At 39.3% G+C, this 72,089-nt stretch overlaps 1 pseudogene; it reads left to right on the top strand.

Annotated features, from left to right (window-relative positions):
- Nucleotides 1–52,007: 52,007 nt before the first annotated feature.
- Nucleotides 52,008–55,299, top strand: LOC103558054 (regulator of nonsense transcripts 1-like; annotated as a pseudogene).
- The last annotated feature ends 16,790 nt before the right edge of the window (nt 55,300–72,089 follow it).

Below are 72,089 nucleotides of genomic sequence, written 5' to 3'. Positions count from 1 at the left end.
TATATTGACCCATAATGCACGAAAGATCCAGTTTTTCTGAACTATCCCAACATTTGGTATTGTCAGATATTTTAATTTTGCCAATCGAATGGGTAAAAACTGTCTCTTGTTTTAAACTTAAGTTTTTTCCCCGATCCTTAGTGATAATGAGCATCTGTTCAGAAAGGAAGAAGTCACTTCTATGTGTTAGGAGTAGCAATTTTAGGAATTTTAATCTTTTTTTTAATGGACAGATCTCAGTTTATTATAAATTAACCATAAAAGGAGATCTGGTGCCCTGAGGCACTGGTGGGGAGAGAGGAGGATTCATACCTTATTGGCAGATCAATCACAGAAAATAATCGAAGGTACACAGAAACTTCTCTGCTAGACGTAACCTTTTCTGAGTTTCGTTCTCTCTAACATTCAACATAAAAGGTTAGTAGCTTTTTGGCGGTTTTTTTTCTATATCTTGATTTTACGTGTCTGTATGTAAAGAATTCTGAGACAGGTTGCAAATCAGGGTCACAGCTGTTTCAAGTCCCCATGTAGAGCTCAAAGACTCTTGCACCATCAGCTCTCCTGAAGCGATATCATTGTCCCAGGAATTGAATCTTTTGACATGTTTATAACCCACAAATTTTCTGTGCTACAAAAATATTTCTATGTGCTTTATTAATTTTGATCAAAGGCCAGCAAAATTTTCTGTAACGTAGTGATATTTTTGGCTTTGCATGCCGGATGGCCTCTGTTACAACTGCTCAGCTCTTCCTTTTCCCAAGAAAGTAGCCATAGGTAATACATAAATGAATGAGTGTGGTGATGCGACAATAAACCTTTATTTACAGAAACAGATCGTGGGCCAGATTTGGCCTATTGGCCATAGGTTGCTGACTCGTGGTTCAGATTGCCAGAGATCTCCATTGCCCCATGGATCATGAATGTGTTACTAGTCTATCTACTGGCAGAACAGCCAGTCATTTAAAATGATATACTTACTAGCATTGTATGTTGCAGTATGTTATATCTTTGTATTATAAAATGTATTTATTTTTCAGGCTGTTTCTTTGAAACTAGCAAGAAAACTAGGTCTAAATTTTTCCAATGATAACTTCAAGTCCAACAAATAAATCAAACCTGTATAAGGCCAGCTAATTTTTTTTTTTGTAACAACTCAACAAGGTAGACAGTATTTTGCCCAATCTACAGGTGAAGATACTGAGGTTCAGAGAATTTAAGCAACTTGCCCACAGTCACACAGTAAGTAAACAGCAAAAATTAGTATTTCAGCTTGCAGTTGCCTAGTCCCAACAGCTGTACTTCTTCAACTGAAGTGAGCCCCCAGTGTGTCCCCATGGAAGGAGGAATCAGTGCATTCTTTACCTCTGAGTCCCAACAGCTACCATTGCTAACATTTATCGAAAGTTTTCTCTTTTTAATATACCCAATACTGTGCCAAGTTCTTGGCATGCAGTATCTCATCTAATCCCTATTAAATTCTTTAATATTAAATTTTTAATATTGATGTTATATCATCTTGTACACATAAAGAAACTATAGCTTGTAGAGGTAAAGGAAGTTGCTCAAAGTCACGTACCTAGTAATTTACTGAGTAAAAAATCACGCAGGGGCACCAAAGCTAGTGCTCTTGAGCACCCTGCCTCTCTACCTCCCATCAGACCACGTAAACATACAGTGGGTGAGGAACTCTTCTGGGGAAAATGAAGACATTGCCTGAAAAATACTGGCCGTGTAGCTGTCTGGCTGTGAGTTATCATCATTTACCTTATCACCATTCATGGTTCCCTGCAATGTATACTTTTCCTCCAGAGCCATAAAATATCTTGTGCTCTAGTGTCCCTGATTTCCATAATCCAGGGTACTTCTTTCCCAGAAATATTGCTACCATTTCCTTTGAAGGGCAGAAAGAAGCTGCTTTCTGAGAGATTATCATTTCTGGCACGATTGTCAAAATACTGCTGAAAAGAACTCTGCAAAAATTTGCTTTTAGAGAAGGTGTACTTGTTTGCCTGAATTGAGAGACATTCATAATAAGGGCCTTCCTTCCTCCTTCCTTGCTTCCTTGCTTCCACCCCTAGCTCACTCAACCACTCATCGTGTATGTTTTCATTCATGTGGTACTTAGTGAGTGGCTACTGTGTGTCAGGCATTGAGCTCAGATAGAAAGATAACTATTATATGGTCATCGTCCTCAGAAAGCATACAGTAAAGCAAAGAGAGATAGGTATAAAAACAAGCAAAAGCAATAAATCCTTGGTACTCAATGTGTGGTTCACCTGGGAACTTGTTAAAAATGTAGACTGGGGGGCTGGCCCCATGGTATACTGGTTAAGTTCGGTGTGCTCCATTTCAGCAGCCTGGGTTCATGGGTCCAGATCCCAGATGCAGACCTACACCACTCATCAGCCATGCTGTGGTGGTGTCCCACATACAAAACAGAGGAGGATTGGCACAGATGTTAGCTCAGGGCGAACCCTCCTCAGCAAAATAAAATGCAGAATGGTAGGCTCCACCCCAGACCTGCTGAATTGCAATCTGCATCTAACAAATGTGTGTCTGTGTGCACAGGAAAGTTTGAGAAGCCCTGCAATATGGGATTGTAATAGATATGTAGCCAGCCAGTATCATCATGGAACACAAAGGTGGCAGAGGTCTCCTCTTTGGAGTGGGAGTAGGTATTTTTGGAAACACTTCATAGAGGGTGATCACTGAGCCTGGTCTTGTGACATGTATAGATGTTTGCCAGGGAGACAAGAAGTAAAGATAACCCAGGGAGAAGGAAAGCATGAGCCGTGACCTTGCTAGAGGCCTGAAACAATTCAGTACTCTTGGGAACCATAGGCAAGTCCAGGTGGGTGAGGGACATCCCAAGATAATACTGAAACGCATGTGTTGATAAGTCTGGCCAACCATTAGGTCAGTTAAAGAACTGAGAGTCTATTCTACGGGCCAGGGGTTTAGTCCTGGCTGCAAATTAGAATCACTTTGTGAACTTTAAAAATACAAGTACCTAGGCTCCACCCTCAGAAATTCTGATTTAATTGGTCTGGGGGAGGTTTTTTTTTTTAAGTTCCCTAGATAATTTAGATGTGCCGAGTGGGTTGAGACCACTGCTTAGAGCACTGGGAAGGCTTTGACAGATTTTAAGTAGGACAATTGGGTGATCTGATCATTTTGTTGGTCTCCAGAAGTCATCTTAAGAGATTGTTCAGTCACTTAGGAGAGACAGTGTGGTTGTAAGCCAGGGGAAACCTAAAGGGACCAAGTAGGTGACATAACTGCAGGGAGTGGGCTGGGGTTACTCCACAAGGACCCACCAGGCCAGCGGCAAGCTGGAGAGAAATGCCTACCTGAATGCATTCACATTCAAATTTTAAACTAAACTTGTCTACGAGCCAGATCCAGCCAAAGGATCACCAGTTTACGACCCCTGGCATAATAAGGCTGTAAGGAAATTAAAACATTAGAGATAGAATCAATGAGCTTTGACCTTAATTTGGTGTAGCATATGAGGGAAAAGAAATAAGTTAAACAAATGATGCTCCCATTCACAAAATTGGGACCAAAATAAGGAGGGAACAGTTTGAGGGAGAGATGAAAGTTCAGTTTAGGGAATGCTGCGTTTGAGGTGCTTGTGGGATATGCAAATAAAGGCTTGGATATTTGGGATTGGCATTAGGTTAAGGAATTGCCAATGTGTAAGTGTCAGTTGAAGCCAGAAGAATGGCTGAGAATCTCTTGAAGGAGCAGGGACAGAGGAGCATTGAACAGAGGAGAATATCAGCATTTCAGGGGCTCGAAGAAGCCCACCAAAGGCTGAAATAGAAAGATGCAGTGGGCTAAAGAGCAGTGGAGGGCTGTGATGGAAGCTGGGCCAAGCAGGAGCAAGGAGAGATGATTCACTTTACTCCACTCTTGCAAGTGTTTTGTTTGTTACATGCTTTCTTAATACTGTTCTCAATATGAAAGATACTGACTAATCAGTTGATTGTAACATCCTTGAACTTTGAATGTGCTACGACCCATAGAATCTTAGAGTAGGAAACAGCAGAAATTAATCTACCTTGAACTTCTCCAATCCACCCCCACACTGTCCCTAACAAGCAGATGTCAGATTCCGATATAACATTACTGATGAGATGTTGCTTCCTTACAAGAGAGCTCTTTCTTATATTATGCAAAAATTTACAAATCTACAAATTTTAACAGCTATTGAACACTAACTCACATACTACACTAGACTCTGTGAATAACAAGCCTTATTCATTTCAACATTTATTTAATAACTCCATATACTAGCCACTGGAGATAGAAGGAGGAATAAAACTCGGTTCCAGGTCCTTAAGGAATATATAACTTAATGGTGGAGACAGATATATCACCAGGTGCCTTTAATATAATGTGTCGAGGGCAGCCAACAGCATGTACCTGTGTGATGAGAGCTGCCTGGCCTGACCTGGCCTGACCTCACCTGACCTGGCCTGACCTCACTGACCTGGCCTGACCTCACTTGACCTGGCGTAGGGTTCTGGGAATGATACACAGCAAAAGCCTCCTGGAAGACACTATACCCAAGCTGAGTGATGAAGGGAAGTAGGAATTAAGCAAAGAAAAGAGGGGAAGGGTCTTCTAGGCAGTAGCAATGAGAATGAGTAAATTGCCGGTCTTGGGGCTGTGTGTGGAATGACAGGCAGTCTGGTATAATTAGGAGGCTTACATGGCCGACCAAGAGACTGGAGGGATAGTCCCTGGGACCATTTGGCGTGCCAGCCCAAGAAGCTGGGGTTATAAAGTGCCTCTATCTCAGCAACCTTTGTCCACACAAAAGCAAACGCAGAAACTCGTTAAGTAAAACACATATGGAATCTTCAAGTAATTGCAAACCATAGGTATATTTTATAATTTGCATTACAGATCAGTTTCTGAGATGTCTGTGGAAGATGAACTTGAAGGGACAAGGCCAAAAGCAGGGAAACCAGTTAGGAGGCTGTTGAAATTTTCTTGGAGACAAATAATGAAGTTCTTAACCAGAATGGTTGTTGGAAGAAAGAAAGGAGAAAAAGGAGGTGGCCAAATTCAAAAAAAAAAAGAAGAGCAGGACTTTGTGACTGACTGGATATAGGAACTAAGGAGCAAAGAGGAGTCCAAAAGGATTTGCAGGTTTGCCTCAAGAGAATAGATATAATTTGCAACATTGCCATGGTTCCTGACCTACAGAAACTTCTAAGTTAGTCAGCAAGATCAACGCGCGTGGATATAACACAGAGCCGTGCACCACAGGGCAAGGGTGACAGAAGTGAGGAAAAGAGTCATTTCCTCTATGGACAAATAGAAACACTCTTTCAATTGCTCAGAAGGCCTGAATAAAAGCAAAAAAAGTCCCTGAAACAGAGCTCTCTGGTTTTATTTTACAACTATGCAGTTATCAAACTCAACACCGTAATGAAGAGGGTGAAACTGGTTCACATACTGAGACTGTTGGCTTGAAACTGTCATGTGAAAACTTTCATTTTGATTAATATAATTGAAGTGTTAAATGTGTAGCTGCTAAATTGCAATCAAATCAGTAAAATGTTATTCATTTTTGAAATGAATCTGTCAGAAGTTCTATGGGTATTCTGCCAACAGTGGATTGGATTTGTAGAGTTTAACTGCAGATATTACTATTTTATAAACAGGTAGACTCAGACACTGAAATTCAATCCTTTGGTGAGGTAGAGTCAGTAGCTGGCTTGCACATGGACCCCCAAGATCCCCAATAAAACAAACTGATGTTGTCCCTGGTGACTCCTTTGTAAAGCAGGACATATTTAATTACGGGACTAAATCAAAGTATTGAAAGACACCTGGGTAGGTAATGAAAAATTCACCACCTTCATTCTATCTTGATTCACCACAAACATAGACAGCAACTCAAGAAATCTTGAGACTCTCTGTGTGGTTCATTCCACAGAGTATAAGACACAGTTTCGGCACAATAAATTAATTAATGAATAATTCATGCCTGTCTCTATTTTTCTAAGCTAGACTTGTCCACGTTCTTTGCCTCCACTCCCTCCTCTCACTGCAGCTGCTGCAGCTGTTCCTTCTTCTCTTTCCCATCCCATCGCCATCTTCACCTCATATTCACTCGCCTTGGTATCCAGTCTTTGAAAGCTCCTTACACTAAAATATCTGAAGACATGGGGGACTACTTTGACCTCTTTGAGAAAAAAGCATTTCCAGACTTATTCATTAAGAAACATCAATAAGTAGCCATTTAGTTTCTCCTACATGTCAGGAAAAATAAAGGTGAAAAATACAGTCATGTCCCTGCCATCATGAAGCTTACAGTCTAACCGGGTCGGGTGGGGAACAACCACAGTGAATGTAATACGTGCTATGAAAGGGGAAGGGCAGGGTCCTAGGAAAGCAACCAGCACAGGCTCCTAACCCAGTCCCACTGGGAGGGGTGTATGTGTAGAAGGGGAAACTTCTGAAATGGACAGTTTTCCTTCAATTATCTGGAGAGCAAGTAACATAAAAGAGAAAAGTCAATTACAAACATATGGCAGTGGGTTCCAACCCTGCCTGAATTCTAGAGACCACCTGATGAACTTTCAAAATTTAAAATGCCCAGGTCCCATACCATTTACATCAGAATCCCTGGGACAGGGCCCAGGATCAGTGTCCTTCAAAAGGTCCCTAGGTGATTCTAATGTGCAGCTAAGGTTGAGACCTACTGATCCACAGATTGAGGCAAGGAAGAATTTCTAAATAATGTATTGTCACTCAGTCCCTCTTGATATTAATTTTTTCCCTCAGAATGCTGCTAGAATTCTCTAAAATTTTAAAATTCTTCAGATATTTCAAGTACGCACACAAACACACAACAACAACAAAACAGAAAGTGAGAGAGAACACAAGCTGAGGACCTCACTTTATGTCGAGCAACATATTTCAAGTTGACAAAGAATAGAATAAAAGGACATTGTTTTAGTACTACCATGCAACATTTCTTCATTACTTATCAGCGTTTTTTACTTCATTGTCATCACCATTTGCATTTCGAATAGAAGAGATTAATTATGCTATCAAACCTGAATATTTTCTGCACAGATTTGATGCTACTACCCACAAGAGAGGTTTTGCATTTTGTTTGTTTTGCAATAATTATCGTTGTCTTAATTAAAGCCTCTTCACACTAGAACCATATTGTTAGGTGTAAGTAAAGTCACTGTGGAGTTAGTTTGTTCCATTGGGCAACGGGAAAAAGAAACATCCAAAGAACATCTACTGTGTGCCACAATCAATAGAGGGTAATCCTAAAAACATGTTATTCAGTTCAGTCCTCACAACTCTTTGAGGTATAGATAAAGAAACCAAGGCTCAGAGAGGAATGTGATTTGCCCTGTGTCACAAGGGCTGCTTGTCACCAAAGTGCACACTGCCTGCCCTGGTCTTACTGGGCATGACAGCCGTGGGCACTTTCAGCGAGAGGTGCTGAAACTATTTCCATAAAGAGTCAGGCAGAATTTGGACTAAATGACAGCCTTCTCAAAAAATAACTTTGCTTCTTAGCAGTCAAGTGACTTTTTCATAAGTTACTATAATTTTCAGCTGACAGCTCCTTAAACATGAGGGACAAATGTCTAAAACTTGACAACAACCATCATCTTTATTTCAGTTAGGGGCTTCTGCGGGAGGGGAAAGGCTACATTAATCTATTAGACTCTCCAAAACCCTGAAGAAATCTAACCGAACGGAACTAAGTGTCTGAGTCACATGAAAGGACATTGGAACAACAAATTTTAATTCATGGTTTTAAAAGCTAAACCTAGGTACTAGCATTAAATCATAAAACCGTTTAGACAACTAAAGATTATAAGGCTGGAAAATGCTCATGCAGTGTTGAGGGCTGCTAGTTATTAGATATCTAGATGTAAAGAAAAGAAAACAAATTGCCCAATCTATTTAAGGAAACATGTATTACCTAAATCTTTACATCGATTTTGATAAGTTAATATGCATATCACACTACGCTTTGTTCTAGAAGAGTGACTCGCACAACTCACGGCTCACTGCTAGTAAACACAGGATTTCTTGGCATGTAATTTGTGTGCCAATTTCATGCCTGTGTACATTTTTCCTTAACCTCATCTTTCTTATTTCAAATTAATTTTATTTTTACGGACTGTATGCATCTCCTTTCTGTCAAAAGGGGAGTATATAGAAATAAAATAATTTTTATATAGAATAGCTACTTGGGGGCCATAGTAAATAAGATACTATAGCCAAATTTTGGGTAAATATTTTCTAACCAATCAATCCTCAAAAGCAAAATTATTTGCTACTAATACATACTCTAATGTCTATGGAGACATCAAATAAAATCTCCCCATTACATCTCCAGAAAACAGCGTGTGGCTTTTAGTCAAAAAAATGCAGAAGTTTATTGCTCGCAGCTCTTAAGAGAGGGGAGGGGAGGAAGGCAGGAGGAACAGCTTTCCTTCCTGGAAATCCATGTGACTGGTGCAGAAAGACAGCCTCTGTCTCCTCCTGGGAGTGTCTTTCTGCTACTCTCCAAAGCCTGGCAAGGACAGGATTGGGCCAGGAGAAAGGAGGCATAAAGCAGGCAGTTTACGCCTGTTTTCAGTTAACTATCAGCCAGAGTTCTTGGTAGCAAGATCACAGACTTACAAGATCTGGTTATCTTAAGAGAAAAGGGATTTATTGAGCAAGTGCCAGGAGTTTACAGAGTGGATGGGAGGGCAGAAGCAGCCTTAGAAAATGGCAGGAACTAAGGCAGCTGCAGGGAACCAAGAGGCAGGAAGCACTGAAATGATCTTTTCGGAAAAAGGAGTTTAGCCAGGACAAACAGACGTGGGGCACGGTAGGTGGCTGCAGAATCACTGTCCACCACTGGACCCTGATGCTATTGCTTGGGTAAATGTGAGTCAGTCCTCTGTCTTTTTATCGTTCCCTCGAAACAGAAAGTCCTAAGCAGGAGGATCCAGTTGGCTGACCAAAGCCACATACTCACTTTGCAGGTGCCTTAGGTGGGAGGCGTGGGGACCTGTGCCCAAGCCTGGACTGCTGTGAGTAAACACAGGGACTGCACACAGGCGAGAGTTTATGCTGTTTGACTGGTGCCTGTGCTGTATGAGTTGGTTAGCATTTTGAATATTATCCCAGAATTCAAGCTCCCTTTTGCCAGAGGCAGAGTTCTGAATTTTATTAAGACTCGCATGTTATGACATTCTCTTAAATAGGAAGATGCTGGGCAGCCAAAAAGTTGACAAATATCACTGCAAGACTTGAATAAGAGCAGCCAAAGAGTCCTCTTAACTCAGATGTAATCCAGCCTAACTCAGCAGGATATGCAATTATATATATTACTGGGGGAATATGATGTAATTTGGGGAATCAAATGCACCTCCCCCAGACAGGAACTGAGGAGCTGGAGGGCCCTTGGCTAAAGATTTAATCAAATACTTATTAACAGTAATCTCAAAGCTTTGACTGGGTCTTTGTGTGTTTGAAGGAGGGGTCATTAATGGGTAGATGCTTAGCAGTGGGCCCCTTTCTTATGCCTGGCAGGCCTTTAGTGTTACGATTTGAAAAGAAAGGAAGGAAAGAAAAGAAATAACATTGCTCTCCACAATTATGTGAAGTACCGACTCCAATGTATGGAGTCACCTTATCCACAGAAGGCGTTCAGGCTGCAGTGTCTCTGACAATTAACGTTTGTCCTTGGGAGCTCTAGGTATGCGTATGTGTGTTCAATTCAACTGTTGCTAACAGCTCCTGGTGTGGCAGTAGTAGAAATATCTAAGCGAGAGTATCCTTAAAATTTCTGTCTCTAGCAGAGATCTCTCCAGAAGACCTGTCATTTACCAAAGTGTCTTCAATAACCAGGCCCTAAGCAAAAGGTTCTCACACAGGGCTGCCACTGGCAGAGATTTTCAGGAAGCAGGAATATTTCCAGTAAAAATCTTTCTAGTAGTGGTGACCTGGCAGTGCTGCTGTTGTGCACACTATGGCTTAGTTAACCAAAAGCCATTCATGACTCCCTTTTCCTTTGCCTTCCTCTACTGAGCAGGCTGAAGGACAGATGTAATCACCCTCCCAGACTCCACTGCAGCTAGGGGTGGCATGAGTCACAGTCTTGACCAGCAAGTATCTCTAGAAGCCCTGGGGTGGACATTCCGTATCAAATAAGAAGGAAAACCCTTGCTACATGACACAACTTTTTCTCTCATCCTTTCTCTTTCTTTTGCCTGGAAAAAGGACTCACTGGCTGTAAGTGCAGCAGCCATCTTGCATCTGTGAGGATAAAGGTCTCAAGCTGAGGAATAGAGAGTAGGAAATTAGAAGGCTAGTGCTCTGACCGCACCATTGGGCCACTGACCCACTCCTGGGCCGTTTACCCTCAGATTTCATGTTGCATAAAGCACATCAACCCTGACATATTTAAGCTTCTGAGTAGGGGATTTTGTTGCTTGCAGCTAAATGCAATCCTTACTGTGCAGTGTCTCTAGTAGAAACTTTTCTAGCATGGGTGACTCCTATGACACTAATGTCCCTGGCAATGTTCAATAGCATGGTCTTTACGGATTCAATGATCCTGGTCTTACCATGATAACGACATTCTAACTCACACATTTAACAAATGCTATGGTGTAGACTATAACAATCTTTCTTCTGTAATGCTTAAGTCATTTTTATTTCTATGCTTTTTATTTTTCTTCCTAACCACTAGAATTGGTGGTGTTAATAGGATCTTAGGTAAATTACCATTTGCTATTTATTGCTGTTGTTATTTTCTTGTTATCATTGTTGTATTATTTTATTTTGTTTTATTTGCCTAGTTTTGAACTCCCCTGAATAGTGAACTTGAAATCAAGGAGTATGAAAGTAAGAGACCACATTTTTTTTCAGTTTTTTCGTATTCATACAAAACTATACAATTATACAAAATATATTAAGAATAAATTTAGTTCTGTTGATGATAAAAATTTTTCAAATTGTTTTTCTTCTTAATGTTAATCATTCTTTTAGATTCCAACATGTAACCATAAATCAATAATATCATTCTGTTCATATTATACCCTCTTAAAACTTCATATTCTCCCTTAACTTGGAAGAAGCTATGGCTAACACTACTGTAGAAATCAGTTTAATGTTAAAAGTTGATTTTTTGGGGAACAGCTGAGATTTAAGAAATATGAATCAAATCTTGTCATTTTGAAAAAAACAAATTAAAAATATTTAACTTTTTCAATTCCTGTATTGTAGTTTCATTTGATCAAAATGCTTTCCTTTAAAATACCTTCTAAAGGAGAGTTTTAATGCCTTTACCTGTGACAAAAAATCTTCGTAGTTGCTCATAAATGGGCAAATTCCGTGGTCTTCTCTTGGCACCACAAAGGCCTTCTGAGTGTCAGGCCAAGGACGTAAGGGCAGAATGGCTTCTATATTTGAAGGTTTTCTGTCCATGGCTTCGTAATGGCTCAGGACATAAGATCAGAACAGTTTCTATCAGAAGGTCGCTGTCCAATACTCAGTGATAGTATACTCTGAGAAAGCGTTAAAGAAAACATCTGTCCTTGGATTTTTTTCACTGATGTGTTTGTTATTTTAGAAAAATTTCATTTCATTAAATAAAGTGGCAGAAATTCAGTTTGGAATATACATACATTCTCTATAATGTGCACATAATAAAGGCCAGATCCAACATGACTGTGTTAGGAGAAATGCATATTTGCATATGAGTTGAAGTCTCTTTGACACTCACTGCAAGGAAGACCAGAACCTCAATTTGGAAGTTGGATTTGACATAAATAGAGTGACATTTGCAAGAAACAAAGGCCCACTGATAAGTATTAAATTTAGAAGGGTCATCTTGGATTTTTATCTGCAACTGTGTATTCTTTTTGCCGACACATAAATTATTCATTTAATAGTGCTTTATTTGTTTCACTTAGGAAAAGAGAAAACATGAAATAAATCCTACTTTAACTACTTCAGGGTTTAGGATTCATAGAGGATTTCTAAGTTTTGTGAAGATAGCCTCACACTACTCACATCTGCTTAATCTCATAGCCCAGAGAACCTTCCCATGATTAGCACACATTGAGGAAATAAAGGGAAAGAAACATACTTATGCTGAAGGCATCTTATGACTAGGACAGATGCACCTGCCAGAGCGGGTGCAAAAAATATAGCTGAAAATCCTGGTTGGGAATTTGTTCTCAGTGATGATTCTTATTTTCAACTTCTAAAAATAAAATTTTAAAAATCTTCCAAGGTAGCTATGAAGAAAGAAATCCATTTATCATTCTAAAATAGTAATAAGATATGTCCAATTGTGGTTGGCGTTGACTTTCCAGCTTCTCTATATACTTATCTATGATCAAAAGTAAATTAAGAAAGAAATATCATACAAAAAAATAAGTATATTCATAAGAACAAGGATGGTATTAAAAACAGAGGCCCTGGAGTCAAAACTCCTGGATCCAAATTTAGCTCTAGCATAATGGTTCTCAAAGATAGTCCAGACCAAAAGCATTAGCAACACCTGGGAACCTGCTTAAAATGCAAATTCTCAGGTCCACCCTAAACCTACTGAATTAGAAACTCTAGGGGTAGTACCCAACACTCTGTGGTTTAACAAATCTTCCAGGTGATTCAGGTGCTTGCTAAAGTTTGAGAACCACTGATCTAGCACTTACCAGCTGTATGACCTTGACCATAATAATAATTTTAAGCCTTGGTTTTCTCACCTGTAAAATGGGGGAAAATAGTCTCTACCTCTCAAAGAGTTTTTGAGAACATAAAAAAAAGTAATTCAAATTCATAGAAAGCCCTTAGAAGAGTGTCCAGCATAGAGTAAGTGGCCAACGAGTTTTAGCTCTAGATAAGCCATTATGGGTTAACAGAAAAGAATGTTGTTCAGTTATTAGTTACTTTGTGTGGTTTGGTGTGATGACATATTCCTTTTCTGTAGGCAAAGTGATTTCACATACATTGTGTCATTTTATCCTCACAGAATGTCCCTGAGATGCAACGTGCAGGAATTATAGTCCTCTTTCCACCTATACCCAATAAATATTTATTAATTACCAGCTACCATGTGCCTAGCCATGTGCTAGATGCTGGAATAGAATGTGAACAAGATAAAGAAGGACACCACTCTCCAGGAGCTGACATTCTCATTTAATTCAGTTCAATCAGAGGGATATATGGTTCCTAATGAAATTTACAATAGCATCAAAAGGTCTTGTTGGAAATACAGATTCCTTGGCCAGACTTCCTAAGACTTTAATTCATTAGTACTAGGTAGGAGCCCTGGAATCTGAACTTCCCAGATGATACACATACAAGGGTCCAGTAAAAATATGGGGAAAAGCTACCAAGAACACATATCTACGTATGTAAGAACAAGTCCTTACAACACAGTTCGAGTCTCACAATAGGAGAAGCTCAGTATGATATGCAAGAAGGGGACTATTCCTTGACTAAGGGATGATATCAGGCTGATGTTCAAGGCTTAGATTTCAATGGTTGAAAAACAACAAAGATTTATTTCTTGCTCCTGCTGTGTTTGCATGGTTGATCACAGAAAGCGTTTTTATCTTAGTTACTCAGGGTCCCGGATTTATGAAGCAGCCACCATCTTGGATGCTGCCAGTTGCTATGATAGAAAGAAGAGAAAGCTTTGAGGGCTTTGCACCAACAATTAAATGTGTAGGTGGGAAACAATGCATTCCCTCTCCTTTCACAATTCATTGTCCAGAATAAGTCACATGACTCCCCTCACCCACACAGGGGCTAATAAACGCACTCACACCCAAAGAATTAAGAGAAGAATCAAAAATTAGTGAAGAGCAACAAAGAATATCTTGAAATCATTTTACAGATGATGAAACTGACCTTTTGCCGTAAATAACTTCCTCAGAACAAGAGAGTCAGTAAGCACCCCAGGAAAGATTAATTCTCCAGTTTCTCTATGGTATCTGTTACAAATGAGAATAAAACTCCAGCCCCATCCCCAAGCGCTGTTTTAGGAGCCTGAACTAATATAACACATTTGCTTTTTTGAACCAGGTTTTAGGTGCTGAGGGTTCAAAGATGAATAAGACATCAATCCTGTCTCCAAAGAGCTCACATTGCACTGGAAGAGACGGTCACAGCACAGTGAACATAAGACGCCTCAGACTGTGGTAAGTAATGGACCAGAGAGATGAACACATGGACTACATGATATCCAACCGCAGAAAGGGAAATTAATTTTGCAGGGTGAGGAAGGGAAGTTTCACAGAAGAGACAATGTTTGAGGTGAACCTGGAAGAATGAGCAGTTGTGTTAGTAGGAAGTGAGCAGAGAACACCACATTTGACTATTTGAATTGAGTAACGGCCAGACTAGAAGGGTCTTTAGAGGTCCTTTACGCAAATCCATCGTTTGACAGAGAAAAAGACAAGTGCAGAAATGGTGTATAAGGACAAAATTCACACAGTTTTTGGGAGACCCAGTTGTATAATCGAAGTTCCATAATAATTGTACTGCAGGCTGGGTTTGCTTTATGTAGAGGTGATCACTAAAGCACTCTTTACAGCAATGGTTCTTTCGATGCCTTGAGCCTCCACTCATAAACAATCAGCTGACTGTGTCCAGTGAGGCTGTCTTTATTTGCTTCTGTGAAAAGTAGCTTATAGGATTCTCATGCGAGCATTCACCTTCCTGTGAGTATGTGTATGGAAGAGTGCAGGTATTGAAAAGCTCAAAGAATAAGAGTTTTGATGGGTAATGATGTATAAAATCCTTAATATTTGCTTATACAGTCACCTCTTGATTATCCTGTAATGGACTATCTAATTTTCAGATTATCCATGCTCTCTGTTTCTGTTTTAAAAAGGAAGATTGAGCAGAGATGAAAAGAGATACATTCTTTGCAGTCAATTCTTCAATTTGCAGGCAACCGTCATATTGTATGAAATAGGATCCTTGCATATACCAGTGTCCAAAGCCCTCATTGAAAAAGATCTAATGGCAGCTGTGGCATCTGTATGTTTCCCCTTCGTCATTGAAATGGGAGACCAAAGTACAAAAAAATGTATTTTGGTAAAATAAATAGGCAGTTTGAAATTCAGATGAAGCTATTAGCCAGTATCATGTGCTACCAATAACTAGAATAAACGGTAAAATTCAACATGGAAACATTATGTCTAGACCATGCAATCACCAATACATTTAAACGGTAGGAGTCAAAAGCTGTTGGTAGTAGACCACACGGAGCCTCTTTCTTACCATGCTGGTCTCTCTTAGGCAATTTCATCCGTGGCCGCAGCTTCAATTACCACCTATATGCCAGTGATTTAAAATTTTATGTCTCTTTTGAGCTTCAGAACTGATTTCCTTGTTGTGGGACAATAATGCCAGATTTAGAATCCAAATTTAAATTTAAATAAAGGGAGACTTTCACCAGCCAAAAATCCTACAACTATCACACCCCAGTTTCTCCAAAATGACAGACTCTTCTATCAGGTATAATTGATACTCTCAGAAAAATGCTTGAGGTAAGCAAGGGAAGACGGAAGGTTGTGAACTAGACTTGAGGAGAGGAGTCTGAGAAAACCCAATAGGGAGGGAAAGGGTGGACCTATACATTAGCAAACTTCAGAAGAGCTATTTGAAAGGAGAGCTGATACGCATTTGAAAGCATCCACACTATTGGTCAAATATCAAGATTTTTGTCTTTTGGAGAATTTTTCTTTATCTTCCTAGCAGATTATGTGATATGTAATTCTGTGTGTTATGGGGATTGGTAGGTTTCATTATTTTCCAGCTGCCCCCTTGGCATCTCGCTCTGGATACTCCAAAGCTATCCCTCACATCCCAAACCAGCCATGATCTTTCTTTAAAAGCCTCCTTCGTTTTCCATTGTATCACATAAAGACACCATATATATAAATAACCAAGCAGAAATCTGAGTATTTTCCCTGAGATCTCTCTCTCCTTCATTCCCATATCCAACCCGTGATCAAGTTCTATTGACATATGTGCCTTCTTCCCAGTCTAAGCTTGAAATCCTTTTAGTACTTTTCCATTGCTATTAAAAGTCTGGTTTGGACTTTGCAAGGTCTCCACATTGCCTGTTGCTCAAGTCTCATCTTCCCTCACTCTGCTTGAGACCTTCTATTCCACATGGCTTCCTTTCAACTCTTCCAACATACCATGCTACATCCCTCCGCAGTCTTTCCACACAGGCTCTTTACTTTCCTGGAATACTTCTATCATACAGGGATGGATCTTACAATCCATAGCAATATCTAGAAGTGGTCTCCAACTCAGAAATTTATAAAGACATCGTCATTAATTTAGAATGATTAAATTACGTCTTGAAAAGAGAGCTAACTCTATCAGTTTAACAGATAGTTACTATAAGCATGAATATAGTACATAGCTGTATATGCCTAAACTGCCAATATTATATAGTAAGCTTCCATCCACTACAGTGTTGCTAGTTGTGGTTTTGAGATAAAGTAGCTTTGTATTTTATACCAAAAATTTTAAATGTACAACTTGTCATCATATTTGCAAACACATTAAGAAGTGGCTTAGCCTGCATAAAATATAAAACTTGCAGGACAGCTGATAGAAGAACAGCGCCACAGTTCCTGAACAGCTGAAGGAGAATGGGAAAGCGAAGAAGATTCTCAAGGCTCTAAAGCTGTTTAGTTTTGGAATTGGATGCCTTTCAGCACCTTTATGGGTTTTTACTTTTCCCTTAATCTCCTAACTCTCCAGCAGGACTTGATCTTGTCAAGGTGATTTTCCCAACCAGAATACTTTTTAGGGATATAACTCCTTGGACAGAAGTATAGTTGAAGGGGCTGGGACACCTTTTCCAAATGTAACAGCATTTTTTCAAAATTGAAACAAATACACAGATACGATGATAAGACTATGACGAAAAAATATTACAGGAATCAGGATGAAATATACCATTGAAAGCTCAAATCTAAAGGTGATACAAAGGATAGTGTCTTTTCTTGTGTGCTAGCCCCTCCATAAATGTCAATCAAATGATACTGGCCTCTGTCCCTGATAGCATTATCACCCCATCTCCTCATTGCCCAGTCTTACTTCTCCTGATGTTAAGACCAAGCTAAGCCTCTGCTCTGGTTGGCAAGAGATTTTTAGTAACACCTTCTCATTATGGAAAAGAGTCCCCTGGTCTGACTAAGGGAAACACCTCTGTCCCACCCCAGTACTGTCCCTTACCCCATTCTTCACTCATCATCAGATTCTGGCCCACACCATCAGCTTTGCATGTATGGGCTCTGCATTGTGTGAAGACATTGACAGCAAAGACTTCACAGTCTCTCCATGGGCAGTTGCTCTAGGTTGACTCAAGGCCACAGTGTCAGGGACTGTGCTTTTAATTAATGGTTTCTACAGAGATTTCTGTAATGATAGCAGTTAAAAAGTTGAGTTTTCACTTAACATGCCCCTTAAAATTCTGGCTGAGACTCCATGACCTGGGAAATGTCCCTCTCTCTAGTTACATGTTTTCTGGCTCAGTAGCTCTGGGTGGCACAGGATCTATGAGAAAATTCTATATTAAACTCTGGCTTTTAGATAAGGATATAGCTTCCTGGTTGTTTATCCTGAACAAAACTCCCCAATTTCCCAGAATCATAAACTTTATAATACTTTGTTTCTAACATATTTAAACTAAATTTCCTGTTCTGCTTTCCCCAAGCATAATAACCTAGAGTTTTGATTTTTGGGTTTTTTTTTTAACCATTCATGCCCAAATATGAACACTGCCATGTCTATGTAACAGAAATAACTAGATTTATGATATTCAAGAGTCTACCACTTACCCCAAAGCTTTGCTTCCACCTGTGACAATAGGAATTCAAAACACTGCAGTGGCGACTATTTCTGTCTCCTCGGTTGCACAGATGGCTAATTAATCAGGAATTTCTGGATGAAAAGATAGTTTTGTGCTACCTGTGAATTTTGTTTCCTCTACCCTAGTTCTACTTCTCAGTATGGATTTCTACAACCTAGCATCCTTTCTTTGTGTGAGAGGGGAAATCTGATATGGTAGTGATAAAGAAGGCAGCGGAAAAAACATTCTTCATGTTAGCTCTCCCCCAAAGCCATTTATTCACTTTAAAGTTTAAGATGTATAACACCATGTAAAAAGGAACAAAGCCCTTTTTGGCCATAGGATTACGAAGATAGCATGAAAACCTTATTGTTGTTTAGCTGTAATTAGCATTAGTAAATGATTCCCCTTGTTTTTTTTTTAAGCTTCTCAAATGAAACCCGTCTGTGATTAGGCTCTGTGCCGGTGTGAATGAACAAACTCTTAAAAAAAATAAAAGCTTTATAACAGAAAGTCAGGAAGATTCTTAATAACAGCCCAAGGAGTAGCTCTGTGATAAATCTGGCCCCAGAAACTAATAATCAACTTTGCCTTTGTAGTCGTGGCTGAGACTTGCTGCGGAGATTATTAGCCCAAGTCTCAGAATTATCTGTAGGAGGATCATAAGAGGATGACCCAGTCAGAAGCTTGGGTCATTCTGCATGAGGCCCTCTGTGAGTTTTCCTGGAATCACTAATACAAGTCAGGGGGAAAAGAGACACTAGCATTTCAAGCCTTGTTTAGCTTGAACAGTCACAAAGGACTTTTTGTACTTTGTGTCTAATAGGTTTTGCTCTGAAAATCTTCGACCATTGCTGTGCCAAATCCTGGCTCATGCCGTATGTCATGCACCGCAATTACGTTAGGTAATAAACTCCATGTTCCCTCGATGTACCCTCCCCCATCCCCAGTTGGTGACACTGCCTTTAGAGAATATCTAGGCTCTCCCATTTGCAGAAAGACCCTCTGTTCAGAAAGGAGATGATTCATTTAATTCCAGGAACTCACCATTGCAGCTATATAAACACATCTCTCTGGGCTTCCCAAATAAGCGTGGCCCATAATGACCACTTCCAGGATAGAGAAGATTAACCGTAAAAAGGAAAAGAAAAAGGCTAATGACTTTATATGAGAAAATAACTAGATGTAATCAACTACATATATGTGTAGATACATATATATATTCAGAAAAACATAATAACAGAAATGTTAGTCCTCTCCCTCAAGATGGTGGGAATATGAAATAAATAAAGGAATTGGAAACAAGGGAAAATAGTTGGGAATGCTGTTGGGCAGGGAGAGTGCACACATGAAGCTGTTGGTTCCAGGTGGCAATGCATCACGGAGCTCGAGGTCCCACTGGCCCTCATCAGGTGTCCTCGGGTCCTGCACCACCTCTCCGGGCTGAATGCACCCCGCCAGGCAGCCCTCTCCCTGTGACGAGTGCCTGCCTCACTACAGATTGCAATTGTGGCTTCTGTGTTCCCCTGAGTTTATTCAGGTGTAAGTATAAAACCGATGGCAGTTGGAGAAGGTCAGCATTACATATTCATTTCATTTTAAATAATTGACGATGTTTCCTGTCTCAGCTTACATTAATTGCTCTCAGGTGTTAGAAAATGGCTCAGTGAGTTGCCTTTTAATGTGTTTCTTTAGAAAGACAGTGTGACTGCTCTTTAGAATACTAAAAGCAGCATGTACTGTGCAGGACTTTCTAACTGGAGGTTAATAAAGGGGAATTGAACATATGCATTGATGCTCTCTGCCATGTGGAGGAGAAGGATGTATTTAACTATGCCCCAAGGATGTGAGCAATGACTTTATCCAATCTCAGAACAAGACTCATGTTTACCCAGATTCTTCTGGTTGGATGTGGCAGTAGAAACCAATTTGATATTTTCCGAGGTAGTGACACTCATAATGGAGTATGAAATACAAAGTCATTTTTCACGAACAGTCCACAGGGAGATGTTTTCTCTCAAGTACAATCCACGAGTATTTTTTCAAAGAATGCAAAGACTCCAAAGGAATGGGATGTTATTTTTTTTTTATATCTGATCATACATATGGAAGAGCCAGGTTCTCAAAACAATGTTGATTCTGTCGCTTTTAAAAATATGAATTGCCTCACTTGTAGCCATATATAAAAAGGTCTATTCTTTTTGCTTTAAACAGTATTTTTAAGGAGAAGTTGGGCAAACAACACCGCTGATTCTAAGGCACTGATCCATTGTACATTCTGCATCGGTGCTTCTGGGAAGTATATTTATAATGCATATTTATTTACTTAGAGGAGATCAAGAAACTTACTTTTACGATACTTTTCTGTGATGCATGCTTCCTTCCAGAGCAGGACACTAATCAAATCCTAATTGAATCAACTGAGAGTCAAGCTGAATCTTAGAAGCAGAACAACTGGCTTTTGAGAAAGGGCTGCTGGCTTTGGGGAATATCTCCAGGGGGATGCAGGCTGTACTTGGGGCGTCATCATCCAATCATTCTGTTTGACTGGCTATGTCTGTCTTTAGCAGTCTCAGATCCCATTGTGAAGGAAGGACTTTGGGAACATTCATCTTCCACTTGCCTCTTTTTTCAGTTAGTAGGTTTCAGAGAAGGAAGACTAAGATAGTCCTAAATAACATTTAAATTTGGGGCTCACAGATTTTAGGTTCTCAGTAAGACAGTAACAGTAACCAAAAAGCTTTGTCCTTGGTCTAAATTTTGATTGATTAGGAAGCAGGAGATTTTTCTAACCATTATAAACCATAACCTAATCACTAACCTAATCGTTCCACTAACTTTGCCAGTAAATACACAGTGCTTTATGTCATATTGACATACACATGTGCATAAAATATGTGTGCAACATTCAGAGATACAGCTAGGCATGTGACTGTGTGCAGATACACACACACATACACACACAAGTAATACAACAGCTGTTCAGCATTATTTACAATATATTGGCATCACTGCTGACCTAAAGAGCTGAAGAAAATAACAGGCCATATTTTCAGCTTAATAAAATCCTGCAGTAGGGAGCCCTTTATGAACAATTACAAGCATTTGCTGGAAATGCATTTGCTGATTTAACAAACTGGGTAGGACAAATGTTTAACATGCTGTTGTAATGATGTTCAGATGCTTTTCTTAGTATTCGTTGATCTGAGATAATGCGTTCTTGCCCAATCATGTTACAAAGAAGCAGCAGAAATAAATAAATAAATAGATGTAATGTGATGCACTCTCACAATAGCAGAGCTGCTGACTGCCCCTGACAGATGGAAAAAAAAAAGTCAATATGATGTCTGAGACAGCCCAGGCTCAGCACCGCAGAATAAATTACATGATTCGCTGAATGCCTGGGCTTCGCTCAGACATACAAAAAAATTGGAAAGATAAAAGCTTGCATTGGCTTCAGATGATATTTACTGCTTGATGGATTTACTAGCAGCCCCAGTACAGTCATACTGTATTGAATTATTGGCCTCTATTTAGCTGTGTGTCCGTCGGATCTTGAGTGTCCATTTAAGCGTAAGTGAGCTGGAGGCCCGCCAAGCCTCTCGGAGGCTCTGGGTACAGAGGAAGACGCAAGCTAATGGCCACCAGCTTGAAGAATAGGGAGCTTCAGGACATTGGGGGAGGCAACAAAGCCCAGCTACAAAGTATTTTTCTTATCAATATTAATGCCAAAATAAATATTAATGGAGGGTGCCCAGCACACCGTTTTTAAACGTGCCTTGCTTTCTTTGTATTTTAACACAAATGGCTGGAATGACTGTGTGATTTCTCTCTCTCTCTTTCTTTCACACTTTCTTTTTTGCTCTGAATCTAAGAAGGAATTTGGAAAAGACCATTAGCTTCACTACTACCCGTTGTCACAGCAGCAGGGTGTCTATAAGGCAAAGGAGGCGCATGAAATGCTGGCTTTAAGAGGTATACGGCTTCCCATAAAATATATTATTAGAATAGTAATGTACAGTTCAACAGCTATTGTTATGAATTCTTTATTGCATTGTGTTATGTCGGTTCAATTGAGAAGTGGCATTTCATGTTCAACAAGCCCGCCTGTTAGCAAAGTCACATTGTTCTCTTAGCTTCAAAAAAAGAAGGTGGTGTGTGGGGACAAAAGGTATACAGGAACTCTCTGTACTTTCTGCCCAGTTTTGCTTTGAACCTAAAACTGCTCTAAAAACTAAAGATCATTAATTAAATGAACACACACACGAAGGAGGCGCAGGTGTGTCGGGTGTGGTGCGGGAACAAAGACAGCTAAGGTTTTAACGCATTGGGTTATGCTACCCAGAGTCTAAAATGTGAGTGAACTGGAATTTTGCACAATGTGTGCACAATGGGGAAAAGACGGTAACTGGGGGACATGGGGCAGTTAAAGGGAGAGTCCAGCTCTGGCGATTACTTCCAGGTTAATCACTTTTTATGGGCGAGATCAGGGAAGCTGATCACACAGGGCTGCAAAGTGAGGTCCACAACGAGAGTTCACAGACATTTGTGGAAGGGAACTGCTTCCATTCACAGCACAAAGCTACCAAATGCTCTGGGAAGATGCACATGGAGCATGCCAGACGACTAAGTGTGCAAGGTCAGCTTCAAGAGGATCTCCCTGCTCCGGCAAGAGCACGTGCAGCCTCCAGGGTCAGAAACGGGCTACAGTTGAACCATCCCTGCGTTAATTTGCCATGTAACCCGGAGCAAATCGCTTAACTTCTTCTAGTTCCTATTTCCTAGCCTGTAAAACAGCTGATGATATCATAACAATAACAATGTACTACTTCACAAGCTATTTAATGGATCAGGTGAAGCAAGAACAATGAAAAGGGATACATTATTACAGCAACTTATACTTTAGTGTGCTTTCATACTCAGTCTCTCATTTATTCTCTTTACAACACAGTGATGTGGGTCTTGCTATACCCATTTTATAGAGAAGAAAAGTGAGGCACAATTACTGACCCCAGGTCACACAGCTAGATCATAGAAATGCTGAGATTGGAACCCACGCCTCCCCTCTGGTATACTTTCTGGACTATCAAAGGTGAACAATGATCATCATCCCCCTCTTTGGGCAGCAGGATTGGGCTGTGAGGCTGTGGACCCAGAAGTGCATTACAAACCTGAACTGAATTGCTGCACAGGCTCTAATTCAGTCCCCAGAGCCCCCCACCCTCATTCTAGCACAGACCCACTTCTGTGAGGAGGTCCTGAGACCAGCAGTGTTTGGATATGCTAGCTGGGAGACCCAGAAGCCCCAACGTCTGGGATGAAATCCCTCACTGGCTCTAGGCAGAGCAGGCTATAAAGGGCTGAAGGGGTGGTGGATGCCTGAGTGGGTCCCCCTACTTCTTCTTCAGGGTTCTGCTCCAACTCTGCAGATGACTTACAACCAACAGCACCACCATGTATTTCAGTCTGACCACTTCTACCACTAGAACACTTAAAACCATTCTTTGTATTGCTTTCTAGGAAAAAAAACTGATCCATAAAGCAAATGGAAATAATCATGGTAGCTCAAACTAACAATAATGGAGAGTAATTGTTATTTTCATGTGGGTGCTTGGCACACATCATCTTATTACTTTGTCAGAATAGTGCGCAAAGTGGCCGGTGTTGTTTGTGGTTTCCACATATAAGTAAATTGAGGTTCCAAGAGGTTAAATCCTTGCTCAGGGTCACACAACTGGGAAGTCAGTAAGCTCAGCTTCAAAGCCCTGGTTTCCCCAGGGGGCGTGATGCTCTTCCTGGGGGGTGATCCTGACAAGTCTCTGTTCAATGATGCAAGAGAGTGTGTGATATATTTTAGAGTAATTTCTGTGAAATATTATTTATTTTACCAGGGGTACTTTTAAAAAAGAAGAAAATAAATACTACTACTTGTCATAACTCATCTATTCTCATAGGAATTTTTTCAAAAAGCCCCATCTGGTTTGGTGGACTGTCAAGAACCTACATTTACAATCAAACTGGCTAGAGTTCCAGACCCAGCCCCACCAAGGGGTAACTAAGACTTTGGACAAGTTATTAGCCTTCCTGTGCCTCAATGTACCCAAGTTCAAGTAATGAGAGTAACGATACTTTGCGCATAAGATTGTTGTTAGGAATATTGCAATAACGAATGGAAGCACGTAGCCCACAAACCTCAATACTTGATGGTGATGATTATTATCAACATAACAACAAACACTATTAACTTCATAGCAGTGTAGCTATAAGGCCCCAACCAGCTAGTGTCATAAAATGAGCAGATGAGGACAGAGTTTTATTACTCCTAATAACTACCAAAAATGATATTGTTAGCAACTAGAATAATCTGCAGACTATAAATAAGTCAGAGCTGCAAACACACAAAGGGCAGGGGTCTCCCTTCAAAGGGACACTATGTTTCAGAAAGAAGGGCAAGAGTGACTTTGAATTTGGCAGTCTCTGGTGTCTGCTTGGGGAGGTGGCACTAAGAGCTCCTTTGTTTCTTGGCCAGGGTGACACAGTTTATGATTTGTTCCTCTTATCACAACAGGGCTCAGCAAGCAGAAGCCTCTCTACAGGGGAAACATGTGGCATTGCCATTATAGGAACCCAATTGTGCTGTCTTGTGACAACATAATTTCGCGTGATGGCAGAAATGTATACATTATCTCTGGAATTGATGAGGAAAAAGTGGTTTTAAATTTTTTTATTAGTATATATGTTGGCCAGTCTATAGATCAGTGTTAGTAATACTAGGGTGTATGTCTTCTTAAAAAATGACAAATTCAACTACTTTAATAAACACTTTAAAAAAGTAAACTATTACATATAAGTTCAACATTTTGACATCAAAAATAACGCTTTAATTTCACATTTTTGTATCACTATGATTTGTATATAATTTTAATCCCTTAGTTTAGGATCTTCGGGTTTTTATCAGTAGTTGTGGGAAAGGTGATTGAGGATTAGTCCTCAGTATGTATGATGTAAGTCCAATCAAATACATGTCATTTGCTAACCATCACTTATAGATAGTAACGCTCAGTTGAAATCTACCAGTAATTAGCGTTAACTTTAGGAGTGTTAAGAGGACCGAAGTTAATGGATGTGCTAGTTATTCTTCTCTGTGACAGACCCCGGCACTTGTTTGGTTTCTAGTTGGGACAAAGATAGATCATAGAATGTTCGAGGAAGGAGGTCATCCTGTCCAACCCCCTCACTGTGCACAGGCATAGTTTCAGACTCTAAGATCCACCAAAATTGTGCAAGTGCTTGGTAACTGTTCATAAGAAACACTAAGCATATAGTAAAAATAACCTATTATGGTATTAATATTTAAAATACGCACGTAGAATGAAGAAGAGTTAATGGGGAGAACACAGGAATAAATAGCTACCCTTAAGACTGAAGTGATTAATAGGAAAGCTCCCTTGGGATCAATCAATACTAGGACCAGTATTCTCTGGTATATTTATTAACAACCTGCAAGATGGATGAGGTGAGAAGTAGTTGAATTTGTCAATGACAAAATTGAAAGGTTAAGGATGATAGTGAACTACTGTAGAAAAGAATCTAAGGAAATCACGTATTAAACTTAAAATCAACAAGCAAAAATAAGAAGCCGAGACGTGCTGAAGTTTCTCAGAAAAAGAGAAAAAGAGTAGAGAAACTATGCATTATTCAGGAAGAATCTTTTCTGAATATTCAAGAGCCAACTAAATTTGATTAAGGACTCAGATAATTGCTGTGAATAATTTTGTTACTAAATAAGCAAAGACTGAACTAGTAGACATTTATTTTACATAAGACAAAAGTAAGTCAACTTCAGCCGCGTTGTGACTTGTTTTCTTTTATTTTTATTGTTTTTGATTTTTTTCCTTTTTCTCCCCAAAGCCCTCCAGTACATAGTTGTATACTCTTCGTTGTGGGTCCTTTTAGTTGTGGCATGTGGGACGCTGCCTCAGCGTGGTTTGATGAGCAGTGCCATGTCCACGCCCAGGATTCGAACCAACGAAACACTGGGCTGCCTGCAGTGGAGCAGGCGAACTTAACCACTTGGCCACGGGGCCAGCCCTGTGACTAGTTTTTTTAGTGCCCTGTTGCCTCTGGTCTTTGAGAACTCTTCCTTAACTTGTCCACCATGTCAGACTATTATTTTACCCCTCCAGCTTTGCTGATTTGTGCCTAAATGTGACACCCAGAACTAAACACAGTCAAAAATCTCCAGAGGGATGCCCCCAGCTACACAATTCACCTGCAAAACACTACTAAGAAATTTGGAACCAAGAGAATGGACCCCCTGCTGTCTGAATAATCAGGATAGGAAAGAAAGCATGAAATGCTTGGTGCACTGAATGTACGGCTGCTTTGCATTTTGAAAATTTACTTAGAAACTTTAAGTTGTGAGTGAATGTGGAGCCTCCTTAAATTGCTTGATCCCAGCAATAGAATTTGCTACCGGGGCAGAGTCCTTCCTTCCTTTTTTAACCAGGGTGACCATTGAGTCTGGAAGCCATCTTTCCCCCTTTGTCCCACTCCTGTCACTGGTAACTATGACCCTAGGCATGACTCCTAACACAGCATTGTGGGCTCTGACAGTTCTCTTATACTTTTAAGAGAATAGGAAGAGAGGCATAGCAATAGGGGTCATTCAGGAATGAGTGAGAATTTGCCCATGTAACTTGTCGTGATTTGCCGTGAATCTGTGTGTCTCATGGGAGACTCATTTGATTTCATCCTACCTTCATCGCTCCTTCAGGTTTAGTGAGCCAGTGTTTCCTGTTGATGTGCTGATGCCCGGACAGCCCACTGAGACAGGGTTTCCACATTTTCTGGAGAACACTCATCATTTCTTTGGATGAGAGCCCAAAAGATTAAGGTCCATTAATAAGGAGTCAAAGGATAATAGAATTTTAATACCCTCAGCTACTAATCTTCTGGTTATTACAAATATTTATTTATATGTCAGGGTATGTATATATACAGTAGGTAAGACCACTCTATATTAAGAAGGAAGGTTCTATATGTGCAGGAAAATCACATAAACTTAATTTCTCACAAAGTAAGGTTTACAAAATTTAGTTCTACTAAATGACATCATACAAAGTAGCCAGAGTTAGAATCTAAATTGTTACAACAATTGAGCTTACAGAAATAATAATGAACCTGAATGACGATCTGTATTCTCATAGCCAAGTTTCAGCACCTAAGGCCACGTGGATAAACCGTGCCATGCATATGTTCAGTTACAGCACTCAGGGGTCAACCCGTCTACTAATCTATATGATATTAGCCATGAACACACACAAGGTGTTATGGAAAATAATATGGACCATAATCATGAAAGTTTACACACATACTAGTAGATTTCCAACTTCACCATATCATGGTGCCTATGGCAGTAATATGCATATGCATGTCTATTATTTTAAAAAAAATGAAATGTCTTCACACCTCAGGTGAATGTTTCCCTATACTATGGTTCTAATTGGATGCCTCCAGTTAATGTTAGATATTGACCATTGTTGAATATTACCTAGAGTGGCTTCACCACCTAACAGCTTCTTTGACCTAATGAATCATCAAACATAAGTTAAAATTTCCATCTCTGTTAAATGGGAATAATTACTTCATGAGCTTATTACAGGAATAAAATGAGAATAGGTACAAACATACACACAAGTAAACACTTTACAAATTATGATGTCCTACATATACATAATAGACTATTTCTATATTCTTGTTAAAATTCTATGTGCGACAGTGGAAATTCAGTATAAGTATTGCATCCTTTTGAGGAAATGTTATCTGAGGCACTAAAGGAATTTTGCTAGGCAAGGAAACCCTGGGTGGGAGAGCTCTTCCTTATAAGAAGCTCAAGAGAATGCTATTAATTGTGGGGCTCCAAAGCGAAAGGGAGTTCCACGACCCTGTATAAGGCATACTTATATTTTAAACGGGATATTGTAAAGGGAGAAATCTTCCCCAGCAGAATCATTCATGCTTAAGGAACTAATGAGATCATCTGCCAAAGATAATGAATCCATTAGTTGAAAGAGAAATCAAATTGTAAATCTATATTCTATATTTACACTGTTATATATAAATATTGAATGAAATATGAACAAAAAATACCTCATCTTATCACCCATGTGTCCAACTGAACCATTTCCAAAGTAAATCACAAATCTCATTGAAATTGTTTTTAGTTTTCATGATCTCACTGGGAAGAGAAAGGATTTTCTTCAATCGTCTGTTCTAACTCTGTCATTATGTTGTAGTGAGGTAATTTGCTAAAACAGCTGCCTCTAATGAGTAAACCTTTCCATCTGGCACATCTAATATAGACACAAACAACCTCATCAGTTAAAAAAAAGCAAAGAAGAACTCTATTTCATGAAGGAGGATTCTATTTTAAGAAGTGTCTCAGAACTATACAAAAGCTAAAATCCATTTTGAGGGGATGACGTTTCTCCTAGTGGAGCACATTCTGTCCGTTCTCAGACTAACTGCATATAAACTTGGCCTGAACTTGGCCATGTTGATAATGCGTGGCCTCCGGATGGATTATAAAATAATTCAGTACATGTTTATAATGGAAACATCCAACCCCCAGAAAACTAGACAAAAGGAATGCTGTTATAATGTGTCAACTCTGGAAATTGGAAGGAGTAGATACACAGGTTTTTTTATATCTATACTTTTTAACTTCCTTTTTATTCTGTGAAATTGTTGTTAGGCTCTCGGTTTAAAGTGCCGTGATCCATTCAGAAATCCCTGACACCTCATACTGTGCTTCTACTAACAGATAATCAAAGAAAGCTTTTTTATTTGAACAACTGGTGAAAAACTGCATAATGCTATAGGCTTCTTAACTGCTAATTATTGGGGTGAGATCTTGTAAAATCTTAACTATTTCCCTTTACCATGTATCTGTTACTATTTTTCAGCAAACATCTGGCCTTAGATTTGAGTGTCCAAATTGCTTATTCTACTTCATTTTTAACTACAGACATTTTGGCTGGTGACTCAATGAAGCATAGGCTACTCAAGTTTTCTATTCTATGAAGTTGATTTATTTAGGCTTAGTCTTAGAAATCCAGTCAGTGCGATTTCTCAGTCTCCTACTACTCAATGCTTCCTAGGTTAAAACTAAATCTAGACATATGTGGAATTGTGTAAAAAGAAAAATCATAGAGTTTAGGTTAGAACTGGATTTTATAGCTCTGATCTAACCGAAATGTTTTCTAACCAAAGGCTAAATAAATGCTCATTAAAATGGAAGCCAGAAAGGTGAATGTGTTAGAGATTTTCAGTCCAAGTGCTGGAATTGTGGTTACTAAATCGTTATGAGATGGATGAGATAGGCGCCGTCTTGGCATGCCTGAGCCTCCTGCTGGAAGGTTATCAGCCCTTATGGGGAGATAATAGCAGGAGCTTGAATTTTCTTCCTAACTCCTGGGTATAATGTCAAATTAATATGCATCATGTCAAGGTTATGGCAAATCATTGTTATCTGGAAGAGAAAACAGTTTGCTCTCCGCCCTCCAAATGCTTCCACATACCTTGATAATGCAGTACTGAAAAGCAAATTTCTTTGTCATTGTCAATAATAGCAAGCTGATAAAGGATATTTTCCAGCACTAATTATGCTGGAGGAAGTTAACAGATCTCTAAAACTCAGTCTGAAAGAAAAGAAAATTGTTTATTCATAAAACAAAAATAGTTCCACCTTATCCAACATTAATGTAATAAAAGGAAATTCAAAGGAAAACATTTGTTCGGCAACTATCTTGTGCATAGCATTTGTTCCAGAATTAAGGATCTGTGAGGAACGGCAAAGAAATGGCACCTGCCTTCTCAGCATTTGTGTTTTATCTAATCCTGCAGGCTTTTGACCAGCCCAGAAATCTGTATTTTTATCAAGAACCTCCCAGAAGATTCTAAAATAAACCATTGGTAGATAATTATAGTTCTACCTGAAAAAGATGGGGAAAACTTAACACCAATAAAATGTCCCATATGCTGTCATTGTCCAACTCTTCTGATAGGTCTAACCTTATATGCAATCCCATGAGTGGAGAGAAACCCTAGTATTTGTATGATAAGGTGATGTATGCTTTGGAGATAGAATATAGGGTTAAATCCTAATGTAAGGGATTTAAAAGGTTTTATTTCCCCCCTAAGAAGGAGAGAAAGGAGGACCCAAGAGGAAATAAACTTTTGTTTAATAAATTTTAAAAGAACGGAATTAAATGAAAGAAAGTGGATTCTGAAGATAAAATTATGGCAAAAGAGTTGATATAAAAACTAGTGTCCAAACTAAAGTTTTCTTAGCAGAGACGAAGTCAAAGGGGACTTATGTCGTGTTATCTGATTTAAAATGTTGAAAGATGAATAAGGATCCCTTTCCCCCTAACATATTAAATGAAAATCCAAATAGTCCTCCAAGAGTTAATTGATTTTAACTGTGTCCACATTTTCTCTACTTCTCTCTTCAGTAACTAATAATGTGTAGTATTACACATGGATTAGGCATAATGCTAGAGCTTTGTGCAGAAGATAGACCTCTAGTAATATGACAGGTAAGAGCCCACATGATGTTTATCTAGCTTTTTGAGAAAACTAGAATAAAAGAAGGAGGCATACAATTGAGCTTAGTACAAGGTATTAACAAGTCAAAGTCAGGGTAATTTTAAGTGCTACCTCAGCTTGTCACATTTATAGGTGCTAGATACTCAGTCTACAGATATTTTGGGGACTCCCTTCTAGGGCCATTCTACCTTGCCTCCATATGGTAGCAAGGTGTATTAGTCTCCTGGGGCTGCCATAGCAAAATACTGCAGACTGGACTACTTAAACAGCAGACATTTATGTTTGCAGAGTTTTAGGCATTACAAGTCCATGATCAAGGTGCCAGAAAATAATATTTCTGGTGAGGACTCTCTTCCTGGTCTGTAGACGGCTACCTTCTCATTGTGTCCTCTCATGGCCTCTCCTCTGTGCATGCCTGGAGAGAGAGTAAGCTCTGATGTCTCTTCCTCTTCTTACAAGGACACCAGCTCTATCACATCAGAGTCCAACACTTATGACTTCATTTAATCTTACCTCCATAAAAGGTCTATCTCCAAATGCGGGCACATCATTAGGGGTTGGGACTTTAACATATGATTTTGAAGGGAAACAATTCAGTCCATAAGGGGCAGGCCCACATGGAGCCCAGGGACCGCCTGTGCATTCACTAGACCCAGGCACCACTTCCTCTCAGCAGATGCAGTCCTAATGCAGTGCATTAGGGTGGACAGCCACAGGATTTGTGGAGTGGGACAAAGACTCAATTCTGACCCCAAATTACCCTCTTAGTCATTAGTTCTCTGTAGGGCACAACTTGTACAACCACAAATAGATTTGAATAATCTAAAGAGGAGCCTGTGGCACTTTGGGATATCAGTAATAACAAACAAGTCCTTCAGCAAAGACAATCAGAAGCCAACTTTCAAATATGGATACAATAAAAACCCATCCTAAAATATCTAATTTCCATTTTAGACAACTACTAGGTAATCTGGCAAGCCAGACCTAGAACTCAGATGACATCAGACTCAGGTTCCAATCATCATAGGCCCCCAAGCACCCTGGTGTATACCTGAAGAAAAGGCAGGAGTTTTCCTAACACAGGCAAGAGTCTATCTGGGATCCAAGCCAAGTACAAATGTAGCCTGAGATCATGGTAGCACAGACAGTGCCTCCTAGTGAGGATCAACCTAGTCCCCAAGAAGCCCCTTGTCATGAAGAGTACTAGGAGTCAGGCTTAACTTCCTGCATTGCCCTGGCTGGAGGCCTCTTGAGAAGGGCAGTAATGTACAATGGATAAGATCCTGGAATCTGAAGCCAGGATATCTGGATTTGAATCATGGATCTACCCCTCGCTGTCTGTATGAGTTTGGGCAAGTTACTTAACTCCCTAGGCTTAATTTCTCTCATTTGTAAAACGGTCATATGTATACTGCCTATTTCAACAGTTGTGAGATTAAATAAGCTAGTACATGTATATAATCCATCATCCAAAATTCTCAAACCAAATAGCTAAAAACCTAAAGAACTGACAAACTCATTTGGCAGCAAAACTTGTCCTAAACTGAAATAAGCCTATGTATAATCCTTATTTATCCCACTGAGTATTAATATTCTCATTTTTTGCTACAGAAATATGAATGTATTTGATCACAGAATGTCGCCTCAGACTCAGCTTGGGATATAAAGTTATATTTGGTATATACACCTTCCTAAAATAGGAAAATACAAAATAGGCTCCAAGGGTTGCAGATAAGAGATTGTGGATTTAGAAGAGTAACTAGCGTTTAGTGAGTGTATTTAAGTGTAAGTTTTTAAAAGTCTGTCCTGTGACTAAGTGTTCTACATACGGGAAGAGAGAGCAATGACTTTCTCCACTCCATAGACTTTAACTTCAAACTATAGAATCATAGGAAAATAGAGCTAGAGGCAGGCTGAGAGATGATTTATTCCAGTCAGATATTTTGTAGATGTCAAAAGCAGATATTGAGCTTTTGGCCATAAAGGAGTAACAGGGACCAGATTTACCCTCCCATCTGAAATAACAAAGTATACAAAACAACAGTTTTCACTAGGACATTAGTCAACAAAAAATACTGATCCCACAGACATGGGAAAAAAACAAGATGAGCCCTATGATTGCCATAGCTTATTGCCTTGGAAGGGTTTCCAGGCTGTGCTGCAGGGAGGGGAAACCCAGGCAGAGCCCAACAGAATCCCTGACTTGTGGATATGGAGCTGAGAGGCCAGGGAGATCAAGGTGCCTAGAGTCTGCAAGTCAGAGTACCAGATGGAAGAGAGGTGCATAGAGAAGGAACTTTGGAGATCAACAGAGGGTCCCTTGGAGTATTCAACTCAGTACTGTCTATACATGCACGTGAAGAAACTGCCCAAGGCTGGGAAAAGGAACATCCAAAAGAATAAGAGAGAATAGTACCCAGTGCTTACAAGTGACTGGAATGGTGCCTGTCCCCATGAGCCAGAATGGAAAAAAATGAAGATTGATGGGGCATTGGGTAGAGTACACAAAAGGATCATTCTTCAATAGTGGGGGGTAATTAGCCCTAGACTGAGCACTGCTCTGGTCATGCCCAAAATATCTTAAAAGCAAGACTCAAAAGGCTAAAGCCATTTCCAAGTAACTTAATTGAGTCCCAGAACAAAGTTCAAGAATATCTAGAGGAATATAAAATATCCAGCAATCAACAAGATAAAAAGAAAGTCTGACATCCAATAAGAAATTATCAGGTATACAAAGAAGCAGGAAAATTATGACCCATAATAATAAGGAAAAGCAATCAGACTTTTCCCTTTCCTCCTGCTAAAAACAACTGAAAACTCTGGATGTTATATATAAAACAAACATAAGAAGACTCTGAAAGGCAGAGAAAAGAAATAAGCCCAGCTACAGAACTCAGGACCCAAGGAATGATACAGTCCTGAGTTCCCTGGGTTTTCTTTTCTATGCATAGATCCCAGACTCAGTGATGAACAAGTGCACAAGTCAAAAATACCAAAGCCTACAGACCAGACATCCTCAACAAAAGTCTCCTCTATCTGCCAAAGGATCATGAAAGGGGCAGCTTATCAAGACAGAAAACTTTAGTCAACAACCTCTCTACTCGAGCCACACATCACAGACAAAAACTGCAACCCCGGCCCATCCACACCAGCAAAGGGTCAGGGAGAAGCCTAGGTTTCCACTCTGAGGGGCCCGAATGGGGGCAGAACACCCTTGTTGGGGTGATATCAGAGAAGGCCAGGAAGGGAGCCAGGTCTTTCATCCCCATCATCTAATAACAAGTCTCCCCTCCCCTCCCCCAATGATGTCACCAGAGACCAGGGAGGAAGCTAAGTCTCCCACCCTCATCCTAATGAGGCAGTGTCATTCTTTCCCCTGCCCAAGTAATGTCAAGGACAGCTACCTAAAACAGAAAGTTTGAATAAGATCCAAAGTCTAATAACATAATACAAAAGTATTCAATTTTCAACTGAAAAATCACTCATCATATCAAGAACCAGGAAAGTCTCAAACTGAATGGAAAAAGACAACTAATGGATGCCAGCATTGAGATTACAGAGATGTTAAAATTATCTGGCAAATATTTTAAAGCAGCCCTGATAAAATGCTTTTTCTAAGAGTGATTAAGAACACACTTGAAACAAATGAAGAAATAGAGAAGCTCATCAAAAAAATAGAACGTTTCAGCAAAGAAGTAGGAGATATACAGAAGAACCACATAGAAATTTATAGCTGAAAAATATAATAATTTAAATAAAAGCTCAGTAAATGGGTTCAACAGCAGAATGGAGTGGGCATAGGTAAAAACCCATGAACTGGAAGATAGAACAATTGAAATTACCCACTCTGAACAATAGAGAGAAAAGAGACTAAAAAGTAAAAATGGAGAGAGCCTCAGTGACTTGTGGGACTATAACAAAAGATTGAACATTCATGTCTCTGAGTTACAGAAGGAAAGGAGAAAGAGGGCAAGCTTGAAAAAGTGCTCAAAAAAGGCTGAAAATTTATGAAATTTGGCAAAACCCAGAAATATACAGATTCAAGCAGAGTGAACCCCAAACAAGATAAAACCAATACATGCCAAGACACATCATAATTAGACTTCTGAAAAGTAAAGACAAAAACTCCTGAAAGCAGTCAGAGAAAAATGACATCTTATCTATGGGGGAAACTTTTCAAATGACAGCAGATTTCTCATCAGAAACCATGGATGCCAGAAGGAAGCGGCACAACATTTTTCAAGTGCTGAAAGAAAATATCTGTCAACCTAGAATCCTGTGCCCAGTAAAAATATCCTATAGGAAAGAGGGTAAAAGCAAGGCATTCTCAGATGAAGAAAAACTAAGATAATTTGTCACAGCAGATCTACCCTCAAAGAATGACTAAAAGAAATTCACTAAACAAAAAGAAACAAAAGAAGGAAGCTGGGAACATCAAGAAGGAAGAAAGAACATGGTAAGCAAAAATATGGGTAAATACAAGAAGTTTTGCTTCTCTTGAGTTCTCTAAAGTATGCTTCATGGTTGAAGCATAAATCACAACTGATGTGGTTCTAAATGTATATAGAGGAAATATTTAAGACAATTATATTATAAATGGAGGAAGGTAGAGGTGCATAAAGGGAGGGGAGATTTCTATTCTTTATTAAAAATAATAAAATGACAGCAGCAGTAGGCTTCAATAAGATATTTATTTACACATATAGGTATACATATGCAAAAATTTTAATATAAAAATGAAACATAGAAATCTATCGATAGATATATAGAACAACCACCAAAAAAGCCAAACAAAAAGATGTATTCAAAAACATAAATAAATCAAAAGAAAAATCTAAGAAATGTTCCAGTAACTTACAAAAAGGCAGGAAAAAGAAAGCAAAGAAATGAAACAGAGAGAACAAACAAAAAACGAAATATGAAATGGCAGACTTAAGCCCTAACATATCAGTAATTACACTAAATTTATATGCTCTAAATACATTAACTAAAAGACAGAGATTGGCAAAATAGATTTAAAAGAAATTCACCCCACTATACGATGTCTACAAGAAACTCACTACACGTATAATGACATAATCAGGCTGGAAGTAAAAGATTAGAAAAACATATATCATGTAAACATTAATAAAATGAAAGCAAGAATGGCAATATTTATATCAAAAAAGGACATTTCAGAGCAAGAAAGAAAATCACCACACCCAAAGGGGAACATTATATAATGATAAAAGGGTCAATCTACCAAGAAGACATAGCAATCTTAAATGTGTATGTATCAAACAACAGAGCCGCAAAATATATGAACCAAAACTGACAAAACTGAAAGGAGAAATAGTTAAACCCACAACGAATACTTCAACACCTCTCTCTTAACAATTAATAGAGCAGCTACACCGAAAATCAGCAAGGATATAGAAGAACGCAACAACGCCAAAGAACAGGATCTAATCAACATTCACAGAATGCTACACTCAACAAGAGCAGATTACACATGCTTTTCAAGTTCCACAGAATATAGAAGATAGACCATATCCTGACCTCAAGTGTAAAAGAATTGAAATAATGCAGAGTACATTCCCCAATGACAATGGAATAAAACTAGAAATCAGTAACAGAAAGATAATAGAAAAATCTTTAAACACTGGAAAACTAAGCCACACACTTCTAAATAATCTGTGGGTCAAATAGGAAGACTCAAGGGAAATTTTAAAAATCTGGAATGGGTAAATTATACTTTTTTCTTATCATTTAAATCTTGTGGCAGATAGCTACTTAAACAAAGATAAAAATAATGAGTTTTATAACATGTAAAAGTAAACTGTATGACAAGAACGGCATAAAGCTTGAGATAAGAGAAATCAAAGTGTAGTATTGCATACAAGTGATATATACACCAACATGGATGAATCTAAAAGTAAGTATGCTGCATAAAAAGTCAGACAAAAAAAGAGTACATATTGTATGATTCCATTTATATAAAATTTTAGGAAATATAAACTAAAGTGGAGAGACAGAAACTAGATTAGTGGCTGCTTGAGGATGAACAGAGGACAGGGAGGATGGGGAGAGATTACAAAATGGAGCAAAGAAACCTATGGAAATGATGGATATGTTCACTACTTCAATTGTGGTAGTAGTGTCACAGGCATACACATATGTCAAAACTTATACAATTATATAATTTAAATTTGTGCAGTTTATTGTATGCCAATTTTACTGCAATAAATAAATTTTAAGAATATAAAAATGAAACATAAGAATCACCTGAGGTTATGTTATTTTATAATTTCATATGTACTTGCTTACTCATTTGCTGCTTTTAAATTTGAGTAATTCTAGCTTCTGTTGACTTTAAAATATTTCAGTATTTGTTTGCAGAGATTTTTGTTTTTATACTTCTCTATAATTAGATTGTAATCTATTTGGCTCCTCTAAGTATGTCCAAAGGCTGTAGACGTGATAATGGGCACAGCCAAGGCAGAGTGTAAACAAATCAAATGTGGCCATGGATCAACATCAGCTGCACATTCTTTTGCTGTTATTTTTAGGTAAATGAAATGAACAGGAAGATTGAAGCATCTCTCTCTTTGAATGCGGATCTTCGATGTGGATGCGAAACTTTTATCCAGTGCCAAATACTGAAGTGGGAACTGGCTTCCAAAGTTGTTTTCACTTGTAAGATTTCAAGTAGATATATTTCCATGGTTGTTAAATATCAGTTTCTGGGCATTCTGCCATAATTTTAAGATAGCTGAGAAAAATTATTCTTAAAGTGTGGTCCCTATTCAAAGGGCTTGTGATTGGTTCATAAAGTCATTGAAAGGACAAATCACAGGACGCTGTGGGCACTTAAGTGTTTCACTCAAATGCAGTTTTAGATCTGCATGATAAGACATAAAAGTCAACATTGCTCTTCTCCTATAGCATTAATTTAATTAAAAACTCAAACTAGATATAAAGGGCCTAATTACTTAGGAATAGCCACTTTTGCATTTTTTCATCAAAATGTTCTGCGAACCAACTGTACCGGAACCATCTGAGAAAGTCATAAAAAGTTAAAATGCAGATTCCTGCTTCCCACCCAAATCTACTGTATTGGTTATGTTAGGGCTGAAGCCAGGAGTCTACATGTTTGACAAACATCCTAATGATTCTTATGCATAACAGGATTTGAATGCTACAGTTTTCCCATCTGGATCTAGCCCCACCGGAGTAGCAAAATGTATTTCATGAAATCAAGAACATACTACTCCATTGTTTGAGCGTGGACTGCTCTATTGGCAACAGCCTCTTTGACTCTTTGTTAATCTTTGTCTGTGGTGAACTGAGCTACAAGCAGAATTGTAAGGTCAAATTCAAAAATGACCAAGAAAACCAAGAGATTTCTGAGAAGTCATATAAAGGATGAATGAGGAAGCATTCAGGGGTGTGTTCTGTCCATTTTGATGAACCAAAGTATTATTTTAGATGGCAATAACAAAATTCACTTCTAGAGATAAAAATAACTTACTATTAAAGGCATTACAGTGGAAAAAATGTAATAATTATAAGACTGAAATCCCCTCTTTCGTCATTGAAACAATTGTTTTAATAATGTAATAGTTGTTTATGTAAGAAACTTAATAACACAATTCTAACACTGGATTGTACAGAAAACTTCTCCAAGATTACTGATTCCTTTTTTTTTTATGTTTTTTGGTGAGGAAGACTGGCCCTGAGCTAACATCTGTTGCCAATCTTCCCCTGTTTTTTTTTTTCTTTTTTTCTCCCCAAAGCCCCAGTACATAGTCGTATATCCTAATTGTAACTCATTCTAATTCTTTTATGTGGGATGCCACCACAGCACAGCTTGATGAGTGGTTCTAGGTCCACGCCCAGGATCTGAACCAGAGAATTCCAGGCGGTTGAAGTGGAGCGCACAAACTTAACCACTCGGCCATGCAGCCAGCCACAAGATTACTGATTCTTGATGGGCCTAAAACTGGGAGGATTAAAGGGCCAGGGAGATGGCAGTGATCAAGATCAAACAATCTGGCTGCACCTGGCCAACACTCTAGAAATTATTTCAATTTTTATACCCAGAGTTTCTCATTCATAAGAAATTAAATTCAATTAGTACTGTAATAACCGAATGGGTATTTACAGTTGTAGATTAATAGCCATAGGTTACATAAAAATGCTGGGCTTCTTGGCTAAGTTAAGACAGTGTCAAAGTGGGCGCTACATCTTCATCTACTGACGCACTAGTGTACCTCAGCCAGTTAGGGCAGGAGACTTGGTGAGTTTGAAGCGAATAATCCTGGATTTGGAAGCTTGGACTGTATCCAGCTCAGGTCTCAAGGAGTGAGGGTCTCAAGCTGTGAGACTCCAATTTTAGCCACTCCCATGGTGCTAACAACTAAACTAAAAGCTGCCCCTGCCTTATTGAGTTATGTCTGCAAGGAATGGCAGGACAGCCCTTGGGACAAGAGCAAGGCCTAGGCTGTGAATTAATAATGGCAGGCTGCTTCAGGGTGATCCTTACTAAGTGTTTCTCCTCTGTTTTGTATATAAGAGGAGCCTTAGAGACATTAGTAAGCCAAGTACAACAATGTGTATTTACTGTGATTTAAAGAAGTCACAGGAAGAAGCCAAATAGTAGATGTTGCAATTAAGATCACACAAACGGAAATTGCTGGTATGAGCTTCCTACATTAGTCTGGACTCATTAACCTGTACACTATGTACCCCCTCCTAATCTCTACAAGATTTTTAGAGTTCATATGAAAAGATATCTCATTCACGGGATGTCCTCATCACCACATCTTCTCATGTCCAAATCTTTGTTCACCTCAAATGCTACAATTTCCCTGAAGCCACTCTGCCTTCACTCAATCAGAAGAATTACTCTCTGCCTCTGCTTTGTTCCTAACAGACTTTGCACCCTTTTATAGCACATATACATTTCATGATTAAGTTTTTGCCTGTCTTTCTCCCTGGATTAAACCCCTAAAGGTAAGGTCCATGTCTGATGACCTTTGTATCGTCCACTGCACAAAGCACATTATTTGCACACAACTCGCATTTTACAATGTTTAGTCAACTGAATTTAAAGGAGTTATAAAAATAACCATGGAATTTTCACAGTAAATATAGTTAGCCAGATAAAATAATGTATATTTAGTCTGACTTTTACAAGTCATAGAAATGTCCCCAAAAGTAGGTGTTCAAATTACCCCAATATCAGCATGGATCTGTCTCGATCGGAAGCTTGGCTAATGCTGACTGCACAGTGCTGTTGATATGTTTCAATGTATTTGAAAAGCATGATTCAAGAGCATCGTCCTCTCCATCCTGAGAGTTCAGAATATAGTACTTTATGTTTATACGCAGAGGCCATAACATCTTTTTACAATCACTGTCTTTTTTTACAGTTCTCCCACTATGACTCGTAGCTAGAAAGTGTTTGATGGAATAATTTGAGTTTAGATAAATAGTCTTAATTGATGTTTAATCTCCAAATGATCAGAGATCTATTCAAAGGCCTACTGTTCTACCACATTTTAGCAGTAGGAATACATAATTAAACATCTGTTCCTAAATAGATACATTAAGTAAATAAAATAGAAATAGATACAAATATTTTGGAAACTTGATAAAAAATCTATTTATATAGGGAAACACTAGAATAATACCATTATTGTAATCAACTTTACAATAGTAAAATCTTTTGGTCTCTTCCCTCAAAATTAGCTAAATATATAGACTTATATTCAAATACATCCATAGGGAGACAATGAAGTTGGTTTTCATTCTACAGCAATCTACATCTTAAATGTATACACAAGTGTATAAAGTATACCTGCCCTCTATATAACCTACCTCTGGGGAAGTCATATTTATTATTTTTCTCAAATGTAAAGATCAATTAGATAATTTAGAGGTCAATAGTGAGCATTTGGTAATTTAGGAATGATTAACAGTATCTTCAGCTATAATTTCAAAATCTGAAAACTGCTAGGATCTAGGGAGTAATTTGATTGGCCATTAAAATGTTCTTAAGCTGTAGAATAACATATAAAGTCTCCACTGATGAACAAAGCCATTAGTGGTCAGCTTAATTTTAAACAAATTTAAACATATTAATTTTCCTAATAAATATTTAATTAATATGCAGATGACAGTAAAGTAATTCTGCAGACTGGAGTCATCTTAAGGCAATCAAAGCCTCAGGAGAATGGAGGGATTTTGACTGTGGCTACTTCGCATAATCTGGGGGTGCAACTTACTTTTCATAACAAAAAAGGTGTGTTTTCTTTGCTAGCAGAGCCACATGGTAAATGCAACAATTTCAATTCAATTCAACAAATATTAGGTATCTTCTACAAGAGGAGTCAGCATAACACAGTGGTTAACAGTGTGACCTCGGGAGCTAACTGCTTGGTTAAACCCTTGTTTTACCATTTCACACCTGAGTGACTGCTAAAGTTACTTAATAGCCCGGTGCCTCAGTTTCCTCACTCTGTAAAATGGGGGTGATAATAACACCCAACTCATAGGACAAAATAAGTTGAAACAAAATAATATTCATGAAGCTCTTTAGTCCTGATGTAGGAAGTGGGTAATAAATTGTATTAATCAGGGTTCTCCAGAGAAACAGAACCAATAGGATATATATATATGGAGATTTACTATGAGAAATCAGCTTACAGAATTATGGAGGCTAAGAAGTCCCACGAGTTACCATCTGCAAGCTGGAGACCAAAGAAAGCCAGTGGTGTAATTCAGCACAAGTCCAAAGGTCCAAAAGCCAGGGGAGCTGATGGTATAAATACCAGTCCAAGGGCAGGAGAAGATGAGATGTCCAGCAGGCAGGCAGGAGCGAAGGGGCAAATTCCTCCTTCTTCTACCTTTTGGTTTTTTAGGCCCTCAACAGATTGGGTAATGCCCACTCACACTGGGGAGGATAATCTGCTTTACTCAGTTCATCAATTTGAATGCTAATCTCATCTGGAAATGTCTTCCCAGACACACCCACTAACAATGTTTAATCTGGCCATTCCATGGCTAGTCAAGTTGACCTGTAAAATTAACCATCACATAAACATTAGCGGTGTGCAAGGTGCTGTGTTTGGTGCTAAGATAAGGCATGAACATAACACAATTCCCTCCCATAAAGCAAGGCAGTTCTGCAAAGCCCAGGCAAACAGGGATCATTTTGGCCTTCTTCATAATCCCAAGTTGGGGCACTCTGAGGAAACAATGAGAGACGTTCATTTTATACTTCCGCTATATCTCATTTGCATTATGATAGAGTTATTAAAAAATAGGGAGTGTTGGGTTTTGAGAAAAGAGCTAATTTGAATGAAACCCTGAGGAGAATAACTTCTCTTCGGTTGGTGTCCACCAGCCCTCCAGAGAAAGACGTCCCTGAGAATTGCCTTTTCTGATCTCTTGTTCTAACTGGTTTCCAAGTGTTGTTGACGCCGCTCACCAGAAAGTGGCTGGAAAACAATTCATTTCTAGTCCCTTTCCAGTGGCAATAAAATTTAAATTTATAAGTTCAAATTTAAAAGATCAATACCCACTTCCAGCCCAGCATTTCCTCTGATTTCGAAAAGTCTCTTTTTATTTTTAATAAGCATGTGGCTTAGCTGACTGGCCCCCATCATTTTCACAGGGCCAGTGTGTATTTGGATATGGCCCTGGGGGCTATAGCAGGCACAGGCAGAAGGGGAACACCCAGCATGACTTGGGAATTTTTGGAAATTCTGCTTTCTCCCTCTATCACTCAATAACATTTCTTCTCTCAGTGAGAGAAATCCAAATGTAGTTGGCTTGAGCAAACAAAAGGAACTTTTTGGCTCACATTGAAGCAAAACCCAAAAACATCCTCAGGTAAATTGAATTCAAGGGCAGCTGAACCAGAACTCAATAAATATCATTAGAGCTCTGTCTTTGCACATGATGGGCATGCATGCGGTCCATTATCAGCCCAAGAGGCCCATCCTGCCAGCTGTGTAATCAGGGCAGGAAGACAGCATGCACACCTCTCTACCTGGACCGTCTCCCTCCTCTTGGACCACATGCCCAGCCCTGAGCTAAACTCTGTGTCCAGGAGGCTGGGGCGTAGGTCATCTGCCCGCCCTGAGAGCATATCCACTGGAGGATAGTATAGAAGAGCAGAAGTCTAGAGACACACTACCCAGGTTTGGATCTCAGTTCCACCACTTACTGGCTGTGTGACATTAGGCAAATTGTTTGGCCAATCTGAGCCTCAGTTTCCTCATCTGGAGAACGGAGGCAATAAACTGTACCTATCTCATCATTGTGTTGCAGAGTAACTGAGTTAATACATGTAAGGCATTTTGAACCGTGCCTGACGCCTGGTAACCACTCATTCAGCAAGTGTCAGCAGTGCTGTCAACTAGGAGGAAGAGGAGGAAAAGGAGGAGGAGGAATCAGTGACTGATATCCTCACTAGCATCACATGGTGTGGAGGAAGGGTAGGTTTCAAAGGAATCAGTTCAAGGCAAAACACATAAACAAACAAAAAATCCCCTCAAACGAGCAAGTGTTTATGTCCGGCCTCTACATCAAGCTGTTATCTTCTGCTCTGTTCCTAACAGACGCCCACACAGTGTGGGTGCTACAAAGATAACATCTAGTCTGTGGTGAGTAATCTTTGTGGAGGTCCCGGCTTGGTGACATCAATATAAATGTGTTGCTTTCAAAAATGAAGTAGTTTGACATGGTAAAGTTAGGGTTTAAGGCTCCTCCGAGTAGCTTTTGATTTGTAAATCTTGTTATGTCTATGACTAAAGCAATGATGTTGCACATGAATATGTTGCAGGGTGAAAAAAAGACCTACATCAGATGTATCTTTTAAAAAAATAATGTTACTCCCTAAAATCTTCTTTCCTGCAAAAAAATGGATTGCATATTAGTTGTGCAGGCAGGGAGAAAGGAGGTGAAAGAGGCAAGGGAGCAAGACAGGCAGGAGGAAACCAAAATAAACCCACTCCTGTGTGGAGCGTTGGAAATGTGGCACTGACAAAGACTTCCTGTTCCGCGTAGAAGCGCTGGCAGAGGCGGCGTGCAGGGCTGAGGGTGTACTCAGCTGTGCAGAGCTGATTATAGAAGATGAAAGGGCTTGGCAATTCATTTCATCTCACACTGAAGCACCGCTGACAACTGAAAGTGAGGACAGAAGGATTCATTTGTTCAACTTCTGTTTTAAAAAGCAGACTTCAAATGATACCACAGAGAGAAAAAGGAGGAAATGCTGTGGTGTAATAAAATATCCATTTTTAAAAAGAAAATACACTAGCTGCAGCATTTGTATTTTGCAGATGGGTTTGGAAGGCAAAGGGCTTGGGCTTTTTTGTGGTTGTTATCAATTCCAGGGAATGAAATGTATGTGTGCAGGATCAATTGCTAATCAGCCAGGCCGAATTCACCTACTCTGACCAGAGTGCTCACGTCCATTCCACCCTGAGGCCAAAGATCAGTCAAAATGAAAACACATCTAATGCTGCAGTCTTTAAATACTTCTCGGAAAACTGAAAATAGAAAAGATTTTAGGCAAGATCTTTAGACTAAAAGTAAATAAATACATGCTACCTGGTAGAGAAGATATTTTAAATTCTATAATCCCAGTCTTTTTAAATTTTAGTTCACAAATCCAGATTTTCTTCATTTATCTATATTATTGTGTTTGCTTGAGATTTTGGAAGAAAATTTTCTACATCCTTTTAAATAAAATGTGATATTTTTCATCAACATATTTAGTGTTTGAGAATCAGGAATAGTTTTCAATTCAAAGACTCAAATAAATTATTATGAAATCTAATCTACCTAGCAAAGTGATCTTATCCCAAAAGATTTATAAAGATGGGTAATATCTCATACAGATAGCACATTAGTTATTTATGATTAATACACAAATACAGATCCAAATGTTAATGACAAAGATAAAGAAATACATTTTGCCTGTAATCATTAATATTAAACTAAAGTATCAGTAACGAGTACATCATTCTTAAGCAATTTCTTTCTTAAGCAATTCCATTGAATGATTGATTCTTTTCTCGGTAATTTATATTAGAAATCTGGTTATTTTCACTGTTTTCAATGTGGGGTTTTTCTGCAAGAAATCAGCAGAGCAATAGAAATGGAAAAGGTTATGGCTAAAATAAATTTGCTAGCTCTCTTAGCCTCTCAAAACCACTAAATTCAAGAGTTCATCTTTCAACAAATATTTTTGGAACACCTGCTGTGAGCCAGGCACTGTTTTGGTGGACTAGGAATAACAGCATTTACCAAAAGCTCTGGCTGTTATGGAGGGCCACTGCGGGAGGCTGGGCAGGTTTGCTCCAGGAGGCACCACTCCCACAAACTACAATGCAAGAGGGGCCCCCTGGAGTTGTGCAATGCACAGCCCTGCTTCTAGTCCAATACAGGGAGACAGAAAATGTACCAGTAAACTAACAGGCAAATAGATAAGAGTTATGAGTTCGATAACTCATTATAGGTAACAGTATGAAGACTGACTGGGGATAGGAAGAAGGGCCACATCCCATGGGGATTTCAGGGAAGGCCTCATTAAAAAAAAGAAGGATCCTGCCATTTGCGACAATCTGGATGAAACTGGAGGACATTATGCTAAGTAAAATCAGCCAGACACAGAAAGACAAATACTGCGTGATCTCACTTATATGTGGAATCTAATAAAGTCAAACTCATAATAGCAGAGAGTACAATGGTGATTGCCAGGGGCTGGGAGGTGGGGGAAATGGGGAGATGATGGTCAGAGTACAAACTTTCAGTTGTGCAGAATGAGTAAGTAAGTTCTGGGGATAGCATGGTGCCTGTAGTTAAAATTTGCCAAGAGGGGGCCGGTCCCGTGGCTAAGTGGTTAAGTTCTCGCCCTCTGATGTGGCGGCCCAGGGTTTTACCGGTTCAGATCCTGGGCACAGACGTGGCACCGCTCATCAGGCCACGTTGAGGCAGCATCCCACATGCCACAACTAGAAAGAAGCACAACTAAAATATACAACTATGTACTGGGGAGAATGGGGGAGAAAAAGCAGGGGGGGGGAAAAGGAAAAAAGAAGATTGGCAACAGTTGTTAGCTAAGGTGCCAATCTTTAAAAAAAAAAAAATTGCCAAGAGAGTAGATCTTAAATGTTTTCATCACTCATACATACAAAAAATGCTAACTATTTAAATGGTGGATGTTAATTAGCTTGATTGTGGTCCTCATTTCACAATGTCTATGTATATCAAATTTCATGTTGTATACCTTAAATATTAATTTTTGTCTATTATACCTCAGTAAAGCTGAGCAAAAAAATAAAAAGAAGTAACATTTAAGCTGAGACTGAATGATAAGAAAGATCCAGACTTGTGAAGATCTGAGGAAGAATGTTCTAAGTACCGGAACACGAGAATGAGTTTGTCAGTCCCTGGGGTCAGAGAGAAGGCTTCAGCAACTGAAGTAGTGAGCACGAGGGAGAGGAGCAGAAGCAAACTCAGGGTACAGAAAGAGGCCATTCTTCAGAGGCCTGATAGGCCCAAGAGTTTGAAATTTTTCTAGGGACAAAGGGAAGATTCTAGAGAGTTCCTTCTATTCGAGAGAGTGATGTTAAAGTTTCAGTAGCACAAGAATAGCTCAGTATCGAGGCTCCTGTTCCCATTCTGGATGATTCAGAGCACCAGATGATAGAATTTTGAGGTAAGAAGAGCAAGTATGGAGATACATTATAATTAAATGGTGATTACTGGATTGAGGTTCTAACTAGAAAGTCATAATGATTCAAACCCTACAGAAGCAAAACCCAAGCCAGGGGCACTATAGATTTTTCTGTCTAGCTGAGTAATTGTTTTTCAGACACTTGGACACTAAATTATACATTTTTGCTCTGCCATAATGAATGGTATTTAAACCGAATAGAAGACTGAACATACTCTGAAAAAGCTCTGTTCTAAGCAGTGGTTCAAGCACCTGTATGTTCTCATAACCCCAACACCCTTTACTTAGCTTATATATAGCTTAATATTGAGTATAACATTGAGTATAGACTATATTCAATAATATCCCAATATTGGGTGTAGCTTAATTATATACAGCCTAATATTGAGTTACATATACCAAACCATTTAATAAATGTGGTAATCACTTTTCTATATAAGTTAATGTTTATTATTGAAAGGACCAAAGATATCCAGGAATAGGTAAAGTACATAAAATCTTACACCTACTCTTACAGTAAGTAGTTAATAAATGTCTGAATGAATGAATGAAAGCCTAGACTTCAATTATTTGTCATTCACTAAAAATATGCTATTTAATTGAAATTATTTGAGCTGCAAGTTAGTTTGAATAATACCTCAATTTTTATAACAAAATGTAAGTCTGTGATATAAGGGATGCATGATCTTTTATTTTATTGATAAAGAAAAAATTATAAAAATGAGGCTTTAATATTAGCAGCTCCATTCTAATATACAACATATTGGGCATTATCATAGGTACACTCAGTTTGGGGCACAGATTTTATTTCCATAAAGACAACTTGGGGACATAGTCCATTTAGTTAGAGTGTTTTCATAAAGCCTGTCATAAAATGTACTTTTCTTAAATTCGTCTTCACAAAAGAGTTAAGTCATAACGAAATGCTTTAAAAATATGTCTAAAGATAGTACTTCTGGATAACCAGAAACATTAAAAATAAATCATTGACTCAAGTACATGAGAATATCAACAAACTAGGAGGGCAAACGGGCAGTATACCTGGTCATTTCCCATACCATGCCTTTTCTTTCCTTTTCATGAGGTGTAAATTACACACAGTGAAATGCACATATCTTAAGAATATAGTCCAATAGGTTTTGACAAATGCGTGCACCCTATAAACAGCAGCCATACCACAGAAACTTCCCTCAGGGCCCTTCCTAATCAATCTCCTTACCCTTCCACTTGAGGCAATCACTTTTCTCTCACCATAGCTTAGTTTTACCAGTTTTAGTAATCCATTAAAGAGAACTATATTACTTAGCAATAAAAAAGAATGAACTACTGGGGCCAGCCTGGTGGCACAGTGGTTGGGTTTGCCTGCTGCACTTTAACAGCCCTGGGTTTGCTGGTTTGGATCCTGGGCATGGATCAATGCACCGCTTATCAAGCTGTGCTGTGGCAGGCATCCCAAATATGAAATGGAGGAGGATGGGCACAGATGTTGGCTCAGGGCCAATCTTCCTCAGCAAAGAGAGGATGATTGGCAGCAGATGGTAGCTCAGGACTAAACTTCCTCAAAAAAAAATAAAAGAATAAACTATTGACAGACAAAACAACATGAATGAATCTCCAAATAAATATGCTGAGTGAAAGACAAAAGAAGTATATATCGAGTTATTCCATTTATATGAAATTCTAGAAAATGCCTGCTAACCATTAATGACAGAATTCAGATCACTGGTTGTTTGGGACCAAGGAGAGGGATCATCCTGAGGAATTACAAATGGGCGTAAGTAAATTTGGGTGATATATTAGTACATCAAAACTTATCAAATTGTACTCTTTAAGTATGTTTGTTGATTTTTCCATTATATCTCAATAAAGTTTAAAATCGTAACTTGGAAATGGCCAATCAGCTTGTTGGAAGAAAATTCATTTTGCAAGTCACACCAAGCTTTTATATTCAACAAGTAATTAAGCTTTCATAAATTGTTTTTTAATTTTGAAAAATGCTTGACCATTTTTTCTCCAAATATTTTTCTCTAATGCAATTTTTTTCTCTCCCTCTTATAATTCCAATTCATTGTGTATTTGATGTCTTGATGTTATCCCACAATAAAGAGGTCAATACAGCTCTTCCTATTTTGTTCACTCTGGGCTTTGGTTTGGCTTGTTTCTATTGACTCATCTGCAGGTTCACTGACCTTTCTCATTGACCAATAGGTTGTTATGACCTCCAGTGAATTTTTCATCCTATTTCTCAAATTTCCATTTGGTCCTCTTTTAGTTTCCATTTCTCTACTGTAAACCCCTTTCTGCTCATGCATTATATCCATCTTTGCCTTAAATCTTTGAAAATATGTATAATATTGTCTTAAATTCTTTTTGACCAGAAGGCTCGAGTTAAGTTTTTTTTTTTCAGTTCAAATTATAAAGCAATTGTGAATACCTGCCATTTTAGTCTGAGTAGATGACTCCCTTATTTAATGTTTTATATAGTGTTGATGTACTACTCAAAGCACAAAACACGCTATTCTTTAAACCCAAACCCTTTCCATTTCTTATTTATTCAATATTTTGGACACATATTATGAGATGTGCACTGGACCTAAAATTAAGAGTTCTGTGAAAACCATCATCATTGGAAGAAGTAATTCACTGATCTACTGAATTTTTCAATAGTTTCAAGTACATATTCAGTTATATGTTGCTAATTGATCCACTAAAATAAGATGGCAGAAAGCCGAGCTCTACCTTTGGAATCATTATTTTCTTTCTTTCTTTTTTTTCTACAAGTGGTATTTAGCTATTATCATCTGTTGTAGAGAAAAACAAAATAATGTCTCAGTCCAGACTTTTAAGTGATGCTGCACTTTAAACTTTTTATTGAGGTCTAAGTTACATAAAATAAAATGCACATATCTTAAGTGTGTAGTTCCATGATTTTGACAATTGTATACCTCCATGTAACAACCACTCAAATTAATATACAGAACATTTTCATTACCCCCTAAATTTTCCTCATTTACCCTCTCCAGTTAGTCTGCTTTCTCCCAGAGGTAATCAGTTTCTGATTTCCATTAATGGGAAATAGATTTGTCTGTTCTTAGAATTCATATAAAATGAAGTCATACATAAGTACTCTTTTGCATCTTTTCACACATACAATATTTTTGAGATTTATCCATGTGGTTGCATTAATCAAAAGTTCAATCTTCTTTATTGTTAAGTAGTATTTCACTGTACAACAATTTCTTTATCCATTTTTGTATGAATGGGCCTTTAGATTGTTTTCAAATTTTGACTATTATGAATAAAGTCTGCTATTATCATTCTTGTATACATGTTTCTGTGGACATATGTTTTCATTTCTCTTGGCTTAAAACCTAGAAATGGAATTGCTGTGTAATAGAATAGACTTACATTTCACTTTATCACCAGCTTACTTGTACTTAGTGTTTTTGTGGTATATCTTTTCCCACTCTTTTAAATTTAGCTTGTTTGTATTTTTAGATATTATAGAATGTATCTTGTAAACAACATGTAGATAGGTCTTGCTTTTTTTTAACCAGTCTTTAGTGTTTAGTCCATTTACATTTAATGTAATTATGGTTTTGTTCTGATCAGTTTAATTCTACTATCTTGGCATTTATTTTCTATTTGTCCCATCTGTTGTTTGTTCCATTGTTCATTTATTCTTATTGTCTTTGGGATTTATTGAGTATTCTTGGATTCAATTTTATCTACTTTATTGACTTTTTAGAAATACTTCTTTCTGTGTGTGTCTGTCACCTGTGTGTGTGTGTGTTTTAGTGGTTACCCTAAAGATTGAAATATGCACACTTAACTTATCACAGTCTCAATTCAAATAATATTATGCTACTTAAAGAACAACCCAAGAAATATATAATAGTATAATTTCATTTAATTCCCACTCAATTCTTTGTGTTCTAGTCATATATGTTTTTTCTAAAGATTGGCACCTGAGCTAACACCTGTTGCCAATCTTTTTTTTTCTTCCTGCTTTTTCTCCCAAAATCCCCCCAGTAAATAGTTGTATATTTTAGTTGTGGGTCCTTCTAGTTGTGGCATGTGGGATACCACCTCAGTATGGCCCAAGGAACAGTGCCACATCTGTGCCCAGGATCCGAACCAGTGAAACCCTGGGCCACCCAAGTGGAGCGTGTGAACTCAACCACTCAGCCACAGGGCCGGCCCCTCTAGTCATATATTTTAATTCAACATATTTTATAAACCCCACAATCCATTATTACTGTTTTTGCTTGAAACAGTCAATAGTCTTTTAAAGAACTTCAGCAATCTCATGAGTCTGGGAAGACTAAAATGAGATTTCAAGGGCACCAAGGAAGCCAGGACCTAGATTCTTGAGAGAAGAGTTCAAAGAATTGAGCCCAACAGTCTGAGCCTCTTTTGTCCTTGAGGCATTTTGCGATTTGTAAGTAGTGTAGGTCAAGAAGTATAGAAAGAGAGCAGAAAGTAGCTGCTATGTGTTTGAGAAACTATGTAGGATTTTTGTCAGATTCATGGTTCTAGGGAGATTAAAAATGGAATTAAAGGACTACCTAAAGGATGAGGTTCTGAAAAAACCCCAAGTATTCAATTGAACACCAGAAGAGCTACAGTCTAAGAGTGAGGTTAAACTAGAAATAGACCAGCCTTACAAAGACTGAAACCCAGCTGTGAATCAGCTCAGTCTGTCTGAATTTAAGTAATCCATGCATACTCTAATTGCCTGCCAGAAGCTAAAAAATTCTCTCTGGAGAAAGATAATATTTTCCAGAACCTCTATAATTTTTATACATAATTTCCATAATTCAATAAAAAATTTACCGCATATACAAAATAAAAGATAAAAAAAGCAATAGAAACTGATGCACAAGCAATCTAGACACCAGTTTTCAAACACAGACTTTAAAATAACTGTGATTAATATATTAAAAGTAATGGATGATGTCAACTTAAAAAGTAAATTTGCCTGTTATCTTGTCTCAAACTGGGTTCATTCAGGAATGGCCAAAAGAATTGCAATTTGGAACATGCATGCTATGGCAAACCACAGGCAAATCCAGCAAACAAAGAAGGGGAGCTGCTTTTATAGAGAAAAAGGGAAAGTTGGGAAGGGCTTTTCTAAAGGAAAATGTATTGGGGGAAAGTAACAGTTCAGGGCCACAACAGGTTCTCATTGGCTAAGCTGTGGAGTTTCTCATTGGCTAGGCAGTTGCCAGGTAGGGAGAGAAATCTTCCTTCAGCAGTAAAGCAGTTTTACTTCCTGTGGAAGATGCAAGGTTCCCCCTCTTCTTATTTGGTGTAATTGAGGTTGTATGATAGGGCATGAGAGCTCCCCCTATAGGCCTTCCCGACCCTAATTTAGTTAAAGTTTCTTTTATTAATTTCCACAATGACAAGATGGAGAAATTAACCAGAAAACTGGAATTTATATCAAAATAATAAGATGGAAATTCTAAAGCTAAAACTAAAAAATAATATCTGAAATCAAGAAAGCAATAGAAGCCACCTCACATCTGCTAAAAAAGGCAAAATTAAAACTACTTACGACAGGGGGCGGTGTTAGTGCTTCCTTCTGGGGACTGTGAGGGAGGACGACTCCTAGGAGAACGGCACGGGCTCCCTGCACGTGTCTTTTGGTCCAGGTCACGCTGCGGCAGGCATCTCAGTTCTGTCCAGGAGTGCAGGAGCCACGCCTCCACCTCATCATGGTGGCAGACTTGAGTGTGGCGCAGCACTGGCCTGAGGGCCCTATGGGGCGGCACCATGAGCATGGAGGCTACTGGCCCAGATAGTGGGCATTCAGCTTCCTGGACATCCAAGGCAGCCGAGCTGCTTGACCCGCACAGCAGGGCTCCAAGTTCGACTTCACCAACTTCACCCTCCCCAGCCAGATGCAGAAGCCCCCCAGCAACCTCAGAGGTGGCATCGAAGGAGGCCGGGTCAGAGTGAGCTCTGCAGCCAGACAGCTGGTTCTGCAGGTCAGGAGACTAGAGCATCCTGCAGCATGTGGCCATGGACCAGAGTGTGGCCAAGACCAGCCAGTTGTTGGAGGAGTTGAACTTCCAAGAAGATGAAGAAGATACCTATTCCAGGAAGGATCTCCATAGTATATGCCTGCAGTTTCTGTGGAATACACGATGCTGGTTGCGTGGTTTACTGTAATAAATACCAGCAAAAAGAAGTTCTATAAGGGATGTCAAAATACTTCTGGTAGCCACATTGTAAATCACTTTATGAGGGCAAAATGCAAAGAGGTGACTCTGTACAAGGATGGGCCCCTGGGAAAGAGGGGTCTAAAGTGCTAAAACTGCAGCTTCAGCTACGTCTTCCTTCTTGCTTTGTTCCTGACAAGGCCAACTGGGTCATGGTGCTGCTGCGCCACTCAGAGCAGCTTTGGGGGCATCAATGGGGATAGCTGGCAGTTGCAGCCTCTGATCTAGGACTGCTTCCTGGCCTGGCTGGTCAAGATCCCTTCTGAGCAGGAACAGCTGGGGGCTCAGCAGATCATCAAGCTGCAGGAGCTCTGGAAGGAAAATCCTTCCACACCTTAGAGGACCTGGAGAAGAATGGGGGAGGGATGGCAGACGAGGAGCCATAGCACATCCTCCTGCTGTTCCAGGACTCGTACCGGTACCAGAACATATTTGGCCCTCTAGTCAATCTAGAGGTCAACTACGATAAGTACCCAGACTTAAGGTAACATCACGATCAGGTGGGACCTGGGTCTTAACTAGAAGAGAATCCCCTACTTCACTTTCCCAAGACGGACTCTGGTAATGAGGATTTCGTCATAATTTGGTTAAGAGACATGCAGCTCATGCAGGGGGATGAGATATGCCGGTGGTACAAAGGGGACCTGGCCCCCTATGGAAAGGGATCGGCCACATCATCAAGGCCCCTGATAATTATGGTGATGAGATTGCCATTGAGCTGCAGAGCAGTGTGGGCGCCCTCATGGAGGTGACTCATAACTTCCAGGTGGACTTCATGTGGAAGTCATCCTCACTCGATAGGATGCTATGTGCATTGGAAATGCTTGCTATGGACGAGACCTCCATGTCAGGCTACATCTACTACAAATTGCTCAGCCTCAAGGTGAAGGATGTGATCATCGAGTGCCGGCTGCCTAAGCACTTCAGGTCACAAGAGCTCCCCGACCTCAACCACTCTCAGGTTTACGCTGCGAAGACTGCTGCAGAGACCACTGAACCTGATCCAGGGACCACTGGGCACAGGGAAGATGGTGACCTTGGCCACCATCATCTACCACCTACCTCAGCAAGGCAACAGGCCTGTGCTAGTTTGTGTTCCCAGTAACAGAACCATGGATCAGCTGATTGAGAAGATCAGCACCAAAAGCCGCAAGACCATCGACTCCCTGGTGTCCTTCCTGGCCCTGCAGAAACGGATCAGGAACATTGATAGATGGCATGCCAGAAGCTGCTGCTGCAGCTGAAGGATGAGACTAGGGAGCTGTCATCTGCAGACAAGAAGCAGTACCCGGCCCTAAAGCACACTGCCAAGAGAGAGCAGCTCATCAAAGCAGATGTCATCTGCTGCACGTGGCTGGGTGCAGATGACCCAAGGTTCGCCAAGATGCAGTTCTGCTCCATTTTAATTGAGAAAAGTACTCAGGCTGCCGAGCCAGAGTGCGTGGTCCCTGTGGTCCTCAGAGCCAAGCAGCTGATCCTCGTGGGCAACCACTGCCAGCTAGGCCTCATGGTGATGCGCAAAAAGGCTGCCAGGGCTGCGCTGTCCCAGTCACTCTTTGAGCACCTGGTGGTGTTGGGCATCCATGCCATCCGCCTCATCTGCCTCTAGGTCCAGTATCGGATGCACGCTATGCTAAGCACCTTCCCACCCATCATCTTCTATGAGGGCTCCCTTCAGAACAGCATCACTGCAGCAGATTGTGTGAAGGGGTCTGACTTTCAGTAGCCCCAACCTGATAAACTGATGATCTACGTGACCCAGGGTGAGGAGGAGATGGCCAGCTTGGGGACCTCCTACCTGAACAGGATGGAAGCTGCCAACATGGAGATCGCCATGAAGTTACTGAAAGCAGGTGCCAAGCCAGACCAGATTGACATCATCATGCCCTATGAGGGTTGGCGCTCCTACCTGGTGCAGTACATGCACTTCATTGGCTCCCTGTACACCAAGCTCTACCAGGAGGTGGAGATCGCCAGCATGGACACGTTCCAGGAGCACGAGAAGGACTTTGTCATCCTCTCCTGCATGTGGGCAAATGAGCACCAAGGCATTGGGTTTTTAAACAACCCCAGGCAGTTTAATGTGGCCCTGACCAGAGCACAATATGGAGTCATTATTGTGGGCAACCCAAAGGCCCTGCCCAGGAACCACCTGCTGAACTACTACAAGGAGCAGAAGGTGCTGGTGAAGGAACCCCTGAATAGCCTGTGGGAGAGCCCCATGCAGTTCAGCAAGCCCAGGGTGCTGGTCAACACCATCAATCTGGGAGCCCTCTTCATGACAACAGCCACGTATGACCCCAGGAGGCCATTATCCCAGGATCTGTCTATGATCAGAGCATCCAGGGCTGGCCCTTGAACACTACTTCCAGACCCACAATCAGTGGGCACGATGAGTGCTGGGCCCAGCCATGTGGCCGCCGTGAGCACTCCCCATCCCCTTCAACCTGCTCATGTCACCCATGCCACCACTGGGATATTTTGGACAAGCTAACAGGGCCAGCAACAGGCCAGGACACCCCAAAAGGCAAAACTGGTTGTGGGAGATGCCAGAAGAACAACTTTGAGCATCCTGGGCCCAGCCAGAGGAATCTCTCCAACAGCCAGTTCAGCCAGGACTTGGTGTCACAGCTGTTTTCACAGGGCCCCCTGATGCCAGGCTACATCTCCATGAACTAGCCCTGCTGGATGAGCTAGCCCGGCCTCTCCCAGCCCAAGGTATTGGTGATGAGTTTAAGTCACAAATCAAAATGAAGCTGTCACAAGACTCCACGTACCAGGGGCAGCAGGTATACCAGCATGGCAGAGTGATGGGATTGTCCCAGGACCAGAAGGTGACTTAGTCCATCAGCCTCTTATTCTGAGTAATAAAAAATAAAAATAACTGGATACCTGTTTCCCACTGCTAAAACTGAAGCAGCACTGTGAGCATCAGGAGAAGGAGAGGAGCACCCGAGGGAGAGAGGAGCCTTAGACAGAGGGAGCCCCCACCGCTGGCATATGGCGGTGAGGACAAGGAGAAGGGAGAGCGGGAGAGGGTGCTGGCAGCAGAAGATGGCCCGCCTGCCAGCCCTGCTAGGCAAGGAGGCCCAGTGTCACCGTGTCCACACCTGGGTCTGAGACCAGGGCAGAGGGAGGAAGACCTTCATCTCAGCGTAGCCCTTTCCTATGTTCTTTTCTCTCTTTCTCTCTTTTATTGAAAAGGGACTACATTTTAGCAGGAAAAACCTTCACGCTTCTGTGCCTGAGCAGCTCCTGTCTGGTGGCAGCCATGCAGGGCAGCAGAGGTGCAGGTTCTGTCCGAGCCAGCTCTGACACCATCAGGGTCACACTGCCTGTGTTCTAAGAGTTTTCATTTAAAGAAAATGTGGTCATTGGGGTTTTTCGGTTTGTTTTTTAAAGATTCTTTCAAAGGAGTACCAAAAAATACACTTTCCAGAGTTTGTCTCTCAAATCTTAATGGTGGACCTGGGAGGTGTGAGAAGCTTCCAGAAATGAAGTTTAAACAAGCCAACACAACTCCAGATTAGGATCAATGCTAGTGACGCAATTGCAAGGAGACTTTTTGTTTTCAGTTTTAGCTTCTGGTGGCTCTTCCCTGCGCATCAGGGAGCTGAGGAAGCACCCTTTGGGCCAGGTGGCTCCATGTTCTCCACTGGACTCTCAGAAGCAAAGCACTTACCATACTTGGTGGACTTGCCAAACTACCCGATCCCCCACCCCAGGGGCCTAGTGGGACCGGCCATGAGACCCTCAGAGGGCAGGAAGGTGGCTGTTCCTGGGCCAGTCATTTCTTCTCCAGCATCCTTCCTGAGGATTTGGCAGAAGCCAAAAGGGCCCATCCCCTGCCCCAGGGAGGTGCTCACCGTCCCTGTGGCAGTTAGACACAATGAGCACCCCGCCCACCTTGTTCTCCACCCACCACCCAAGTTTGGAGGCCCTCTACCGAGGGGCACAGCTTTGATGAGATTGAGTTGTTTATGATTTTTGAGGGGGAAAGAATAAGTTTCAGAAATAAGTTGGTTCTGTTCCAAAGGAGCTTTGAGGGGTTTGTCACTTGAGCTGGTAATGGGGACAATCTGCCCAGGTCTGTGTTGCAGCTGGAGAAGTTATTGTAGCTGGAAGAGCCAGCCCCTAACTCCTTGCACAGTATGTTATTTTAAATCACTCAATTTCTGATACTTTTTTACAGCCACCCTAGGAAATTAATATAAATACTAATATAGTTAATCTCAAAAGATGATATAGGGGGCTGGCCCAGTGGCCCAGTGGTTAAGTTAGCACATTCCACTTCAGTGGCCCAGGGTTCACCAGTTTGGATCCAAGGTGCAGACCTATGTGCCACTTATCAAGCCATACTGTGGCCAGCATCCCACATATATTAGAGGAAGATGGGCATGGATGTTAGCTCAGGGCCAATCTTCCTCAGCAAAAAAAAAACAAAAAAAAGAGGAGGATTGGCAACAGATGTTAGCACAGAGCTAATCTTCCTCAAAAAAAATAGTAATAATAAAAGAAAGATGATACAGATAAATAGATAGGTGAATCTCAAAAACTGAGTTAAAAAGCCTTACATGAAAGATACATACTATATGATTCACTTTATATGAAGTTCTAAAACAGGCAAAACTATCTATGGTGGGAAAAAGCTCAGAATAGTGCTTGCTTATGGTATGCAAATTGGGACTGACTGGGAAGGGGCATCAGGAAGCTTTTTGGGATGATGATAATGTTCTACATCTTGATGGGGGTTGGGTTACATGACTGTTTGCATTTATCAAAACTCAGCAAATGAATGTTTATAATTTGTGCGTTTCATTGTATTTAAATTCTACCTTAAACAAAATATAAACTATAAATAAATACTGAGCTCTAGCTAATGGTATGCATGCTGAGATATTTAGAAGAAAGTGTACTGATGTCTAAATTTTAATCTGAAGTGCATTAAAGAGTAAGATGGATTGATGAATGGATAGAGAGATAGATAGGTAGATATGTGATAATGCAAGAATAATATGATAGTAATGGTAGAATCCAGTTGGTGGATATGTAGATGTCCCATGGAAAATTCTTTCAACTTTTCTGTGTATTAGAAGAAAGAATGTAATATAGGAGTTTATCAGAAAATTTGATACAGCTGAAGAGGGATTTAGTCAGGCTGAAGCGTAGAATTAAAAAAAGAATTGAAAATATAGAAAGAGACATAGTGATACTGGGCTCAGCAATGAAGACTAACATAGGTATAATTGGAATTCTAGAGGCAAAAGAGAAAGAGAATGGGCTAGAAGCAATCTTTAAATAGATAACAGCTGAGAATTTTTCAGGGCAGATGAAAGACTTCAAGCCACATATTCAGTTAATTCAGGGACCTGAAGGCACTTCCTTTGAACACAAAGGAAAACACAACCAGGTACCTCTAGCTAAACTGTTGAAAACAAAGACAAAAACTCTTAAAGCATTCAGAGGAGCAAGAAGACTGAAAACTGACTTCTCAATAGGACATCTTTAACGTGAGGCCCAGGGATAGAATTAACATTTATTCGGCTCCTATTATGTGTCAGGCTCTGGGCCAAACCCTTTACAAACATTATCCCGTTTAATCCTCACATCCTCCCAATGAGGTAGGATTAATATCCCCATTTTAATAACAGGAAATCCAGGCTTGGAAAAATTAATTATTTGCATGAAGTCAGACAGCTAATGAGTAAAGATTTCAATTTAATTGTGACAGACTCCAAACATATTCATCTGACATGTTATGCTTCCTCTTGTGTTATAAGTGTTCTGCTTTTTCCTCTGTTCCTGTGCCTGTGCCTGGGCTCTAGGTCTCAGCATTCCATGATCTGGCAATCCCCCTGCCAAGGCTTGTAGTAGTTATGACAATATGCTCGGGGTTAACACTGAAAAAGGAGAGAGAGAAACTGAATGTGGTAGAACACGAGACTCTCATATTGGATAACAAGGGTGCAGCTCACACTATTGTGTGGTACTGGAGCACTGACTGTAGGGAGGATACGTTTAATTGGCATCTTTTCTTTGAATGCGGTATATTTAGTCTCCATTTTGACACTGTAATAGATGACTGAAACGCTCCCTTGTGTCTCGTTAGCACCATATTGTAAAGTGTATATTATTATAGAAAACTGACTAGGTGATGAGCCGTCACGTTGGCTAAGAGAATATCTTATTTTTAATGAATATTATTTCATAAGGAAATGTGCTGATGACAGCTTATTTCAGTAGAAAGTTTGGATGCATAACCTCTTTGATAGACAATGTTATATCAGTAGTGACTATACCTCAAAAACTATACTAGATGCTAGAAATGTGTTCACAAGAATAATTTTTGAGAAATTAGTACATAAGAATAAGCAAAAATATTTTTAATATATTATGTTAGCATATATATTATGGAAAATTTTGTGGGGGATATATTTTTTACAAAATAGTAATTAATATTTTGTTTTTTGTGTTCTTTCTTTAAGCCTGTGATAAGTTATAAGAATGTGTCTTCAGAATAAATTTACATGTATAGATGAATGCACAAACATGTATATGTATATACTGATATGCATAGAGATAAAATTCCAAAGTCAGTACTTATATGTCATATAAATACATCCAATTTGGAATGTAAGCACTGATCCTCCACTGATTACTGGAATTAGGAGAGCTAAGTTCAAGTCCTGGTTCTATCCACTTTTATTTTGTAATCTTGGGAAATCCCCTTAATCTCTTATTAAGATGATTTTACTTCTCAGTTAAAATGGGGAAAATAATATTGCCCTACATACTTCACAGAGTGGTCAGGAGACCTTTAAAAGAGATATTGTGTATGAAAGAAACTTGACATTGCAAAAAGATATTACAGTTAGGTATATAATTGCATATTATTATATAATGAATATATATTAAATATAATTATGAATATAAATACAAGTATTATGATATGGCCTGAATTTTTCTAGGGGTCACCAATCTATGGGTCCAAACAAGGTCACGTTAACAATAATAATTGAATTTTACCATTCTGTTCCCTCATGCTGATGAAGCCACCTCAAAATCTGACCCAGCTTGTTCTAGGATGGTGAAGGGGGTGGAATTTTGGAGCTCGTGAAGGATCCTCTCATGTTCCCTGTCCTCCTGCTCACTAATACTTCCATGAAGCCAACCAAGGTGTCTGTGCCACCACTCCCCAGCCCACTCACCCATGGCAAGAGGGGCATCTGCATCCAGGTGCCGTCCTCCAACGCCCGCTGAGTGGTCACAGTCCACAGAGCCAGAGCGCGGCTCTTCCTGTTCTGCACACAAAGCGAGAGAAGGCCTGTCCCACGGGCACAGTCGCCAAGGCACTCCTCATTACACTGGCAACAAGCTGTATTTCTAAGCACCCCCTGTTTCCTCCTGCAGCCCTCTCTGTCCACAGGATCCTGTCAGGAGTCCAGGTTTACAGCCCAAAGTGTGGGGCAGACTGTGCTGTTTTTTCTATTCTTCTCAGCCTCTCCCTTTGCTCTCTCCTTGTACGTGCCAACCCTTTGTCTCATTTTCTTCTAACTGAAAAGTATTTTTAAAACTGCATCCTGTCAAGCATATTTCACCAGTTTCCCAGCCTTGCCTAGAAATGTCTGAAATCCAGTCGGGAACACTTAGTGTTCCGGTTACTAATTGCTATGTAACACATGGCTCCAAAATTTGGTGACCTAAAACGATAATGATGTTTTGTTTTTCACAGTTCTTGTAGGTTGGCTGGGTGGTTCTTTTGCTGGTCTTCCAGAGCTTACTCATGTAGCTGAATTCAGCTGACTTGACTGGGGGCTGGGCTCAGCTAGGACATGGGGACGGCTGGGCACCTCTTTCCACACAGTCTCTCTAGACTAGGATCCTTTTAATAGCAGCAAGAGTATACCAAATAAAGATAGAAGCTGCCAGGCCTCTTAAAGCCCAGGTTCTCAAATGCACGGGACCATTTCCATAGCATTCTGTTGACCAAAGTAAGTCACAAGGCCAGCCCAGATTCAAGAAGAAATGGACTGTACTCCTTGATGGAAGAGGCATGTGAATAGAGAGTTGATAGGAATTGTTGGAGGCTTATCTTTGAAGACAAACAACTACAGTTCAGCCTCTGACCATAGCAATACATATCCCTTGCACATAGAAAATACACTGTCCCCCTCCCAAGATCCCAAAAGTCTTACTAAATTACAGTGTTAGCTCAAAGTCCAACATTTCATCATTAAATCAGATACGGACAAGTCTCCTGAGGTTCAGTTACTCAGATGCAGCCACTCAGGGATGGCTCTTCTTAATGTGTGAACTAAAATGATGTTATCTTGCCTCCCCACCTCACCCCCACACGTCCATCCAAAATATAATAGTGAGACAGGGATAGGATAACTATAATAGACACTCCTGTTCTAGGGGAAAGGGGAATGGAAGGTGCACAGAACCACTGACCCGTAGCAATTCTGAAATCTAGTCAGGTACATATTTTCAGGAGCCCATACTCTGGAAATAGAGAATGTTACTTGGCAGGGAACCAGCTCTGCCCTCTGGGGATAAGTTACAGATTCATTGTTCTCTTGGTTCCTGGCTTGTGTACTGGGCTCTTGGCTCTGCCCTCTGAGTTATCACTTGCTCTCAACACAAATAAGAAATAGCCACCATTTCAAAATTAATGTACCATTTTTGGTTTCTAACAATGCACTCTCATGACTAGCTGACCAGGACTTATTAAAAGTTCAAAATGAGGTGTGTAATCTCTCCATTTGTATAAATATATTCAACTGTGTATGTGGAAATGCTTAAGTCATTTGTACAAACTCATCACTATAATTATATAATGAATACATGAATAATCTATATAATTTATGTACTAAATTTAGCTGTCTTCTAATGCAATTAAGCTGTGAAGAAATATTTCTTGTGACTCAAGAAATGCAATTTTATTTTAATGTCTCTTTAATCTCCTCTTTTACTCTGCTCTGGAGAGGGAAGGAGGAAATGGCTTTATCCAGAGGCAGAAGGGGAGCTAGGTGTCATTGACTTCCAGAAGCGAGTCAAAAGAAGAAAAAAGAAACAAGAAGTATTTACCACAACTCTGTCTCTATCTCTTGGATATCTACAGTAGAGAGGAGTGAAACTTTCCCCTTGGACACAGCCTAGCACCCTTTGAGAATAAAACTAAGAATTCTTCAGTTCTCCAGCTCTCCAACACTTCTTGGAAACTTTTTCATGTAAGTTTTAGGTGAGAAATCCAGAATCGGAGAAACTCTGGTGCATATCTAAAATGTTGCTGGGTGCCCATGCAGCGGACCTGTGTGAACTGCTTGTCAACTGCTGAATAGGGCTCCAATTTCTCCCCCAGCGATTTATTTATTACTTAGACATTTTTCTTACATAAACTGGGGTCATTTTCAGAGGCAACACTTTAATACAAGTATGATAAAGATTAAGTTTTTCCTTTATTATAGAGTTTCTTCTGTTTTTGAATTTTTTCCCCCACTTTGCTCAGGAATTCCAGTTGTACATTTATTGGCTTTTCTTTATCTGTCTTTTGTGTATTATTTTTCTCTCTAATTATTAATATTTGTTCTTTGACATTTTATTTTGCTATACTTTTCAATCTTTCTATATCCCTATGATTGTGTTTGTGATGTAGCCATTTCACGTTCATTGCTTCTACTATGTCTTTTCCCTGTGAATGTGTTATATGTCTCTTTCATTCTTTTCCAGCTCCCTTTCCATCTCTTCCTTTTGAATAGGATACACTGTATCTATTCTTTTAACTGTTGTTTCAAAAAGTTTATATTTTAATATCTGACATAATAATAAGGAAACATTTGATTCACGTGTTCAACTTTCTGCCATAATTTTTCTTCTCATGTGTAGTTTCATTTGCCACTTTTTTGTATTTCTTGCTTCCTTTTTTTGCTGGTCATGTTGCTGATGGCTCCCTTCTTATTATTACTCATATTTTAACAGGGGCTTTTTCCTCCAGGTAAGCTACTTGTTATGGAACAGAATAGTAAGGTGCTAGGAAAGTGAGCTGAGCCACATAGAATGCCAATTCAGATACGTTGCCTAAAATTCCTTGTCAGCAAGTCTGTCACACACTTTATCATGAGGGTACACTTCATAAGGGCTTTGGCCATCGTAGTTCCTCCCTTTCCACTGAGCAGCAAAGCCTCAGTTATGACACACAGAGTTTTGTGTGATCATTTGGCATTTCTTTCTTTCTCTTCAGCCATCATGATCAGCAGCTGCACAGCTGATGCATACACACTACTCCACCCTTCCCGAAAGGAGCTTTGGGTGAGGATGAACACATTCTCCTCCAAGCTAGCTCGCCCACCCTACCCTGTACCGCTGGGTCAAGCGCGACTGAGGATGTTCCTGGTAACAAACTTGGCCCACAACTGCAATCCCAAATAAGGGATTGCTATTTGAGCTTCTCAAAGCCATGCCACCTCCTTCTGGATATAGTCCATATGCTGCCCAAAATCTGTAATGCTATGAGATCTCCCTTAATATCTCCTTTTGATTTGATACAAATACCATATTCAGCAGCTGTTCTTCATAGTTTGAGCTAAGAGTTGAGGCAATATTTTTATTTTTATTAAGATAAAATTATGGCGTTTCCTCCATGTTTTTAATCATTCTATTTTTTTAAACATTTTCATACACGAAGGTGAAGCTGAAAATCCTTTACAATCTTTTTTCCTGAATTTCCATTTCTGAATGCTATAGTTTAAAAATAATGTGATTTGTGAAGAATAACAAAATTTCCAAGTCTCATTCAGATTATATATTAAAAAATAAAAGGTATGGCTTATCCCTCATTCATGGTAATTAAAATCCTTTCAGTTGGAATAAACTGTAAAAACACTACACAATTTGCATCTTCTTAAATTGAGAGTGACTTATTTGGCCATGTCTTTAGACAAGTAACGTGGATAATATGTGAAACTGCTGTATTCCACAATTCGGTATAAAAACTGTGAAAATTTTCTCTAAAAGTCACCAGAGCCAGTCAGGAGTTTTCTTCCTCCCTCCCTTCATCACTCTCCTTTCCTCTGTCTTTTCCTTATCTTCCTTCCTTCCTCCTTTCCTTCCTTCCTTCTTTCCTTTCTCCTTCTTTCTTTGTTCCAAATTACTTGATTTGATTTGATTTAATGAATCATATCAACCTCCTAAAAAATTACTCAAATCTCTGCTTGAGTTTTGTACCCCGCACCTTGGTTCAAACTCTTACCCTCTTTCTAGAATGCTTCTTTCCTCTCCTGTGGTGCCAAATTCTGCATATCTTTCCAAAGCTGTTCAAGTTTCACTTGTTTAGTGAAACTTTTTGTAAATCATGCTGACTTCTCATGTGAAATTATAAAAAATACCCTCTCAGAACTCTTTTGGCAATTGATAGACTGTCTTACCACCTCAACCCTATGTGCTTAGTGGCTCCTATGTTGTTAACTTTCCCCACACGTAGATTTTAAGCTCCTTGAGGTCATGGACCATGAGTGGTTTTCAATTTCCTACAACTTCTGGTCCAGTGACTTACACACAGATGCTTAATAAATTTTGGCTGATTGTGCATAATAAGAACCAAAATGAGATAGGCAGAAAGTGAAAAGCTTTTCAAAGTCTATATAAAAATTATGAAAATAAATTATGTGATTTAGTTATATTAAACATGAAGAATATAGAAATCAAAGGAAAATTTGAGAACCTTTAAATGTATGTCAGCCCTGACATGTTTTATTACTGTAGACACAAAATTTCTGGAGCACATGGTTATCCGTTGTGAAATTATCACACAAAAGTATAAATTTTAGAAATTTTTTATTTTAAAAATTTTCCATCAAAAAAAAGAGATCTGGAAATAATCTAAGTGATAGATATGATATATTTGTACTTATAATACAGTATTATACATCTACTGTAGAAATTTATTTGTTAACATGGAAAGACATTCATCAAGTGTTGTTAAAGTTTTAAAAAGCAATTAAAAATAAAGTATACTGTGCAATTCCATCTATGTAAGTAAAATAATATAAGTCTGAAAGGACAGTGTAGAGTAGGTTGGAAGTGTCCCTTCTTTATCTATCACTTTTACTGGACCACTTCCTGGACACGCGGCCACTACTAAGAGCATTGCCCGCCGCCCGCCTTTCCTGAAGAATTGTCCTTCGCCAAATAGAAACTGCCTTGCCCAGAGTTACACCATCCTTCTCCCAAGGTGTCTCGCCATCAATGACAGAATTACACAGAGTACAGTTGCCTGGTCCCATTGCCTCAAATCGTGAGCCTCACTGGGGTGCAGGCCATGCTCTGAGTTCCCCATGAGACCAGCAATCAGAGACTTGAGCTGACTCCATAACCTTCCGCAGCTCCCTCCCCTGCCTTCTCCTATTACTTCCCTTGTCCTGGGAGCATTCATGCAATTAATCACGCACACCTGAGTCCCTGTTGCAGGCTTGGCTTCCAGGGAACCAGACCTCAGTGAGACATAAATAAAATGTTGCATAGTTCCACAGGTACTGGGACCAGAGATCATTTTTAGTTTATTTGTCATGCTTTTCTCTAATTAAAATACATTGTTTGCATAGTAAAAATATAAATTATGAAAAGTTTCAAAATACTAAGCTTTCTAAATTGTTTTATAGGCTCTTGTTTGGTGAAATCTGAAAGTTAAATTTAAAAATACAGAAAAAAAGAAAAGCTGAAAGGAAACATTTAACATGTTTTGTTCTGATAAAATACGTGCTCATTTTAATAACACAAATTATTTTGTATCCTTCAGGAAAAAAAATTTTGAATATAGCTTCTTGTGAATTTCCAACTTGTTAATAATAAATTCTTTCCTAACACTGGTTTAGGTCTTTTATATTCTTGGATTTTACATTAGATGAACTATAAATGTTAATTGGACTATTATTGATTTTTAAAATTTTCTTCCTATAATTGCTTAGATAAGCATGTATTCACTTCACATATTATAATATAAAGCAAGAAGGATTTTATTTTCTTTGGCATTTTTTCTGTTTAGTCATGTCTAACTTGTACAAGTCTTACCAAAGAAAGCTTTGAAAAATTGTGAGTTTTTGGCATTATCTATGTCATACTTAAAAATCACTCATTTCAATATTAAATATTTTTTCAATAATGTATATTTTTTCACTAAGTGCTAAATATATACATATATGTTTAAAACTTATCCCAGATACTGAGCTAGGCATGTTACATTGGTTTTCCACTTAATGCTCATGGCACCCCTTCAACATAATTATCATATTCCTAATTGAGCCCAGAGACACTAGGTGTCCCATGTAAGGTCTTCGGCCTGAGGAGCTTTATCCATCATACTCCAGAGCTATAATCCTGGACCACTCCTTCCCTTTCTTACAGTGTTTAGTAGTCAGACTTGCTACTTTCTCCTGCAGAATATTTTATACCTTTTTTCTAATAACCAAACCTATGTCTAATAACCACACCGTCTACAAAGTTTGCCCTAAATAAATGGCAAGTTCTTATCTAAAATAACCAAAATTCAAATAACTTGTACAGGAAAGTTTAATAAAGGATAACTTATTATCTTAAGGGCATCCCTCAGAGCTATAATGATAAATGAAATTATATTACATTTCTCAATAAAGAGGGAACTATGTCCTCCAAAGCACATAAAATTAGTTCCAAAATTAAAAATTCAGAAGTTAGACTTAAATGAATGCCATCAATTAATTTTTATAAAAGAACTAGAACCATTTTGAAAAAGTTCAATTGTCTTCTAAATGAAAATTAGATAAATAACTTCATTTTATTGGGAAAAATTATTATGATCTGAGATAGAACTAGCAGGCTTTTGAGCCTTCAATTAAAAATATCAATCCTCCAGTGCAGCCCCCCACATCATTCATCCACAAAAGAGCAGAACTCAAAGAGGACTTCACCTCGAGAGCAAAGGACCAGTAGTTGACACAGATGCTTCTTTCTATGTGTGATTCTATTGTCTTTAGTGATAATGAGGGTCTTAAAAAATATCCTAACAACCATCAAATAAGTATTTAAGTTCTTAGAAGCTCCAAGTACTATCTTGTAAGTTGTACCCTACAGTGATGGAACCTTAAAACAATGAACCTATTTTCCTCGTACTTGAGGCTTAGCCAGATTTCAGCGCAACCTTATAGCAGCTTGAAAAGTCTCTGCCTGCCCAATTCTTCATAAAGTGAATAAACAATAAAAAGAACTGCTCCCTTCACTGCTATATTGTTGGCAAGAGATCTATAAAGATACTGTGTGGTTTCTTCATCACTCAGTATGTGAGAATCTGACCAGCAATACACAAAGACACAGAATTTCGGCCTTTTTACTGTGTTCCGCATTTTCATTGTCACTATTTTTCTTTGCAGCCCATATAAGGAAGAAAACAACAAGGTATTTCTGTGTTGCTGTTCATCCTGTTCATTGACTCTGTTTTTTCACTACCAAAAAAAGCATTTGTCAGTGTGCATTGAACTAATTTAAGGAACTAGAAACACCTATGAACTCTGTAGAAAATTTTATGATGGAACTAAAAGTGACCAACCCATTTGTTACCATCTTCTCAATGGCACAAATGGCTTAAATCCCAACTCTCATAACCTAACTGGAACAAGATGAAATGGACCATTTTCTGTGCAGGATTGCTTTTTTTTTTTCTTTTGAGACGTGGAAGCATTGCCGAAATGTGATATCTGTAATAACAAGGCACAGGGATGAAAAAAAAAAAGCAAAACATCCTTACACAGTGATGGTATACCATTACATTTAGCCTACCCACACAAATTGGTCCCAGCAGTTTTCTCTTTAATTCAGGATTTATGGAAACATCTGAGATTATAAAATTAACCAAACAAAAACAGATGCTGTAATTGTGAGGGACCGAATTCTTGGATGAATACCAGAACTAAACATTAGTGTACGGAGTGGAAACGTTTTAACTTAAGTTCTTATATATCAGTTTACAAGCTGATGTGAATGATCCACATGAAAATAACTGTCTTAAACAGCTTGGAGAAATGAAATTATGTTCACATAAGTGGTCCATTTTTCTCCCTTTCAAAAGGAAGACAAATGCTATTAAAATGATAATTTCCTCAAGTTTCTTAATTAATAATATAAAATCTCCCAACTATATTTACCAATCCTAGGAAAGATTGGGAGAAAGTCATGTCTTAGAGATAGCTCCCAAATTGTGCTTTTATATTGATCTGGGGCGAGGCATAATAACTCCATTGCCGTCTAGTTTGTATATTTATTGTGGAAGACCCGTTCTGAGCAGTACTTAGCATTTGGTCAGAGGTAGCATCAACCAAAAGAAAACAGTACATCTTCACATTTAACTGAATAACTATTTAAAAGTAGTAGAAAATGCCCTTCTGTCCTAGGCTACACTTAGACCTTGTAAAAGACCTAGAAATTATCCTTTGGAAAAAGAGACACAAAAACATCAAGTTTGCTATTCGTCTTTCCATTTAAGGGCTGGATGCGGTTGCAGCAATTGACTCCTTGTGATTATGCCTTTGCCAAGACTGTTTTTAAGGTAAAAATATGAAGGAAATTAGAGACTTAAAATCAGTCAAAAAATTTTTTGTTTTTAGGAATGAAGGATCTTTAAGTGATGTAAGATGCTTTTTCTGTAAGGCTCTGAGTTTCTGTGAATTCAAGAACACATACAAAGTCTATGGTTCTGAGACTGGCTAAAAGAGCTCTGTAAACACACTCAGAAAAACATGAGGATAGGAGCCTCCCCGTGGTGTAGTGGTTAAGTCTGGGCACTCTGCTTCAGCAGCCCACATTCACGGGTTTGGATCCAGGCACAGACCTAAACCACTCGTCAGCCATCCTGTAGTGGCGACCCACATACAAAATAGAGGAAGGTTGGCACAGATGTTAGCTCAGGGCTAATCTTCCTCACTAAAAAAAAAAAAAAAAGAAAAAGTCGGGATAATACCTCCAAGGGACCTTGGCCAAAATTCGTTTATTGGATTTACACAGTTGAACCAATCGTGATTAAATTGCCTCAGGACAAAAGTTCAAAGGGATAACAATCAGAATGCATCAAAAGTAGAGCAACGACTGGCACATATTAAAAGAAATAAGATGTCAATGTATGGAGATGTATCTTTCAGTTCTTTACAGTTCTGCTTGTGGTAGGTCATTAGACAAGTATTCAACCAAACTATGGGGAACAAAGAATCCCACAAACAAGGGCCTTCCAGAGAAACCTAATTTCTTCTTGAGTTCTTTATGGATGAAATGTGGTAACTGTTAGCTGGAGCCTTCCAGCTAATTTGTTTTTCTATGACGCTGAAAAAGCAGTGTTTCCCATAGTGTATCCCAGGGAACACAAAAACCATGGAATGTTAATAAGTGTTAAGCCAACTGTTCTCCTTTTCTACCAAGGTAAATTGATTTAGGAAACATGGATTTAAACCCAGTTTACAAAATTGTCTGTTTTCCTAGAATCCAGGTTTCCCAAACTTATTTGACCTCAGAGTCCTCGTTTCTGAGGTGAATCTTGCAGGACTAGTGTTCCTTTGGAATACACTTTGGGGAACCCAAATCTAAGTTAACTAATGTACAACCTAGACATAGTCCTAGGCCCAAAGGTCAAAAAGTCTGGTTGGTTATTCCATGCGGCCCCTAAGTCCCTGTCAGCCCCATCTTTCTTCCATAATAGACAACCTTCCTTCTCACTTATTATCTTAGCCACTTCATGCTCTTTTCTAGCATATGTTGATCTGATTCTCCATAAAATAAGGTAAAAATGTTTGATAATAGCTTGAGTGTTCTCTTTCACCTGTATGTTTGCATGTAACAGAATAGAAACTTGATGTGAAAAAATGTAATTCTTACTCAGATATTTTAGACAAGCAGTGAGAGCAATGTTTGGAGGACTAATAAAGGTATTTATAGGCATCTGAGCCCATATGCTATAGATAGTCATACCTGACAGTGACCCAGCCCGATGTATTGAGGGCTTGGAAACCCGAAATTAGCATTTTGAACCAGACCTAGAGGTCTCTGAGGCACTTGTTTCTCAAGTTCCTCATATCTGAGCAACTCCATGAGTCATCTAGTAACAGAGTTACCATGACTTCCATATTCAGTCTTCTAAGTGTCCAACTCAGAAGACAGCAGCATGCCTCATAGTGTATAATCCTCTTTTCACATAGTAGCCCTTAAGCATAACATGATAGAAATTTCCCCAGAATAGCCTTCTAATAATTTCCCTATATCTCCCATTCACCAGCTCTCATTCAAAATTTACTATGCCCACAGGAGCATTACAGAAAAAAAAAATATCACATCTCATTTCATCTTTTTTCTACAAGCACAGTATCTCCATTCGTAGTATGGCAGAGCGTCAGACCCCTCACAATTCTGGATACCCTATTTCAGCTGTTACCCTGACTGTCAACAGCACTCTTAAGTTTGGCACCCAAAACAGCAAATGTGATACTCAGCATCGAATAGAGGAGCTACACGATATCAAGTTCACTATTCTGTAATTTCTTTACTCACTTTTTAAAAAATTTTTAATTGGGACTTCATATGTCTCTTTTTCGGTTTCAAGTACCTCTCCAATTCTGTATGCCTTTTCAAAGATTTTTTGCCACCAGGTTCAGATCCACGTGATTCTTCCATATCCTCAACCCGTGTTCATCTGATCCAGAATGATTTAATTCAATTAGTGATTACCTCCTCAACTAAACTGAGCTGAAATTCTTTTCTTAAACTGTTAGATCCTTTCACTAAAGAGCAAATCTTTACAAAGCACCGCCTGTGTCCCAGATACTGTACTAGGCATCAAGATAATGATGTCACATGTATCATTGAAGAACTACACTCTAATACAGGAGAGAAACATGTTCATAACTGATCATAATGCAATGAGATGAAGTTCATAACAGAAGCAGGACAATGATCCAAGGACAGGAAAAAGGAAAGAGTAATGGGAAGACCACTCTGTGTCTCAGTTTCTTTCTCAGTAAAATGGTAATCATGATACCCGCTGTGGGAATTAAGTGAGATAATTGCAAATACCTATAACAATGCCTGTCATATAACAAGAGCTTAATAAATATCAGCTCTTATGATTAGTTAAGACTCTTCATATTAAAAAGTATCAAAAGAACTTTGATAAATTAAGAATTCTTTGTATTTTTTGCCCATCCAGAGGGTGGACAGATTTGGGGTCCACTTTAGGAGAACTTCCTAAAATTTAGTATTCTTCTAAATGTTCAGAGTGAAGTGGTGCATCCTTCTCATGAATATTACTCACATAGGTGCTAAATGATCTGTTATGGTTTCTGCATTCAGTTTGAGGGTGGATTAGCTCTGGAATGACAAAGATGTCCCTTCAGAGCAGTTGGCTAAACTGATCAGTATTGGCTAAACTGAAGTCTTGTGAATGTGAAGCTGTGCTTGGCTCAGTGGGACAGAGTACTGAATGACTAGCCATGTCATTCTCGGGAACAGGAAGGGGGTGATGGCATCAATGTCATTTAATTGCTGACCCTGGATTAGATGTTTCCTACTAGAAAGGCACCTGGCATAAAAGTCACCCAGTTGGCTGAGGCTCAGTTGACAGTGGATGCTTTGAGGTTTGTCTTGGCATCCAAGGGTACTACATTCTCCAGGCAGTATTAACACAAGCTCTCAGAACCACAAGACCATGAAGTAACAATTACCCAAGATATCCAGAAAGTCAGTACTCAAAAGTCCATGCAGAAAGGCAGTGAGCATCTTGACTATTTTTCCATTACAGGGTTTATTCATTCACAAATACTTCTAGAGCCATGTTGTTATAGGTACTGGAGATAGAATAAGATAGATAAATAAGGCCTAAACATTCACGATACTTACATTTTAGTTGGGGGAAGACAGTCAACAATCAAATAAACAAGGAAGTATTGATCAACGCTTAAGTACAATAAAGAAAATATACCCAAGTCTCATGAAATACGGTGATGGGTCCATTGGACCAATATTCAAAGAGAGGATTCCAGTATCCCAGAGATAAGAATGACAAATACAAGGCAGGGTCCTAAAAGAAAGCTGAGACATCTAGTGAGAGATTGGGACAAAGGTAGGAATACAGGTAGAATCTTAAATATATGACTACTAATGAGTAAGGGACTCAGGAAGTCAGGCACAAGAAGAGCACTTAGAATAGGGGTAAGAAAGGGTGCAATTTAGTTGCTGCTCTTTGATCATCGCTGAGCATGTGATGAGTCTAATTGCGACTGAAAAATTTACAAGTCAATGTTGGGGCAACAAATGCCATTTAAAGAGCATGCAGAGTGAGCCAACTAAAATTCTTACTCCAAAGGGCTGCTGTTTGGTTTTCTGCCCCATTTAAGGTAGATCTGGGATTGGGGGTAAAGATATTCCCACTACTGGGGGAGATGAGTGAAGAGTGCAACTATCAGATCAAGTGATTAAATCCTGAGGATTCAGATATAAAAGAGTCCCACTTCATTTGCTTATGGTGATAGCACCCAGAACTCAGCTGGATTTTCTAACTGCAAATTTAATTCTGGCATCACATATTTGATTCATTTCCTGAGCTTACATGATGGTTAATTTCAACTTG

This window comes from Equus przewalskii, chromosome 13, assembly GCF_037783145.1.
Source record: "Equus przewalskii isolate Varuska chromosome 13, EquPr2, whole genome shotgun sequence".
Classification (NCBI taxonomy): domain Eukaryota; kingdom Metazoa; phylum Chordata; class Mammalia; order Perissodactyla; family Equidae; genus Equus; species Equus przewalskii.
This window is presented reverse-complemented; position numbering and strand designations above follow the sequence as displayed.